Source organism: Adiantum capillus-veneris, chromosome 24, assembly GCF_014529385.1.
Source record: "Adiantum capillus-veneris isolate H3 chromosome 24, ASM1452938v2, whole genome shotgun sequence".
NCBI classification, from domain to species: domain Eukaryota; kingdom Viridiplantae; phylum Streptophyta; class Polypodiopsida; order Polypodiales; family Pteridaceae; genus Adiantum; species Adiantum capillus-veneris.
Window position 1 is genome coordinate 107905140 of NC_140954.1, and position 72089 is coordinate 107977228.

The following is a 72089-nucleotide window of genomic DNA, read 5'->3' on the forward strand; positions in this document are numbered from 1 at the left end:
TGCGTAGAGCTCTTACCTGCGGTTGCAATGCAGCAAATGCAATCGCAATGTGACAACCGGAGAGAGAATAGGAAGCGCGAGAAGGAGAGAAGTGAGTGTCGTTAGCTCACGTTGTGTATTTCTTATCCAAAACTTATAAAAAACTTACAAAAATTGGCTTTTTTACCTTAGCCAAGGTTTTTTGGGGGTCAAAACTAATAATCTGGAGTTCTACCAAAGCTGGGTGATGACTGGCTGATACAATCTGAAAGCTTGTAGCCCCGGCTCATTAATTACAGAGTTTATCCGAGAAAATAAGAGTTACAATATTTTCAATTTATCAAAATAATAAATATTTTAGAAAGAGAACTCCGAAAAATGATGTCCGTGTTAGCTTGTTGCTAACACCATGAAAGAAATCGTGACAACCTCAGAGATCATCCTCTTCCAGAGGCGAGCAAAGAGTTTCATGATCATAGGGAAATGTTGGGTTTTGGCCAAGTACCATTGTAAAGCGGGATTGCAGTGGTACAGAAAGAAAAAGGGTCTCACCTGATCCAAAAATAGGTGAAACTTTCTCAAGGGGCTCCTTGGTAACAAGGAACGGGTTAGTATGTTTTAGAAAACTTGAAGATTTGAAGAGATGTGAGAGTCAATATATACATAATATACAAATAGGCATGAACGAGAGTCGGTTGCTAGAGCCTACTGAAAATGTTTTGGGTTTGTGTGAGCAAGTTTCTTTTGTAGATACTATGGGTGAGCTTGATGCTATAATGAATTCTAGTTTGCATCTTGAAAATGAAGTTGTGGAAGTATGCTCTATGGAAATGTATCAAGTCACATAAGCCTTTAAAGAAAACCAATGTTTCAAGCAAACAGTTGGCCGAGAAGTCCATGTTGAAACTAAATACAAGAGTGTAGCAAAGAAGGTGAAATCAGTAGCTTCACCCTTACCACCCAACAACAGGGAAAAGATTGAGCAAGCTGCTTTGCAACTAAGTTTGAGGAATCCTAAAAAGATTGGGCACACCTTCACAAAGGAGTCTTTTCAAGAGTTGCAGGTTGGTGGCGAGGAGTTTCTAACACAGGAGGAGACAAAGTGCTTTAAAGAAATACTTTCAAAGAATGGTAAGGCTTTTGCATTTGAGCCACATGAGATAGGATGTGTTGATCCTTCTATTGTAGCTCCTAGGTAATTTTTACAATACCTCATGTGCCTTGGAATCTACGGTCTATTCCGGTTCCAAAGGTTCATTTGCCCAAGTTAGTAGAGCTATTGAATGAAAAGATCAAAATGGCGATTTTGGAGCCTTCTTGTGCTCCATACTCAAACATGTGGTTCACAGTTCCAAAGAAGAATGGTGCTCTACACTTCATCCAAGATATGCAACCAGTGAACAAGGTGACAATTAGAAATGTAGGTACATAACCGATTGTGGATGCCTTTGCAGAGGCGTTTGCAGGGAGGGCAATCTACTCAATGGGGGATCTCTACTCAGGGTATGATCAATTTCTACTTGCAATTGAAAGCAGAGACTTGACAACCATGAGGACACCTTTGGGTTTGGTAAGGATGTGTACCTTGCCATAGGGAGCAACCAACTCGGTTGCACATATGATGAATGGGATGAATAAGGTTTTACGTGACTTTATTACTCAAATCACAATGCCTTTCATTGATGATTTGCCTATCAAAGGATGTGAAGAAAGTGAGAAAGATGAATCTTTGGATCTCAAGGGATGTCACGGGTTTGTGGTAAATCACATAAATGATTGTGATAAAATTTTATCTAGGTTGGAAGAAGTGAATCTTATGTTGTCAGGGAAAAAGTCTATGTTTGGTGTCAATGAAGTGCTCATTGTGGGGCACATGTGTGGGCCATATGGTAGGAAACCTTGTCCAACAAAGGTAGATGACATCCAAAGAATGAAAGAAACATGCACTAGCATCATTGAGGTTAGGAGGTTTCTGGGAGCATGTGTCTTTTATGTTATTTGGATTCCACATTATGCATATGCAACTGATCCTCTTTATCAATTGCTTAGAAAGAATCAAAAGTTTAAATGGACAGAAGCACTTGTAAAAGCCATGAAAAAGCTAAAGGAGTTGCTCCAGTCAGCACCAACTTTAAGAAAGGTAGACTATGAATGTCAAAGGTTAGTAATTGTGACAATAGACACCAGTCCTACAGGAATTGGATGGGCAATAGGACAAGATGATGGACACAGGTATGTGGTGAGATTTGGATCAAAGGTACTAAATGCTTGCCAAAGACACTATCCACAGATAAAGAGAGAGTTTATGAGGTATGGTTACAGCCTTGAAAAATGGGAAATAGTACCTAATTGGTGCATGTGTGATTGTAGAAACAGATTGTCTACCACTTCTTGGGATGATTACAAGTTGCTCAACACCATACATTGCTATGCTGCAGTGGATTGCCTACATTAAGTCCTTAAATCCCTAGTTTAAGCACATTGCAAGTAAAGACAATACAGTGGCAGATATGCTATCAAGGGCAAGGTATGAAGATGAGTCACAAATGATTGATGAGGGAGATGATGTAGGCACAAAGTTCTATTCTATCTCTCATGTCAAATGTAACAATGTCTGCATGACTAATCCACTTGAATTTTTCTTAAAAGAGCTTTATGAAGGTGATTGGCTTCTTATTGGAAGCTACTTGAGTACTCTATCTAACAAAACAAGATGATTGTCTGAACAAGAATTCAGGAGGATACGCAGGAAAGCATACGGGTACTTTTTGAGGGATGGTTACTTGTGGAATCATCCTAAACAAAAGGGTGCTACACCACAAAGGGTTATATGTAAAAAAGAGACTCGAGTAAAGCTCATGCAAGAGTTTCATGAGAGTCTATGGGCTGGACACAGGGGTGTGTGGGCAACCTTCTCCAAGTTGAAAGAGAAATAATGGTGGAAGGGTATGTATAAAGATGTATCTCAATTTGTAGAGTCGTGTGTAACTTGTCAAATGTATTCAAATGTCCGACATTGTGATGGATTGCATCCAACGTATCCATTGGCCATGCACTATAAATGGGTTGTGGATCTAGTCACAATGCCTTTAGGACTCTAGCAGATGAGATACTTAGTTCTTGCACGAGAGGACCTAACTAACCAGGTTTGAAGGGCGAGCATTAAGAGCAAAAACCACAGAAGTTGTATGCAAATTTCATCTTGATGAGGTGATTTTCCATTATGGTTGTGTGGGAAAGATCACTGCAGATAGAGGTGAATTGGATGCCGAGGAAGCAAGAGAGTTCTTTTCCAGATTAAAGATCAATCTTTCTCTTACTACAACTTACAACCCTGAAGGCAATGGAAAGAGTGAAAGAGGGCATCCTCCTATCATCAAAGCTTTGGCCAAGGCTTCCGAAGGAAGAGTTGGTGAGTGGCAAAAACTATTGCCATATGCTTTATGGCCTGATCGTACAACACATAGCTCTGTAATTGGTTATATGCTTGAGGAGTTGATGTATGGTCAAAAACCCGTGATGCCGATTGAAGATACACTCCCCACATGGAATATACTATCTTGGCAAGAGGGACTTAGCAGGGAAGAGCTCCTTGCATTACGTATAGAGAAACTAGAGAGGAGACCTAGAGACATTGAAGCTGCAAAAGGATGACTCAAAAATGCAAGGTTGAAAAACAAGGACTACTTTGATAAGCGACATCGGCTCAGGAGCAAAGCAATCGACAAAGGTGATTGGGTTTTAATGTATGATAGTAGCCTTGATAAGCAGCACACAGTCATGCGTAAGTTCTCAAAAAGATGGTTTAGACTGTATGTTGTAAAGCATGTGCATGAAAATGCTACTTACAGCTCGTTTGAACTAGATGGTACAGAAGTAAAGATTCCCATTGCAGAAAAAAGGAAAATGTTTAAGAGAAGAGGAGACAGTGATCAAGAAGATGTTGAAGAGGAGGAAGAACAAAACATAGGTGAAGATCAAAGTGAAGATGAAGCGTTAGAAGCTATCAATGAAGATGAACTCATGGAAGATCTACTAGAGGACTGATCTTGTAAAGATCAAATGTGGCACATACCAGAGGATTGCATGTTTAGAGGGGGTGGATGTCGTTCTATGGTACGTACATAGTAAGAACGAATGCTACAAGATCTATCTTGTGACTTTTTAGATACATAAGTATATTTTCTATAATGTACATATGCATATCTAAGTATAATAACAAGCTTTCTATCTCATCCTATTATTGATCTCAAGGGTAATATATTCTTACTTTACCGTCAAAAAGTACTATGGGAAAAAGTGTCAATAGCTCCGCCTCTTTAACTAGGGACAAAAAGCATTGGTTCTTTCTTTCTACTATCTCATTATTATTGTTACCATATACATGTGGTAGTGATGTGTGTGAACACACTAGGTAGGACCGCCGGGGAATTTTTTCCCGCTTTAGGAGGTTTTTCCCCCCGAGCATTGTATATACGCCCATCACTCTAGGGCTATCTATCTTTCCATTGCACACTAAGTAACACACTCTCTATTGTGTGCCTTGAGCTTCCTTCATCTTCTCCAAGCTGTGTGTGTTTCTCTGCAGCCCTAATTCCAACAATTGGTATCAGAGCAGGTTGCGTCCTCCCGAGATTAGTCGCAAGCTCCTCCAGCACACGCTTGCTCACTTTCTCCAATTTCAGTGAGCTTTGGCAAGCGTTCGTAGGTCGATAAAAATTTCAGGGCAGCTCGTAGAGCTTAGTCAGCTCAGATTTTTGATTCGGGCTCATTTCGGCCTCCGTTCCCACTACAGGTAGTACTGCACATGCTATTTCGTAATTTTGTGCAGAATTTTTGTCAGTGTCGTTTTTTGCATAACAGGTGCCTCATAGTCTTCTACGGTTTGTGCTATATAGCATGTGTTGTTCCCGCTCCGTTTCTCCTATTTTCAAGGAGTTTCCACATCAGGTGCAACATTTACCATGGCTGACAACAACACACATGTGTTCAAGATGTTTGTTGTTGAGGACAGGTTGGATGGGGACAACTACCCTATGTGGGCTTATACGATGCAACATGTTCTTGTGTCAAAGGGCATCAAGAACATTGTGCAGGGCATTGATGTACATCCTGGTTCTGAGGATGTTGTAGGTCTTGCTGCAAGGATTGCTGGTATTAGAGTTGTTTTGCCTACGGCAGAACAAGCTCGTTGGGATGTAAAGGATGCACAGGCTCATGCATTGATTGTGTTGTCTGTAAAGCGCACCATTGTTCCTCACATTCGTTCAGCAAAATCTGCAAAACAGGCTTGGGATATTTTGGCTGGTCTTCATGCAAGTTGCAATGAGGCTAAAATTGCTTTGCTGCGTAAAGAGCTAGAGTCGAAGATTATGCATGAGGAAGATGATATGGACACTTTTCTTGTTGGTGTCAAGGATATCAATGAGCAACTTATTTTTGCAGGTAAAGTCATTTCAAATAGTTCCCTTGTGCAGACTATTCTTGATGCCTTACCAAATTCCTACCAGACTTTTGCTAGTACTTGGAGACTGATGACCCAAGGAAATCTTGAAGTTGTCAAGTTTGATGCATTATGCACATTGCTGTTGCAAGGGTCACTTTCCAGAAAAAATAGAACTAGGCGGCGTGCAGTTGAACAGGCTTTTATTGCTTCTCAAAGAAAGGGTGGTAACAACAATGCGGCCACTTCTTATGGTTCTGCTGCGAATGGCAAAACTTATGTTCCTAATGCTTCTGCTGGCAGCAATTTGTCTGGAAATTCTAGTGATAAGGGCAAAAAGAAAATGCGTTGCCATTATTGTAAAGCTAATGATCACTTAATCAAGTCGTGTCCTAAGTTGAAGGCCAAAGAGGCTAAGAAGAAAGAGGGTGGTTCCACTACAAATGCAACCATTGTTGAGTCTTCTGTGAAAGGAAATTGTGTTGCTGATGTTGATGTAGAATGGGCTTTTAGTGCAGAGTGCATTTACAATCCTGCTGTCCATGATGCATGCTTGTTAGTTGATGTAGATTCACATGTGTGGTATTTCGACAGTGGTGCTACAAAGCATATTACCTCACATCGTGAATTGTTTACCTCTCTCGAGTCTGTCCCTCATGGGAATTCAGTCACTTGTGCCAACAATGCCTCTTATCTGGTTCAGGGAGTTGGAAAGATTGTGGTTACTGTTGCAAATGGCAGTTCTTTCACACTTGTTGATGCACTTTATGTACCTGGGATCAAGAAGAATCTCTTGTATGTATCCGCACTTGCTAGACTTGGACTTGAAGTCAAATTTGTGGATGACAGATGTACAGTTCATGATCTCAGTTTTGGTGATGAAATTGTTGCATCTGGCCTTTTGTGTCGTGGGCTGTATAAGCTCACTTTGTATGACAAGTGTGGACAAAATTTTGCAAATGCTGTTGCAGATTCAAGGGCTATTTCAGATGCAAAACTTTGGCATGCACGTTTTGGTCATCTGAATTTTGCCAGTTTGCTGCGTTTGCAAAAATCTGATATGGTTGTTTCTTTGCCGCCTCTTGAAGCACCTGTCAAACATGTTTGTGAAGGCTGTATTTTGAGTAAGATGTAGCGTTCTAAGTTTCCAAAGGATGGTTCAGTTCGGGTCACATGCAGGTTGCAGCTTGTGCACAATGATGTTTGTGGGCCCATGCAAACTCCGTCCTTGGGCAATTACCTTTACTTCGTGACTTTCATTGATGATTACTCCAGGCATGCATGGGTATTTCCGCTTAAGCGAAGTCAAGTTTTTATGTGCTTCAAACAATTTTTGGCTATGGCTAAAAATGTCTCAAAATGTATTATGGGCACCCTCCGTTCCGATCGAGGGGGGGAGTATATGTCTCATGAATTTAATGCATTTCTGGCTAGTCGTGGGATAAAACACCAATGTATAGTGCCTTATACACCTCAGCAAAATGGTGTTGCTGAGAGGAAAAACAAGTCACTGACGAAAATGGCATGATGTATGGTCAAAAGTCAAGCTTTGCCGCATTCTTTTTGGCTTGAGGCCATCATGTGTGCCACTTATGTACTTAACAGGTGTCCTACGAAAGCTTTGCAGTCTATTACTCCATATGAAGCATGGCATGATAGAAAGCCTTCTATTGAGCACATGCGTGTTTTTTTGGTTGTTTGGCACATGCTTTGGTGCCACAAACACAACGCAGAAAATTGGATGATAAGGCTGTCAAATGTATTTTTGTTGGCTATAGTGCTGAAAGCAAAGGTTATAGGTTATATCATCCGCAAACAAAGTGCATTCTGGTTTCACGGGATGTAGTGTTTGTGGAAGATTCTGTTCAGTCCTTGTTGTCATGTACTAGAGACAATAATGTAAGCTCACATGACATTTATGACACTTTGTTGCCTCTTTTCAGTGGTGGAAATACGAATGTAATTTCCAATGAGGCAAATGTACAGTCTATGGGGGTTTCTGAAAATGTTACAGATCAGCCTATTACTGATGCAGATGTACATGATGTACTTGATGAGGAAAGGGTTGAAAATGAGCAGGCTAAAGGTATGCCAAAATGGCTGGTGCACACTTTGCGTGACAGTAAATTGGATGCACCTTTGTCTAGTCATACTCGTTCAGGCTCTCACCATGCATCTTATGCATCAGATTGCTATGCTTTGGCTGTGTCTAGCTTACATGATGTTGAGGAGCCTCTGTCTTTTGATGAAGCACAAAATTCAAAAAATTGGATGGCTGCCATGCAATCAGAATATGATGCACTTATAGAAAATGACACATGGACTTTATGTGATTTGCCTCTTGGAAAAAAGACCATTGGTATAAAGTGGGTTTACAAGTTGAAACGCAAGCCGGATGGTGAGATTGATCGCCATAAGGCTCGACTTGTTGCAAAGGGTTATGCACAACAAAAAGGCATAGATTATGAAGAGACTTTTTCTCCCACTTGTCGTATGACTACTGTACATTTTCTATGTGCATTGGCAGCTCATTTTGGTTGGGATGTACATCAATTAGACATTGTTACTGCTTTCTTGAATGGTGACATATTTGAGGAAGTTTATGTAACGCAGCCTCACGGTTTTTTCAAGAAAGGACAAGAGGACAAAGTGTGCAAATGTAACAAGGCTTTGTATGGGTTGAAGCAATCTCCTCGTGCTTGGTATGAGAAAGCTGACACTCATTTGGTCAAACAAGGCTTTCGTAACAGTCCAACAGAAAGCACATTGTATATAAAGCATGAGGGTGATGTACTTCTCATTGTGGTTCTTTATGTCGATGATTTGCTGATCACTGGAGCAAATGGACATATTGCTGAATTTAAGGCTGATTTGAATGCTACTTTCAAGATGAAAGATTTGGGGCTGTTGCATCATTACTTGGGTATACTGTTTAAGTACTGTGATGGTGGTATTGCCTTGTGTCAGAAAAGTTACATAGAAACATTGCTATGTAAGTTTGGACTTGAGGATTGCAAACCTATTGCCACTCCCATGGAAACAGGTTTGAAGTTGAGTCTACATGATGCTGGCGATCCTGCTGATGTCACTCTTTACCAAACTGCTATTGGTTGCCTCATTTATGTATGCAACATGAGGCCAAATATTCAGTTTGCAGTCTCACAGGTCAGCAGATTTATGCATAGCCCAGGGTCTAAGCATTGGCAGGCTGTCAAGAGGATTTTCCGCTACCTTAGTGACACTTTACATCTTGGCTTGTTTTATCCCAAGGGGGCATCATTGCCTCCAGACTTACATGCTTTTCGGACTCAGATTGGGCCGGTTGTTTTGACACGCGAGTGTCCACAAGTGGTTTTTGTTTCATGCTTGGCAATTCATGTATATCATGGTTGAGCAAGAAGCAACCTACTGTGGCCACTTCGAGTTGTGAGGCAAAGTACATGGCAGTCTTCACAGCTACGTTTGAGTGTGTATGGCTCAGACGTCTTATGGCTGATTTGGGTGTTGGACAGGACATTGCCAACACTATCTACTGAAGGGGATCGGGGAGCACCACAGACGGAGAGTGAGAGAGAGAGAAGGAGATACACGACACACAGATATGGGTGGGGAGACTCAATGAGTGAGCAGCCCCCTATACACTTATGCTATGTATAAGGTATACAAGTCAGTGGGCGCCCAGACTCTGTGCGGCCGGGCAAGGCACAGACGCCTATACCCCAACAACCTCCCACTTAAAAGGCGACTGTGCCTTTAAGCAAGGGAACCTAGTCTAAAGACTACAAAAGGTGAGAGAAAACCGCTCTCAACCGATGCCCACTGGCTGGCTATGATCGTGTGCATCCGGCTGTCCTGCTCCCGTATAAGTCCATACACCACCATACGTACCGCACACGTACTGCAAGTATGTACGCAATACCTGCATATCTTCCTCATGCACTATGCCATCATCAGTCAACAAACGACTGACAACCCCAACTGCAAATGCTCCCACTACAGCTGCGATATTCGGTCTCAAGATCAGCATCTCATACATGAGACCACCGAATGCCGATGCAATGCTAGCGGGCCCTGCTAGCTCTACAAAGCATGCATCAACATATATATCCCTGGCAATAGGCATCTCTGACTGACAAGGCATGTCAGCCACATGCATCTCCTGACTGTCCACAAAAGACGCATCAACCTGTCGTGCAACCTCAGAGCAAACCAGTTGCTCTAGGTGTCTGATGGAAGACATATCCTGCACAACTATATCCCCATGCTCACTGTCGAGCATAGAAAGGAATGATTGCATAATCGCTGACGTCTCAGCCTCCTCTGCAATCATCCACTGCAAACATGACCACTCAATTTGCTGTGACTCACGAGAGCTCTCATGCTCTAACTCCGTATGCATAGACTCTTGCACAACGTCCTCCTGTCGTGACTCACTAGAGCAAGACCGCTCTACCTGTCTATCCTGCATAGAATTATCTCGCACAACTGACTCTCTGCTTTGCTCAGTCACTAGCAAAGCATGCATGTCTGACTCTGTCACCTCTCTGTGTGACTGCTCAAGTCGTGCCCCAACTGTGTGCACAACGAGCTCACTACTCTGCACTCCATGCAAAGCATCCTGCAACCCACAAGCAAAAGAGACTCGCCTGCTCTCTCGCTCTCTACCTGGTTGCGTGATCACAGAGACAACACCGTCTCTCTCGTGATCCACATGCAATGGGTAACCTGTACCACTCCTAGCACCTCTCGCAATCACTAGCGAACCCAAATGCATCACAAAATCTCGCTCTCGTAGCGAAATCTGACATCCACAATCTCTAAGCTGACCAATCAAGATCAAACTCACTGTCAAATCTGGTACATAGCGCACATGTCGTAACAAGTAAGATGCACCACTCGGTAATGACAGTCTCACATCTCCTGCACCTGCTATCGCATGCACCGATCCATCGGTCAAACGTACACTGCCAAGCATCCCGCTAGAATAGCTACAAAACCATGCACGATGCGGCGTGACATGAAACATAGCATCTGTGTCTAGCAACCACTGCGAAGGGAGTGCACTATCCACATGTATAGCATCTCGTGCATAGCTCGAGGTAAAAGTGACATCCCTGTCACTAGTATACTCAGTAACCACCGTGCTGATCTCACTAGCATCTGTCGAAACCTGCCAGTAAACAGACTCAACCAGATGCAAACAAATCGTAGACATGGCTAACTCATCAAGATCCTGCCAATCATCATCACGCATAGAATTGGGCTTCGCCGATAAACCACGCAAGGGTTTATCCTGCCCCAAATCCGCCAATGCAACAAGCCTATGCTCCTTCCAAGCAACAAAATCTGCACCATCAAACTGTGTCAGACCATAACGTTGGAAGTCAAATGAAAAATCAGCCATAATGCTCGCAAAAGAGCAACCAACAATGAGTAGCAAATGTCAACCAAATCAGCCCTAAACTGGCTCGAATCGCATCAACAAAAGTCTGCAAATATGGCTGTAAAATCTGATGCAAAGTTGCACCAATAACCGTGCAAAGCTTTGCACAAAATCACAAGTCAATATGACTCAATCGCGCATAAATATTTGACAAAATTTTGGCAGAGTCTCCTTTGTAACTGGAGCAAAATCTCAACAGTAAACCTCAAAGAGACAATAATATATGCCACAATGGCCAATCCGGGAATAAACTCGACCGGAATCACCTCACAAGTCATACATATGAGCATACCCGCTCTTGTCGGAGTACCACTCAAATAATCTCAGCCATAAACAAATACACAAATCCATGTATGGCATACATAAACCGCCAAGACCATGGCAACATAGCTCACTCTCGCATGAGTGGCTCTCTGGACAAATGCATATCCAAAAACCTGTGTACAACTATGAATTTGCTGGTTGTTGCAGAAAATACTCCGTGTGTGTGAGATATACCAAAAACAGTGTTTTTGGGACCCGAAAGTGCACAAATAAACATGCTGCTGTACCTGCTGTAATTCAAAGCATAATTTCAAAAAATAGACATCACCATCGCGTCCGGAGCGTGCCAAAACCCTGACCTAGACTCCTGGATCATGTAGATCTGACTCTGTATGACGGAGCTACGCAAAAAACTGTGTTTTAGAGCCCGAAAATGGCAAAAACGAGTTGCACACAGTTTTGAACCTGCTCCTGCTCCACTCTGCATGATGCAATGTCCTCTCAATGCAAGCTCCAACGCAAGAGCTCTGCCACAACAACATCCAAGCACTCGAATGTCAAGCTCTCCTCCGCCGAGCACTTCTCTAACGAGCTCCACTGAGCTCAAAAGCTCCTCTCACCAAGGAAGCCGCAACCGCCTCCTCGACCAAGCTTGACCACACCAAGATCCTAAGCTCCAAAGACAATGCTCCTCAAGCTAAAATCGCTCTCCGTGAAACTCCGCGATCGAACTCCACCGTCGAGAGCGAGTGAGCTATCGCCTCGAAGCTCTCAAAGCAGTCGTGCTCTCCGCGGTCACCATAGCTCTGATACCAATTAAAGGGGATCGGGGAGCACCACAGACGGAGAGTGAGAGAGAGAGAGAAGGAGATACACGACACACAGATATGGGTGGGGAGACTCAATGAGTGAGCAGCCCCCTATACACTTATGCTATGTATAAGGTATACAAGTCAGTGGGCGCCCAGACTCTGTGCGGCCGGGCAAGGCACAGACGCCTATACCCCAACAACCTCCCACTTAAAAGGCGACTGTGCCTTTAAGCAAGGGAACCTAGTCTAAAGACTACAAAAGGTGAGAGAAAACCGCTCTCAACCGATGCCCACTGGCTGGCTATGATCGTGTGCATCCGGCTGTCCTGCTCCCGTATAAGTCCATACACCACCATACGTACCGCACACGTACTGCAAGTATGTACGCAATACCTGCATATCTTCCTCATGCACTATGCCATCATCAGTCAACAAACGACTGACAACCCCAACTGCAAATGCTCCCACTACAGCTGCGATATTCGGTCTCAAGATCAGCATCTCATACATGAGACCACCGAATGCCGATGCAATGCTAGCGGGCCCTGCTAGCTCTACAAAGCATGCATCAACATATATATCCCTGGCAATAGGCATCTCTGACTGACAAGGCATGTCAGCCACATGCATCTCCTGACTGTCCACAAAAGACGCATCAACCTGTCGTGCAACCTCAGAGCAAACCAGTTGCTCTAGGTGTCTGATGGAAGACATATCCTGCACAACTATATCCCCATGCTCACTGTCGAGCATAGAAAGGAATGATTGCATAATCGCTGACGTCTCAGCCTCCTCTGCAATCATCCACTGCAAACATGACCACTCAATTTGCTGTGACTCACGAGAGCTCTCATGCTCTAACTCCGTATGCATAGACTCTTGCACAACGTCCTCCTGTCGTGACTCACTAGAGCAAGACCGCTCTACCTGTCTATCCTGCATAGAATTATCTCGCACAACTGACTCTCTGCTTTGCTCAGTCACTAGCAAAGCATGCATGTCTGACTCTGTCACCTCTCTGTGTGACTGCTCAAGTCGTGCCCCAACTGTGTGCACAACGAGCTCACTACTCTGCACTCCATGCAAAGCATCCTGCAACCCACAAGCAAAAGAGACTCGCCTGCTCTCTCGCTCTCTACCTGGTTGCGTGATCACAGAGACAACACCGTCTCTCTCGTGATCCACATGCAATGGGTAACCTGTACCACTCCTAGCACCTCTCGCAATCACTAGCGAACCCAAATGCATCACAAAATCTCGCTCTCGTAGCGAAATCTGACATCCACAATCTCTAAGCTGACCAATCAAGATCAAACTCACTGTCAAATCTGGTACATAGCGCACATGTCGTAACAAGTAAGATGCACCACTCGGTAATGACAGTCTCACATCTCCTGCACCTGCTATCGCATGCACCGATCCATCGGTCAAACGTACACTGCCAAGCATCCCGCTAGAATAGCTACAAAACCATGCACGATGCGGCGTGACATGAAACATAGCATCTGTGTCTAGCAACCACTGCGAAGGGAGTGCACTATCCACATGTATAGCATCTCGTGCATAGCTCGAGGTAAAAGTGACATCCCTGTCACTAGTATACTCAGTAACCACCGTGCTGATCTCACTAGCATCTGTCGAAACCTGCCAGTAAACAGACTCAACCAGATGCAAACAAATCGTAGACATGGCTAACTCATCAAGATCCTGCCAATCATCATCACGCATAGAATTGGGCTTCGCCGATAAACCACGCAAGGGTTTATCCTGCCCCAAATCCGCCAATGCAACAAGCCTATGCTCCTTCCAAGCAACAAAATCTGCACCATCAAACTGTGTCAGACCATAACGTTGGAAGTCAAATGAAAAATCAGCCATAATGCTCGCAAAAGAGCAACCAACAATGAGTAGCAAATGTCAACCAAATCAGCCCTAAACTGGCTCGAATCGCATCAACAAAAGTCTGCAAATATGGCTGTAAAATCTGATGCAAAGTTGCACCAATAACCGTGCAAAGCTTTGCACAAAATCACAAGTCAATATGACTCAATCGCGCATAAATATTTGACAAAATTTTGGCAGAGTCTCCTTTGTAACTGGAGCAAAATCTCAACAGTAAACCTCAAAGAGACAATAATATATGCCACAATGGCCAATCCGGGAATAAACTCGACCGGAATCACCTCACAAGTCATACATATGAGCATACCCGCTCTTGTCGGAGTACCACTCAAATAATCTCAGCCATAAACAAATACACAAATCCATGTATGGCATACATAAACCGCCAAGACCATGGCAACATAGCTCACTCTCGCATGAGTGGCTCTCTGGACAAATGCATATCCAAAAACCTGTGTACAACTATGAATTTGCTGGTTGTTGCAGAAAATACTCCGTGTGTGTGAGATATACCAAAAACAGTGTTTTTGGGACCCGAAAGTGCACAAATAAACATGCTGCTGTACCTGCTGTAATTCAAAGCATAATTTCAAAAAATAGACATCACCATCGCGTCCGGAGCGTGCCAAAACCCTGACCTAGACTCCTGGATCATGTAGATCTGACTCTGTATGACGGAGCTACGCAAAAAACTGTGTTTTAGAGCCCGAAAATGGCAAAAACGAGTTGCACACAGTTTTGAACCTGCTCCTGCTCCACTCTGCATGATGCAATGTCCTCTCAATGCAAGCTCCAACGCAAGAGCTCTGCCACAACAACATCCAAGCACTCGAATGTCAAGCTCTCCTCCGCCGAGCACTTCTCTAACGAGCTCCACTGAGCTCAAAAGCTCCTCTCACCAAGGAAGCCGCAACCGCCTCCTCGACCAAGCTTGACCACACCAAGATCCTAAGCTCCAAAGACAATGCTCCTCAAGCTAAAATCGCTCTCCGTGAAACTCCGCGATCGAACTCCACCGTCGAGAGCGAGTGAGCTATCGCCTCGAAGCTCTCAAAGCAGTCGTGCTCTCCGCGGTCACCATAGCTCTGATACCAATTAAAGGGGATCGGGGAGCACCACAGACGGAGAGTGAGAGAGAGAGAGAAGGAGATACACGACACACAGATATGGGTGGGGAGACTCAATGAGTGAGCAGCCCCCTATACACTTATGCTATGTATAAGGTATACAAGTCAGTGGGCGCCCAGACTCTGGGCAGTCGGGCAAGGCACAGACGCTTATATCCCAACATCTACATTGATAGTCAGAGCGCATTGGCAGTTGTGAGGAACCCAGTTTTTCATGCTCGCACAAAGCACATTGAGGTGCATTACCACTATGTCAGGGAGAGGCTCTCAGCAGGAGTTATCAGCTTGGCTTATGTGCCAACACATAACAACCTTGCATATCTTTTCACAAAGGCATTGTCTCGTGAGAAGCTTGAAGCTTTCCGCAAAGCTTTAGGCTTACTCCCCTTTGTGGACTAATCATGTCCTCAAGGCATGACACTTCCCTTTACTCATGTGCCAGCGCTCGTTCACCACATCACTCCAGGGGGGATTTGTTGCCAAATACATATGGTAGTGATGTATGTGAACACACTAGGACCGCCGGAGCATTTTTTTTCTCTTTAGGAGGTTTTTCCCCTCGAGCATTGTATTTACGTCCATCACTCTAGGGCTATCTATCTTTCCATTGCATATTAAGTAAAACACTCTCTATTGTGTGCCTTGAGCTTCCTTCGTCTTCTCCAAGCTGTGTGTGTTTCTTTGTAACCCTAATTCCAACAATTATCTCACACCCTAGCTAGATCCTATATCTAAAGTAACTTAATATATATATATTCTATGTATTTCTCATATTTTTCTTATAAAAATACTGGACCCCAGTCTGCCCACATCATGTAGGGACAGCCCATTTCAAACTTTTCGAGTTTCTGTTCACATTGGCTCTTCCCTTCTTGTATAAATCCTTGGGGGTTTCCTTCACCTATAAAAGGGGACCTCTTCTTCCTTGAAAAACATTCAAGCCATTCATGAGGGAGTGAGAGTAGTAATGCCTAATTGTACTTAGCCATAAACATAAGCATAAGCTTACACTTACTCCTAGAGGAAGACTAGCCAATCTTGTAAGCTATCTTTGGAATATAAGCTCTAATCAAAGAAGGACTTGAACTTGGTGCATCAATCAAGGCTTGAAGTCTTCCCTCTTCTTCTCTCTCCATAAAAAATGGTGAATAACTCCCGAAGGGTTTGTCAAGTAAAATGTGTTCTACTCTCATATTTTGTTGATTTCTTGTTGTTTTCTTTTTTATCTTCAATCAAAAATATATCTCTTATTTCATCTCCCTCTCTAACTAAACCTATCTCTCTCACTCTAGAAATTCATTCTCTCTATAAATTCTAAGTTCTCCTTACTATAGGTACATCGCTCCCCACAGTATCCTTATTGCTTACATGCAAAAATAGGGTTTGAGAGGAAAACTTCTCATCTCTTCACTTCTTTTATTTCTACATTTCTCACATACTATCGTAGACGAATAATCCAAATGATGTGAATTTCTATCGCTTTCACTCTGTGTGATTTATTAAAATCAACGTAAGTGTAGTTATCTTGCTAAGAACCAAAAAGATTTGTACACACAATTAATCTCAATCACTATACAAAACATATAAATTATGGTAAGCACAAAATTACAATTCCAAAAAACAATTCGTAGCCTGTTTGATTGGCAAAGATTGAATGCCATTAACTCATCTATTAACCCTTTCATATTACCCATGATACGATATGACCATAGCTTTGATGTTTTCATCTTTGTATTGTTTTGATATTCTCTTTTGTGTTCTTTCTTTGTGTGTATGAGTGCAAGAGAGAAAGAGTAAGGTTTCTTTGATTGTACTTCCTTTCAAATCCTAAAATGCATGGCACAAACTCCTTCATATAGTTTTTGGAGTTCTCTCACAAACTCTCACAGCCAAAAGCCCGATGTTTTCCTGGCAAGATCGTAAACTTTTTGACATATTTTTGGTGAACTCGACGCAAAACTTTTAGAGTGAGAGTTTATGGATAGCCATGGGTGATCATGTGGAGCAACATGATATGTATTTTGACTCAGCAACAATGCAAATGTTTCATGCATTTGTAATGTTTATGCAACAACAACATGCCACTGAAACAAAGAAAATTTCAGCAACCAAAGCCATACAAACGATCGTCAATAGAACGGATCAATTCAATGACAAAGATGTAACCAAGTACTTACTTGAGTATGTGAAAGAAATGGAACTGCATTGTGTGTCAGAAAGATGATTCAAAACGAGTGCAGATGCATTAAAATTTAATATATTGTCGTCCATATGATAAGTATAGTGACTGCGTGGCCTTTTCATAAAGAAGGTTCGAATATGCATGTAGGTGTGTGCTGCAGGAGTCATGGCAACGGTAGCGAACAAAGAGGCAAGATGGTACGTTCTGGGTGACGCACAGCAAAATTATGGTCCCTATACTGCGGAGGAGTTGCAAGGTAAGTTGATTGAGGGAGTGTTGTGTTTTCGTTGCAGTGCAAGACATGAACCAAAGATGGAAAGTATTGGGCCTGCGCAGATCATTTTGCATCTGGGTATCTTACGGGCAGCTCATTGCTGTGGGCGGAAGGGAGGCCTGAATGGTGTCCTTTGTCTGCCATCGATGAACTCAAGACACTGGTTGTAATCCAAAACCCAGCAGTGCACCAGTCGCCCCTTCCTTCTCGTCAAATAAAGGAAGAGCTACCCTTGCCCACAGGGAACGAAGAGGAAGACTTCTTGAAATGGCAGGAAGAGATTAGGAAAGCGGAACAGGAGCAGGCTCGCTTGAAGTCAGGTAAAGGTAGAGGTGGCGGTAAAACTGCACCGGTCGTTTATGCAGAGAAACCTCCCACTGAGCTAATAGAAAAAGAGGAAGACAGACCTGCCACTCCTCCACAAGGAGAGCGTGAATTCACTGACGATGATGGGACTACATATCGATGGGATTTTGGAAGGAAAGTTTGGGTGCCTCAGGTTTGAAGATTCTGCTGTTTTTATGTGTCCTCTTTTTTAGAAGTCTTCAATTCCCGATGCCATTCCTGTACTATGATCAGGGTGAAGCAGTTGTTGAAGCTCCAGTTTATCGTGCAGAGGAGATGGTTTTTGATGTGGAGGAGGAGGTATTTCCCACCATTGCAACAGGCATCCCAAACGAGGTTGAGGAGCATGTTGCACCTAGCAGTGAAAATCAAGAAACCTCAAACCCTGAAAAGAAGCGGAAGGAGCCTGAATCAGAGGTCAAGCATGCCCCCTTCAATATTCTCTGAGTGGTTGTAGGTCGTGTCAAGAAGCTGTTTGCATGATTTTTTCATTCAGTATGCTTGAAATGTTGTGTGCCATTTTCCTTGTAATTTGAAGAGATATTTGCTCTTACTGCTTTTGCTGTTCAAAATATTGTGCACAACTTTTTATTTTTGATTTTTTTTGCTGTCTTTACTAAACTTTTTCCAGGTTTTATGTATTTTTAGGTACCCTTGAAGCCAGCTCTGAACAATAATCCGGAAGGCTGGTTTGAATTAAAAGTCAACACTCATGTGTATGTAACTGGATTACCAGATGACGTGACCATTGAAGAGGTAGAGTGTTGTCCAAAATTGTATCCCAACCTTTAAATTAATCTTTATACTAGGATGATGATTGTTTGGCTTTCAGAAGAATCACCTGAGCTTTCGTTAAGTAACACATCAGTCTCTTGTTCAGCCTGCTTGTTAATCATTGTTATTGTGAAATTCAGAAGATCAGGGAAGGCTGGACTGATTGCCTTCGAGTTTGGATTCAAAATTAAGCAGCATTGGTGTCTACCATTCACACTACAAAAGTATATTGAGATAAAAAAGGGTGGTTCAAGCCCCATATTTAGGTAGAGCGAGAATGAAAAAGGGTGGTTTGATCAAAAGCTTAAAAAGGATAGCGTAAACTCTGAAACGATAAGACATTAGGATGTCGCAATACGAGAAAGTGTAGCTAAGGTTCAAAAAAGGTTGAAAATCAGGTTGTGCTTACAATAGGTGTCAGATGTAGCGGAATAGGTAGAATTGAGCTTTCACACTTCCATAATCCTTTCTTCTTTCCTCGCGTGAATGAATGCAACTATGCGTTATTGATGGTTCTTTTAGAGAGAGAGAGAGAGAGAGAGAGAGAGAGAGAGAGAGAGAGAGAGAGAGAGAGAGAGAGAGAGAGAGAGAGATGAAATGGAATGAAATGTTATATTAACGTCTTCAAAAGGCCAAAATGACCTATGAGACCAAAAAGTTACAACATGGTGAATCTGATACAATGTCTGAGTACCAAAAATAAAAAAGAAAAGGTATTGAAAGGGAACTATGTAGGATATGAGCGAGGGGGGAGGAGGGAGTAGTGAATGAGAGCTAATATAACACACTGTGGGTATGTGTGGATATAATAATGGGTAAGAGCTGATACAAAGGTTGGTACAAGATGAGCAGGGTTTACAATCTTTAAAAAAGCTAAATTACAGGAGATCCATCATTGGTCGCTGGCGGATCTCATCAATCTCCTCCATGGTCAGTAGTCTGATCGCGCGGCGTGCATGTCGGGCCAAAGTGACCCGAATCCTCTGATGCAACCTCCGTCGATGCTGTGTAGTCCTCCGCAGTTGTGGGCGTCTCGATCTCCCTAGCCTGGTCGCTCGATCGATCAACGTGCCTCTGGTGTAAGGAGAATGTGAGCTCTATTGTGGTAGCTGCTCCTCCAGCTGCCCAGTGTCCTCTCTAAAGGAGTGTGATCCGTCTGAGACTGGCTAGCCCCTCCTCTAATCAGGCTCTCTTTGTGTCTGTGCAGCTCGAGCAAAAACAGTCCTAAGCATCTCATGCCCTCATACCCCATGACTCTAGAGAGTGGTTCAAAGCCCTCTTTGAATAGGTAGTGAAAGCAGGCAATGGCAGGACATGTCTTGGCCTTTGCTGGTATCCGCTGTATCTACCAGTCTCGACCCAAAGATGGTATGAACGTATTTGGCCAAGAGATGAGATCACTTGCTGAATTGATTTGATTTTGAGCTGTATACATAGCCTCTTTTATATAGGAGATGAAAGGACACATATGAACATTGAAGAGGCATGCCTATTGACAAAGAGATGTGACTCTAGACTAAGAGTTACTTCCTTTGACCAATAGTTGTGACCAGTTGCTGTAGAGGCATGATCGTTCAGTGTCAGGGTGCAACCATTCGATGAAGAGGTATAGGTGCTGGGCCAAGAGACGCACCCTTTCGAGAATAGGCCTCCATCTTGGTTCATCTTTGCACGTGCAACAAGATCAAGTGCAAGAAGGTAACATATGGATGAAGTACACGTCACAATCGTGACATTCCCTCCTATTTAAAACGAGAGCCTCGATTAAAGAAATGACTTTTGATGTTGATAGAATACTAGAAAAGATCTTTGAAAATCTTCACTCTTTGAGTTATCTGGAACCTTTCTCTTGAACTGTAAGGTGCAGCGGAAGTGAAAGTTGATATTGCTCAAGATGAGTGCTCCGAATTGTGCTCAAGGGTTCCTTTTACTTACGGAAGGGAGAGCCTTCCGTTCCTTTAGAGAGAGAGAGAGTGCAATAATCACAAACAAAGTGAATGCTACTGTGAATGAAGGTTCTGAGACTGAGAGAAAGAGAGAAGAATACGGCACCAGACGGTTCTCAAACCCTCCTCCAAGGCCCCCCCTCTCTATGGCGAGAGAGGTCTATGCTATAGATTGCACAAATCTGGTACAATGGTCTAGATGCAATGGACTTGCCGACGATGTCGACGATAATGACGACGACAAGCTGAAAACTGAAAACGCTAGGGCTGAAATATTGAAATCTGGAAACTACTGACTTTCTGCTGAATACTGACACTGTGTCGGCAAGGATGGCGATGATGATGAAGATAACTCGACGATGATGCGTTGAAAACACAGATGTTGAAAGGTGAAAACAGGGGGCTGAAATTGTAAACGCTGGCTGACTCGACGGTACAACGATGATCTGCTCCGGGTAGGTGAGATCTGCGATGCTATGGGCTGAATTTGCAAGGCTAAATGCTGAAAACTGAAAACGCTACCTGACTTGCTGATGTGGTGCCGGGAAACTGCAAAATGCTAGACCTAATCTGTGATTGAAAAAGGCCAAGCTGATCTGCTGCTGGAGGAAACGCCAGGGAGATTTTGCTGCAGAAAACGCTAGTGGCAAAAATGTTGGCTGCTTCTGTTGGCTGAAAACGCTAAGGGGTCGTTTGCCGGTCTTGCTGAGAACTTGCACTGCAAGTGGCCTGAGCTTCTTTTGCTGGAAATGGGCGCCCCCTATCTGCTTATATAGCGGCTAGTCACTCCTACAGCCCACGACTTGGAAATTGGTAAAATTAAATAAATAAAATGCCAAATTCTCTATAAAATGTTATGTCTCAAAACTGGCCGGGACTTGGACCTTCTGCTTGGACAATGCATATGCTGGGTGTGCTATCAGAGGATATGCAACTACTCTTAAGTGCTTGGACATGCACAGCCTGCTCATAGGCTCACAAAGGTGCCAGAACACTTCCTAGGCTGACTTGAACCATAGACCTGAGATAGCTTGTCACAAGACGAGTACCACGTGCCAATAGAAAAGAACAGACTGAACAAACTTTTAGCACTTCAATAAAAACAGAATTGAGAGAGAGAGACAACACGCGACACGGAGTGGCGGAATTCCACCTTAGAGTATTGGCCCCAAACCTTGGCGCCCCTTTCGGTATTTCTTTATATTGCATTTACATAGTACAAGCCGGTACTCGAGACTCTGCACCTTCTCCAGGAAGCATGCCAGAGAATGAGCCCTAACCTCATATTTAAAGGCCCTTGGCCTAAAAAGCAATTACAGTGAAGAGCCTTCAAACTCAAAAGCATCTGGTCCAAAAGCAAAGCCAAAAAGCTGCCAGTGCAATTTACGAAAATCAGTACAGTCCTGCCACGTCAGCACCGCCAACGTGAAAAGCGAAAATCCATACAGTTCTGCCACGTCATCAGCCAGCGTGATTTTTGGAAATCTGCCACGTTGTGAGCGGGATGAAAACACACACAGCGCCTCTATAACGACCCGACACACACTCTTGGGAAGATACACACACACTATGGGGCACCACTCGGCTTACACAACACACTTGGCCGAGACAGGGAACACACCTCTGGAGTGAGAGGAGAGAAACTATCCAGTTGCCCACTCCACACAGACACACACACACACACACACACACCCCTCCCCCCCCCCCCCCCCCAAAACTCAGCTCAAAAGAGGAGAATTTCTGATGTTTAGATACAAATGAGCTTGGGCCAACACCAATGGGGCAAACAGCTCACACAATATGGGTAAAAGATACCAGATACAATCACAAACTAGAGCAGAAACTTCGCTCATAGGAGAAACTTACACAGAAAAACAGCAGGAAAAGAGTGAGGAATTTGGCAAAATGGACAGCGCCATCGCGTTCGGAACGGCCCAAAACCCCAGTCTACAATGTCAAAGTGCTCAAATCCGACCTCGGATGAGCAGTTTACGGCCAAAACAGGCTCCAAAATGAGCAAAAACACAGCTGCGGCTGTTCCTCCTCTCTTCTCCACGTTTTTTCTGGTCTTCTCTCTCTTTTTTTCAGTTCCCACACTTAGCTTTTTTAGTTGGGCACCCTTGGCCTTTTAGATGACCTCAAACGGACCCCGAACAGGCCAAAAACTGACCTCGCAGTGCATAGTTGTCACCCTGCTGCATCCATGCGCACACCTGGCACTCAAATTTTTCCAATAATGCATCCCGCCACCACATGAAGTGGCCCCAAAATATGGTCCTCATGATGACCTTTCTGCATAATGATCACAAGAAAACACCCACGTTGTGTCCATACTTCTCCGCGTGCAAGTATTGACCCCATTCGTCGTCCTGACGCCACTAGATGCCATATGACGCACCTGCTTACCTCATGTCGTCGGCCCGCGGATAGCTTCCTCGAGAAGTTTTACGCGCTACCAACTCCTCATTATTATAGAAAAAACACACTGGTACTAGTAATAGTGAAAATCGATGCACTATGTACATGCTGCCCTACCTGTACACATGTGGGGCCCACATAACCACCTGGCTTTGGAAAATGGGCAATACTTTATTTGATGCACCATGCATGGGTATGTACATATGCGCAATCCCTTGCTCCAAAAAACTCCTGACATAATTTGCCCATCCCCTAGCCTGCTAGAGCATTCATGCTCAGTAGCAACAACACTAGTAGATGCTCATTCCACCTGGATCCCACACAAAGACACTTTGCATTCCTTGCATCAAAAGCTTAATCAAGGTTCCACCTGGTTCCCAAGGAAAACCTGTAGACATGCCATATATCAACTTTGCATCAAGAAAACTATCAATTACTTTGGCATAAACCTGCATATGCAAATATATCTCCTTCTCCATAGCTGAGAGGTCTCCACTGATCATTTGTGTCATCAATTCGTGCTTCTTTGACAACTCAACCTTGGTTTGCATCAGCCCTTCAATCACTTCATAAGGCCCTTCACTTTCATCTTCAACCTCATTTGCAAATGCAACTAAACCAATCTCCTGGATTTCTTTGTCCATCAAAAGAAATGCAACATCAGCATCCTCATCACTGCTGGTAGTGCTATCACTGTCCTCATCTGTCACCGTGGAAGAGTCTTCATCACTAGACTCATCCTCATCTTCATAAAGCTCCTCTAATCGTTTCCTTGTGTCCATATTATAAAGCTTCTTGGTACCTGTCTTTCCATAGAGGCTAATCGTACCATGTCGCCAATCTTGAACAGCTCCCACTGCACGTAACCATGGTCTGCCCAGTATAATAGGATATGCTCCCAACCCTGCTGGCATCACATGAAAATCAACCACTGCCTTTGCATCATATGCCTCCACTTCTAAGCTCTTTACAACACCCAAGCATTTTACTTTTTGATGGTTTGCCAATCTGATCCGAAAACCTGACACCCCAGCCACTGTGAGACCCATCTTCTCAACGCATGAGTGTGTTATGACGCATATTTGGGCTCCGCCATCCACATAACCTTGTCCCAAATTTTTCCTTTTATGCCACACATTTACAATTAGACAAATGTCTGGTAGCTCGTCCATTGCCAACACCTTCACTGAACCTCTTTGGCTCTTTCTCCATTGGGTTAACCATCCTCTTCCACTGTCGCTTTAGCTTAGGCACCATCTCTATAAGCTGCCTAAAAGTAACATCTGCCTTCCTGCTCGTCAGATCCTCCTTTAAGTCATAGCTTAATTGCCCATCCCCCAGTGGAAAATCTGAGACATGAAACTTTCGACGAGCTCTCCTTTTCCTCTTGGCCTTGACATCCTCGCCTTCATGGCTCTTTCCTTTCTTCTTACTAGGACCTCGGGCACTTCTTCCTTCCTTATCCTATGTGGTCCTCTTCCCAATAGGCATCACTAATGTATCCTCTAGCTTTGATGCCTTCTCCAAGGTGACTACACTTAGTACTTTTGTCTTTCCCTTTTCCTCCTTGGTCAGTCCACTGGTTCCTTCGTCTCCCTTAATTTCGATGCCATAATCATTTGACCTAGTTAGCACCTGTCTTGGCAATGGATACATGTCTCCCCCCATCCTTGGTGGCTTATCACATTGCGGGCTGATGTGACCCAACTCTCCACAATTATAACATGTGGGCGTCTGCCTCCAAAACCTACCATTGCTTTGTCCAACACCATTCCTAAGCCTTTCTTCACCTCCTGGCTGATTTGCAAACCTTCCTCGACCTCGACTATTTCCCACTTGACCTAGCATGTTTAGGCTGAGATTCTTCATCAAATCTACCATTTGCCTCATGTCTTGCCTTAGCCCATCATCTTGCACTGCTGTAGTGACCACTGCTAGCATAACCTGAGTAGTAACAGGAACCACTGGTTCATGATGAACCCCTGACATGCGCCCTTGTAAAGACTCTATAGGCTGAAATTCATACCTCATTGGCAAAGACTCCACCCCTAACTGGCTCATTTTCCTCAGCTTCCACTCTTTGTTCCTTGCTACCTCTAGTGCATCCTCATATGTCCTAGGCTTCTTTAGCTCCACTCTCCAACGTATATTCTCCCAAAGACCAGCCAAGAACCTGTCCTTCTTCATCATGTCAGGCGGGGGTACCTGTGGTGCTAAAGCCTTGCACATTCGCTCCCATGCCAATGAAAACTTACGTATGTACGCATCTACTGGCTCACCTTCCTTTTGCACCAAAGCCTGTACTTCTTGCCACACTTTGTCAGGATCTTCTATCTTCACAAACTCCACTTCCAACCCATGTCGTAGATTGTTCCAACTCAACCTTACAGGTGGATCAGCCACACGCAACTCCTCTTCAAATGCTTTGGACCAAGCTCGTGCATCACTCTTCAAACAAATTTGGAGAAGACGTAACATTTGCGCCGGTTCATGAATCTGGTTGCTAATGCAGGCAACCTCCATCTTTTCCAGAAAGTCCTCCACATCTTCATCACTTCTTCCATGAAACTCCGGATAAGAGAAAGCCATGGCTACCCAAATTATGATGCTTTGAGAACCCCTTCGAACACACGTGCAAGAACCCAAAACTTTTCACTACCCAATCCCCAGAAACTTCAATGGAGCTCAGCTTTAGATAAGGACAAACACATGCACATCAAATGAGTTTTCATAGTTAATCATCGGAATGACAACAGGCAAAGGACATTCCAGGATCTCTCTCAATCTTCTTGGCCCAAACATAAAAACTATGCGCTGCTGGAAAAATATCTTCCTAGACACATGAACATTAATCTGAATTCTTTGAGTTAAATGAAAAGGAGTGAACTGAGGGCCATTTTGATCATCCATCAAAGCCAACCATGAAGCTCCCAAGAAGGCACACCTGATTCAACCTCTGATTTTGCCAAAATTTCAGCAGCATAACAGCATAAATGGCTCAAAATACCAAAAAACCAGCCATCATAACTTGGGAAAATTTCGACAGAGTTTCCCCAGAAGTAGAGCAGTAGGAACCCAAAATATAGACTGTCTATGTATGCATAAACTGTCAACAATAGAACCCGAGCATCAAGTAGGACTCACTAGTACATAGCCTATGGCGAGGTCACAAAAAGGGTGCTCCAGCTACCTGTATCACCGAAAGGATCTCTACATTTGAGAATCCCCCAGCTCAATAAAAACCTCACGCTATTGACCCTCACACGAAGGCTAATGCAAATCGCGTATAGTCAAGTCTCAGAAATGACTATCTTCCAGACCAAGTCTCAGAAATGGCTGGGACTGCCAAATACAACCAAGTATGGCTCCACAAATGCGTACAATGGCAGTTTCCACAAGTAACGTACAATCCAGCAGACAATGCGCTCAAATAGGCGCCAAGTGATGCATACCCACGGCAACTGCAACTGACTCCCACTGTCAGTGTAACACTGAACTCCAGCTACCTGTACCTATGTGAATCACCTGTACCTGTACCTGTCCTTGTAACCTGTAACCTGTAATCTGCAATCTGCAACCTGTAATCCCGAATCTCGAATCTCGAAGCTCGAAGCAGAAGGTACTCGAAGAAGATCCTCAATGGGGGCGCCAAAAGAATGTGAGCGGGATGAAAACACACACAGCGCCTCTATAACGACCCGACACACACTCTTGGGAAGATACACACACACTATGGGCACCACTCGGCTTACACAACACACCTGGCCGAGACAGGGAACACACCTCTGGAGTGAGAGGAGAGAAACTATCCAGTTGCCCACTCCACACAGACACACACACACACACACACCCAAAAAACTCAGCTCAAAAGAGGAGAATTTTTGATGTTTAGATACAAATGAGCTTGGGCCAACACCAATGGGGCAAACAGCTCACACAATATGGGTAAAAGATACCAGATACAATCACGAACTAGAGCAGAAACTTCGCTCATAGGAGAAACTCACACAGAAAAACAGCAGGAAAAGAGTGAGGAATTTGGCAAAATGTGAAACCGGCCTGTATGATCCAAAAAGGGCGGTAGACTTTACTTTAAACCTTGATTTAGCTTTCACCCATTATTAGTCGTCTATTTTACCTGCGCTATAGTGACACAAGAGAGGGGAATGGGATACAGATGCTAGAATGCACCTGTATGAGAAGACCGACACCAGATTGGCCCCTAACTTAGGCGCCCCTTTCGGTATTTCTTTATTGTTTAAAAGAGGGAATAAACGCTGTGGTTCTTTCCAAGCTGCCCCGCACAATCTTGGCTGAATTTTGACTGTTCCAGCCCGATTTCGGCAGCATAACTGTACTAGAACCCTTCACGGTCAGTATTCCCACGCATTGACTAACTTTCCCGACGCATACGGGCACTTTGCAAAACCTGGCGAGAATCTGCAGCACGCTGAATTCTCTGTTTTCAGCCCTGAAAATGCGCCAGATCGCCTGTACAGCGGTCCCCTTGCGTCCCCGAACCTCCTGGGGGTATTAGGGTCCGTTTAGGGCCAAAACCCTAAACCTGCAAAAATACACAGCAGGCTGTAATTCACTGTTTCGGGCTCCGTTCCGCGTGCCGGTCGCATCCCTAGCAAGTCCTCGAGCTCCCGCACCTGTAGGGCTACTTGCCCTTTGAATCGGACGAGATTTCTGGCGTGAAACCTCTCTGAATTCACCTGTACCTGCGGGGGGATTAGCCGCTAGCTAATCCAGTACCTGTGCAAGAGGCTCTTGCCTCGGCAATCGCGCATGAACCCACACAACTGTACATTGTTCAAATGAAGAGCCCACTAGAGGGGCATAACATACTGCCAAAGGGGAGAGAGAGGGCAGTGCGTAGCGTGCAGGGCATCACTCCTGGCACCGCACTGTGCATAAGAGGGAAAGCAAGCACTCCATAGCTCTTAACCTGTGACAAAATCAGCAAATGAGCCCTTCTTCCCTTCAAATTCAGCGCCAACTCTCTCTTGCATTAGAAACTGCACCAGAATGTGCCACTTGGCACATTTATAAGCATTTTCCCGTTTCGGGGTTGCCGTCTAAAAATATCCCAACCGGTTGCCCAGTTGACTTCACGGCAGAGTAAGAAAATGTTCCCTTTGTCATTCCGGAGGTAATGACGTCAACACATTTTCAGGTCCCAAAATAGCAGTTCCCTAAATTTTAGGAGATGCTGCCATTATATCTTTCTAGGTCATCCGACCCTCTTTGTACACTGCGGCCATATCCAAAACTGAAATGTAGCCTCTGTAGCAAAGGATTCCACTTTGGCTAGTCAATGACCCCACTTGGCTAACCATAGTCCTTGTCCAACCTTAGTGCTCTCTTGCCCTCAGGCCTGGACTCCCTCTGGACAGTTCCACACTAGCTATGCAATGCAGGGCAGTTAGATTTCCCGAGGGGTGTTTCCAAAAAGTGAAAGTAAATAGATAATAAGAAAGAAATCAACAAAAAGGATAGATAGTAGTCACACGCTGGTGACAAAATGGACAGCGCCATCGCGTCCGGAACGGCCCAAAACCCCAGTCTACAATGTCAAAGTGCTCAAATCCTACCTCGGATGAGCAGTTTACGGCCAAAACAGGCTCCAAAATGAGCAAAAACACAGCTGCGGCTGTTCCTCCTCTCTTCTCCACGTTTTTTATGGTCTTCTCTCTCTTTTTTTCAGTTCCCACACTTAGCTTTTTTAGTTGGGCACCCTTGGCCTTTTAGATGACCTCAAACGGACCCCGAACAGGCCAAAAACTGACCTCTCAGTGCATAGTTGTCACCCTGTTGCATCCATGCGCACACCTGGCACTCAAATTTTTCCAATAATGCATCCCGCCACCACGTGAAGTGGCCCCAAAATATGGTCCTCATGATGACCTTTCTGCATAATGATCACAAGAAAACACCCACGTTGTGTCCGTACTTCTCCGCGTGCAAGTATTGACCCCATTCGTCGTCCTGACGCCACTAGATGCCATATGACGCACCTACTTACCTCATGTCGTCGGCCCGCGGATAGCTTCCTCGAGAAGTTTTACGCGCTACCAACTCCTCATTATTATAGAAAAAACACACTGGTACTAGTAATAGTGAAAATCGATGCACTATGTACATGCTGCCCTACCTGTACACATGTGGGGCCCACATAACCACCTGGCTTTGGAAAATGGGCAATACTTTATTTGATGCACCATGCATGGGTATGTACATATGCGCAATCCCTTGCTCCAAAAAACTCCTGACAACGTCATCAGCCTGCTTTATTTTGTCACTGGGGCCCCATCGGACAGGGCCCCCATAAGTTAGTAGGACTTCTTCTGTTACTTGTTCTTCTTAGGGTTTAGGCCCCTCGACTGGCATCTGTAAGTTTGCTGCATTCTTTAGGCTTTGACACTTGAGCAGTTTGTGACATCTCCCCTTCTTGAAAGAGAGTAATCATCCGCGATTACAGCATATCTGCAAAACAACTAAAAGTTAGCTCAAAAATTTCTGAGGGTCATTCCGAGAGACATTCCGATGGACAATCAGTTTTCTCTTTTTGTTGAGTTAGCTTCTCCTTTCGGCTTTTCTGATAAGGAGTTAGCTTCTCCTTTCGTCTAGATCGGAACTCTTGATATTCCGTCGTCGTAAAATTAACCATCACACCCAGACCGTACTGATCTTCCACGGGTGTCTTGCCGCATTAAAATTACATACCTAGGCAATCTCATCCAATTAGGAATATTCAGTGGTTGGCACATCACAATGCAACACATATGCTCACATGTGCATGTTACAAGGCATAGAAACATAAAGCCGGCGATGAACACTCCTCCCGCATAACCTAACAAGGTCCGGGTCGGGAGATATTCAACGACTCCCTCATCACTCCTCCCGCATAACCTAAAAAGGTCCGGGTCGGGAGATATAGAGGCCTTTTACAACCAAACGCCCCCCCCGACCGCAGCGTGCGTCGTTTGGAGGTGCTGAGAGTAACCACTGCTCAGACTTCTTAATACTCCTCCAGCATAACCATCCAGGTCTGGGCCAGGAGTCACAACAACACTTTTCAATCATCATTTCTCACTACTCCACCCGGGAGTAAAATCACCAATCATTGAAACCAGTATTAAAACCAGAGTCAAACATTTCAAATCGGCATCAAAACAAGTTCAAAGTAGATATCATCCATTTCAAACAAATTTTCAAACAATACTGTCTAGCTATAAAGAAAAAAACAAGTAGAGAGAGTTCATTCGAGGTTTTGTTCGGACAACCAAACTTTGAGGACGATTGGCTTGTCCTTCTGCATCACGGTGATGGTTCTTCCGAACCTAGAGAGTCGCATCATTCTTGTCGTGCCAAGGCATGCCCAAGAGAACGTCGCAATTGCCCAACTTCATGATGTGGAAATCAGCTTTTTCATGATAATCTTGAATAGTCACTGGAAGAGCACCAATGAGCGGTACCACTTTCTGAGTTTGCCCCGTGGCTAGCTCAACTTCAATTTCTCCATCCTCTGCATCATAATCAAAGTGTCTCTGCTTTAAGAACTCTGGATGGATGAAGTTCTCTGTAGCTCCCGGGTCAAAGAAAATAAGGGCTTTGAAGCCATTGACTTTGCCATATGCTCGACACAATTCATTTGTACTCTCAAGGCGTATGTCATAAATATCAGGAACTAGTCCAATAGCGGGTCTAGATCTCTTAGCAGGAGGTGGCGCTGGGGTTATGTCGACCGTTGGTGCGGGCGTCGGCTCCTTTGGTCTATCAATGCGTTTGGCACAATTAGAATGATTATGCCCTGTTTGAAAGCATCCAAAGCATCGGCCTTCTTGTAGTAGAGTGTCTCGTTGTTGAGGCGTCAAACGAGGCCTTTGCGGTCGATTTTCACGAGACTCTCGAGAATTTGTTCGTTGTTGCCGAGAGTTGTGGTTAGTGGCCGGAGATTCTTCTGCGGTAAACTCTAGCTTTCCCTTCATCAGTTTGTAGCCGACCTCGGCATGGTCCATAAGTTCTTGCATGGTAGAGACTTGCTTGGATAGACAATATTCCTGCAATGGTGATGGTAGTCCAATGGTGTATCGCTCGCATTGGGCCTCCAAGGGAACAGATCTAAAGAAGGACACCGGAAGGTACACGTCGAGAAACCTTTGGTTATATTCGTCTATGGTTTCGGTGACAAGCATTTTCAAGTTGCCCCACTCTGCCAAAATCCAGACTTCAAACATAGAAGTCATGTAACTGCGTGCAAAAACTGTCTTGAAAGCTTGCCTGGTCCTTGGAGCATGCGGTTGTGTCTCTATTGAACTCCACAATTGCATAGCATTATCTTTAAGAAATCCCGCTGCTCGAGAAATCTTGGATTCTTCTGTATAATTCCCCAAAGCGTAGATGTTGTCGAATTGCTGTAGGAACTGCAATGCTTTCTTGCTATCTTTCACCCCGGAAAAAGTGAAAAATTTGACTGTCGTGCCACCATCTTTAAAATTTTTGGGTTGGTTAGGCGCATATCCCGGGTATGGATAATAAGGGTATCCATATGGGCTCCAACCATCGTAGCTTGGTGGCGGTGGTGGTGGAGGTGGGGGCAATGGCGGTGGCAAAGGCAATTGCATTGGATCAGGGTCAGATGGCTACACCATATTCCTGAAAACTCCCCCGATCGGAAGAGACGGTTGAGAAGGTTGTCGGTTGGAAGCTCTCGTACTTTCTAATGCCGGAGGAGGAGGTACCACTTGGGGCATCAGAGGGGATAACATGTAGTTCAAAAATTGTTGAAAACTTTGCAGCATCAGAAGATTCTACTGAGGATGCCGCGAAAGAATGTCGTGAAGCTCGTTGGGCAGAAACTGCAAATATTTTGCTGAATCCATGAATTCCAAGTCTTGGGTTCTTTATGGCTTATGCCCTGTGAGACACAGTGATGAAGATGGGAGTGCGCCCGATGCGCGATGAAGTAAGGGTGGGAGTGTCTAATAACTCCGGGGTCGGGCCCCGAAGATGCCTCAAGTAAAATTCCAATAGCTCTGTCTGCTCTTTTGTAGGACCGGTATGCTTTCAGAGAAGCACACGCCTGATGCTCCGAGGTCGGAGGCCGAAGATACCTCAAATAAAATTCCAATAGCTCTGTCTGCTCTTTTGTAGGACCGGTATGCTTTCAGAGAAGCACACGCCTGATGCTCTGATACCACTGTCACAAGACAGGCACCACGTGCCAATAGAAAAGAACAGACTGAACAGACTTTAGCACTTCAATAAAAACAGAACTGAGAGAGAGAGAGAGATAGAGAGAGAGAGAGAGAGAGAGAGAGAGAGAGAGAGAGAGAGAGAGAGAGAGAGAGAGAGAGAGAGAGAGAGAGAGAGAGACGACACGCGACACGGAGTGGCGGAATTCCACCCCAGCGGGTATTGCCCTCAAACCTTGGCGCCCCTTTCGGTATTTCTTTATATTGCATCAACACAATACAAGCCGATACTCGAGACTCTGCACCTTCTTCAGGAAGCATGCCAGAGAATGAGACCTAACCTCATATTTAAAGGCCCTTGGCCTAAAAAGCAATTATAGTGAAAAGCCTTCAAACTCAAAAGCATCTGGTCCAAAAGCAAAGCCAAAAAGCTGCCAGCACAATTTGCGGAAATCAGTTCAGTCCTACCACGTTAGCACCACCATCGTGAAAAGCGGAAATTTGCCACGTCATCAGCCTGCCTTATTTTAATTCCTTTATGTCACTGGGGCCCCATCGGACGGGGTCCCCATAAGTTGGTAGGACTTCTTCTTCTGTTACTTGTTCTTCCTAGGGTTTAGGCCCCTCGGCCGGCACCTATAAGTTGGCTCCATTCTTTAGGCTTTGACACGTCAGCAGTTTGTGACATAGCTTGTCCACATGCACATAGGGTTAGATGTGCACATGACATCCCCTCCTTTTTAAAGTGAGGTATTGGTACCGAGCTGCATGGATTTCTTGTAGTCGGCCAACAACTCTGGATAATCTCTGGAAAATTCTTCATCGGCCCGCTGCCTCGTGGGTTCCTCGATCCTTGAACTTCAAAGAGTACTGTCTGACTTACTTCTCTGAGCCATGGCGAAACCGATGCAACGACATTTGCTCCGGCTCCATGAATTCAGCTTCATTGATGATCTCGGGCTCTTCTTCTTCGGAAATGTCCTTTGGAGGTGTACCCTGAAACACATTTAACCAAGAAACATGGAAAACGTCGTGCATTGACCATGAGTTAGGCAATTCTAATCTCATAAAAACCTCATTGATCTTTTTAATGACTGGAAATGGACCATACATTCTCAAAGACAATTTAGGACACTTCTTTCTGACTTGCTTAAGACGTTGCTTCATAATTCTCAAATAAATCCAATCCCCTTCCTTGATAGAAACATCCTGACGAAGCTTGTTAGCTTGTCGTGAGTAAGACTCCTGAGCCTTGCTTAGCCGAAGCTTCACTCTCTCAGAAATCTCATCCAATGACTGACTTTCAACATTGGCATCAGTTATTTGACTGACCGAGCGAGTGAAAATTGACTGGAACAGACGGCCAAAAGCTGCCTCATACGGAGTTTGACCAATGGCAGAGGAATAAGAGCCATTGAAAATTGCTTGGACCAATGGCAGACAGAGCTCCCAATGAGACTGTTGATCATGCACATATGACTTAAAAACATCAAAAGCCAACTGATTGTAAATTTCTGTTTGACCATCTGAGTGTGGATGAAAAGCCGATGAAAAATTCAACTTAGTGCCAAAATTTCCAAAGAGAGCGCGCCAGAAATTGGACGTGAACTTAACATCCCTATTTAAAACAATTGACTTTGGCAAATCACAGAGGGGGTACCAATGCTTAATGAACCATCGTGCTACATCTTGTGCTGTGACTGTGGCCTTACAAGGAATCAACATGCAAAATTTGTTGAAACGGTCGACAATTGTCAAACATTGAGTGTTCCTTGAATGCAAACTTGGTGGAAGGTTAGTCATGAAATCCATAGAAATGTCCTGAAAAGGCCCTTTTGGAATAGGCAGCGGTAGCAAGAGGCCTTGTTGCTTACCCCGAGGAGCTTTTACCTTTTGGCAAATGGTGCACTGTGTAACATAATGAAACACATTTTTTCGCATTTAGGCTAATAAAAGAATCTTTCTATTTTTTTCAAAGTGGTGTTCATTCCCGTGTACCCACCCGTGAGAGAGTCATGAGCATCGTGCAATATGGCTCTCATGAGAGAGGGCAACACACACAGACGGTGACGAAAATACAACAAACCTTCACGAATGAGATAGTTGTTGGGCCCTTGGAAAGCAAGAGCCCGTAACTATTGCTTACCAAACTCGGAATTTGCATAATGGTTCTTCATGCTGTCGAGAGATACACCCTGAATAGAAACTGTGGATCTCGACTCAAGAGCCAGGATCTGTCCTTTGCGACTTAACGCATCTGCAACAGGGTTAGCTTTACCAGGCACATATTCAATCAAATCACCAAATTGATCAAAAAATTGTGATCTCCATGCTTGGCGATCACTCCAATGTGCACTAGGCATAGAGTGGAGCCACTTGAGGGCTTGATGATCTGTGCGAACTGTGAACTCTCTACCATACAGAAAATGCTTCCAATGCTTGAGAGACTAAATAACAGACAGAAGTTCTTTGTCATAAACGGAATATTCACTATTTAACTTCCGACTGAGAAATGCAACTTGACAGCCATGCTGCTGAAGCACAACACCTATGGCGGCATTGCTCGCATCCGTCCATACCTCAAAGGGGTCGTCCCAAGAGGCAAGGATGAGACACGGCGCTTCTGTTACCGCAACCTTGAGAGCTGCGAAAGCCTCAACGATTGCCTCTGTAAAGTGCAGCGGAAGTGAATGTTGAACTTTGCTCAAGATGAGGGCTCCGAATTGTGCTCAAGGTTCCTTTTACTTACGGAAGGGAGAGCGTTCCGTTCCTTTAGTGAGAGAGTGCAATGGACACAAACAAAGTGGATAAACACTGTGAATGAAGGTGCATGAGACTGAGAGATAGAGAGAGAAGAATACGACACTAGAATGTTGTCAAACCCTCCTCCAAGGGCCCCACTCTCGATGGCGAGAGTGGTCTACTATTGATTGCACAATCTGGTACAATATGCTGATGCAAATCTAAATGGGGCTATGTCGAGGCCGATGGTGGTGCGCCGATGACGAGACTATGGCTGAAAACTGAATGCTTGGCGAATCTGCAAGGGTCGAAGTTGACGGGGCTGATCTGCTATTGCAAAAACGCTAAAATGCTGTCCCTAAAAACGCTGATCTGCAGTGCTGAAAACGCTGGTATGCTGGCTGCGATACTGCTGAAAAACGCTGATATGTAGTGCTACCAAACGCTGGTATGCTGGTCCAGAAAACACCGCTCTGATGGCTGAAATCGCTGGTCTTAGGGCTGAAAAACGCTGAGTGCAGACTCTTGGAAAATGCAAGCCTGCTTTGTAAAAAACGCTAGGCTGATGGGGTCCTTGTCTTGCTTGAGAATCGGTTTGTTGAGCAATGCTCCTGTTGCCTCCTCTCCCAGAAAGTGCTAACTCTGGTTTGCTTTTATATTATCTTAGCAAAATTGCCCTACCTAGTTCCCAACAAAAGTCACTTAATAAATAAGTGAAAAATGTCAAGAATAGGGAAAATAGGTTTAATGCACTGGAAAATTCTCCTGATGGATTCTGACGTATTCTGATGAGAATGTTGGTGATCATGCTGTGTGCAACCGAAGGATATACATCTAATCTAAGTGTCTGGACATGCACGGTTGGCGAATAGACTCACAAAAGTGCCAGATCACTTCCTATCCTAGACTGACTTGCTTGAACTGAACCCTGGTCATGCTGTAGCTTGTCCACGGACACATAGGGTTGGATATGTCACGTGACATCCCCTCCTTTTCAAAATGAGGTACTGGTACCGAACTGTATGGCGTTGAGGGAGATCGCCAACAACATCCGGAATCGTGGAGAGGACTCTTCGCTGGCCCACTCTGATGCGTGGGTCGTGCGATACTTGAACTTCATAAAGGTCTGCAACGCTTGCTTCTCTGGGCCGCGCTGAAAGCGACACAAAGTCATTTGTGGCTCCTTCAATGCTTCAACTTCGTCTAGAGTCATGCTTCTTCCTTCAAGAATCTCTGAGGCTGAAAATTCCTGAAACCACTTCCAACACAAAAACATGAACATACCCATTCCATGTAATGTGACTAGAAAACTTCTAGTCTCCTCTAAAGACTGTGCATGCAATGTAGATGAACAAATAGATGGAGTGCCAAACCGTTCATCACACACACACACAAACAATGAGATCGAATCTTGTCTTTCTGATCGAAATCAATCAACAGTGGCAAATCACAATGGACATGCCCCTGCTTGATGCTCAATCTTTCTTGTGCTCTTTCTGATATTGTGTCATGCCAAGGAAGAAACATGGGATGTGAATTCCTTGGGTGCAAACATTTCATCTTTTCATGAATCATCCGCATACATCCGTGCTCATGCATGAGTGAATCGTGCTCAACATACAATATGTCATGCCTAGGAAAAGGGATCACATAGAGACGCTGACAAAATACAGGAAACGATCACGAATGAAACACTCGTACAATGCGTGCTGACTAATCATTTGAACACATAATACTTTTTGTGGGGGTTCTTTGGACCTAGGCTCAAGATCGGTTTTTCGTGATTGATCAAATTTGCAATGAGGTTTGCTTCACTAGGAAAAGTATCAACTAAACCATCATCCTTGTGAACAATCACATAATTATCCTGCAAATCATCATGCTTGTGAGTAATCACATCTTGATCATGCAAATCAAGATGCAAATCCTGTTTGTCATGCTTTGGAGAAGAAGAGATTGAGAGAGTCTCCTTTTCCCGAATCTCTTGCATTTGTGCCTGCACTTGAGAAAAGAGTCGCAACATCTCTTTCATGTGTTGGTCGTTCATTGCTTGACTGGCTTTGTTCTCGCTATCAAATGCTGCTTGTCTTTCTTTGTTCTCGCGATCAAACTCTGCTTCTCTTTCTTTGTTCTCGCGCTCGTGCTCACGCTCTATGGTTGCCATTCGTTCTTCGTATTCACAATCTATGGCTGCCCTCCTTTCTTCATAGGCCTTTCTTTCTGCTTCTCTTTCTGCTTTTCTTTCTTCGCGTCCTAACTTTCTTGCCATAAACAACTGCTTCAACTCCTCCATAGGAGTTAGTGCAATCCTTGGCGTAGATGGGGAAGGGGGAGGTCCGGAAAAACCTCATGGTGGGGAAAATTCTTCTTCGCCAACTTGATGCTCATCACCTCCATGCGAAGTGTCCATTCCGCTTCGAGTGATGACCATCCACTGTGATCTTGGTTCTTAAGTTCTCGAGGAACTTGGGTTCTTGTGGGTCTTGGGTTCTTGGGGTCTTGGGGGTCTTGAGTTCTTGAGGTTCTTGAGGGTCTTGAGGTTCTTTTTTTGCTTGCAATCTTTGTTAGAGAAGGATCTTCTCTTCACCCGAGTTTTGCTCTTTTCCGCGGGCGCACCCCTTGGCAGCCTTGCTCTCACACCAAGGTTGCTTTTTCCCACCTCACGTCGATTGGCCGGCCGCTAAGTGCACGGTCCGCTCTCAATGAGCAAAAAGAGGCACAAGGGGAGGCTGGACAAGCCCTTCTTTCTTGGGTTTCCTGTCACTCTTCAAAAACACGATTAGGAATCGACACGTCCAAGAAGGACTTGGGTTACGCGCGACCTCAATGAGCAAAAAAATTCTGTGGTTCTCACCTTGAGTGATACAGAACACTGCCAAAGCTCTGATACCAATGTAGGTTGCAGCGGAAGTGAATGTTGAACTTTGCTCAAGATTAGTGCTTCGAACTGTGCTCAAGGTTCCTTTTACTTACAGAAGGGAGAGCGTTCCGTTCCTTTAGTGAGAGAGTGCAATGGACACAAACAAAGTGGATAAACATTGTGAATGAAGGTGCATGAGATTGAGAGATAGAGAGAGAAGAATACGACACCAGAATGTTGTCAAACCCTCCTCCAAGGGCCCCACTCTCGATGGTGAGAGTGGTCCACTATTGATTGCACAATCTGGTACAATATGCTGATGTAAAATTAAATGGGGCTATGTCGAGGCCGACGGTGGTGCCGACGATGACGAAACTATGGCTGAAAACTGAATGCTTGGCGAATCTGCAAGGGTCGAAGTTGACGGGGCTGATCTGCTATTGCAAAAACGCTGGTTCATGCTGCGACAAAACGCTGAAATGCTGTCCCTAAAAACGCTGATCTGTAGTGCTAAAAACGCTGGTATGCTTGCTGCGATACTCCTGAAAAATGCTGATCTGTAGTGCTACCAAAACGCTGGTATGCTGGTTCAGAAAGCGCTGCTCTGATGGCTGAAATCGCCGAAGTCTTAGGGCTGAAAAACGCTGAGTGCAGGTCTTGGAAAACGCCAGGCTGCTTTGTGAAAAACGCCAGGTTGATGGGATCCTTGTCTTGCTTGAGAATCGGCTTGTTGAGCAATGCTCCTGTTGCCTCCTCTGCCAGAAAGTGCTAACTCTGGTTTGCTTTTATATTATCTTAGCAAAATTGCCCTACCTAGTTCCCAACAAAAGTCACTTAATAAATAAGTGAAAAATGTCAAAAATAGGGAAAATAGGTTTAATGCACTGGAAAATTCCCCTGATGGATTCTGATGGAATGCTGATGATCATGCTGTGTGCAACCGGAGGATATGCATCTAATCTAAGTGTCTGGACATGCACGGTCTGCGAACAGACTCACAAAAGTGCCAGATCAATGCAAAACCACACACTGTCAGCGAGTTTTTACCCCTTTCAAAACATTTGTCATGGGTGTGACAATGCGTGTAAAATTCTTTATATGCGAACTATATGCTTGACATAAACCAAGAAAAGAATGCACACACGCCAATCATATCACCAAAACGGCCTACCATGAGACGATTAAATGTACCCACGGCACTTATCAATCCAAAAGGCATAACCACATACTCCGATTGCCCTCGCTCTGTGCGAAAGGCGGTCTTGTAGATATCGCCTTTGAATACCCTTACCTGATGGTATCCACTTTTGAGATCGACCTTGCTAAAAACCTATGCCCCATTGAGCCTATCAAGGATATACTCAATGCAAGGCATCGGAAACTTGTTCTTGACGGTCATCTTGTTCAAAGCCCTGTAATCAACACACAAACGAGACCACAAACGAGACCAACCATCCTTCTTGCGGACAAATAAGATAGGAGCAGCAAAAGGACTTACACTAGGGCGTATGAATCCTCTGGCCACCAGCTCCGTGAGTTGCCGCTCTAACTCTTCTTCTCGAGTCTTGTTCAAATGGTAGGGAGCCTTACTGACTGGCTGTGCCCCGTCCGTGAGTTTGATGCGATGGTCCTCCGGCCGCTCGGGAGGGAGACGGGGTGGAAGATCATCTTGCAAAAAGAGGTGCTCATACTTGGTAACAGTGTGACATGAAACGTTTCGGGGTTTCGTGCGTTTCGGGGTTTCGAGGTTTCTGAAACGTTTCGTTTCGGAGCTCAGAGAAAGCGAAACACAGGTTTCGTTTTCCATGTATGTACTTATAATTATACATTGAATATACATACAAATTCACCTGTCAAGACATGTGAAATACCAAAATCTAGATGTGAGACTTGAGTCACGAGTGAACAAGGTAAGAGCTGAAATTGAAATACCTAGCCAAGCCAAAACCATGATAAATTACAATGGCAAAACAAATAACAATGTCTGAACTCATGTTCTCATAACAAGAATCATGACTCAAATCACACTAGCAGTTCCTAATACATGATCTGAATCTTGAGTCCTGCCCAAAAGACCAATAATACATGAGTTAAGTTTTGGCCATACTACATTAAGTTTTGGCCATACTACATAAAATGCCCAAATATCAATAAGAAACTAGTTAGAGTCCTCCTCATAAGGCTTTGTAATGGGTTTAAAAATCCTAAAACACCCGTTCTGGGTGAGCAGGTCAAAAGGGGAGAAAAAAAAAACATCGTCTCGTTTCGCCTGTTTCGTCGAAACGTTTCGGCTATTTCGCCGTTTCGGAGTTTCGGAGGGCCGAAACGCGTTTTTATGTCAGAGTGCTTGGTAAACAAAGTTGAATACCTGTCTCGAGCCTTAATGCTATGGGTAACTGGAGAGGCATAGATGAATGCCACTTGTGCTCCTCATCGTAATTCACGCTTCGCCTGCACATGAGAAATGAGAGGTAAAGAATGAAGACCTTCCTCACCACAAATGATCATGGGAGAGCCACTTTTGGCATTTAGAGTGAGCGTATTGTTTGCCCAATCAATAAGAGGGTTATGCTCACGAAACCATCTAATGCCCAAAATCATATCACATCCTGAGAGGAGACACGACAAATTTTCTACGGAAGGAAGCTTGCTAAACTGTGAATAACACATCAAAGCACTCTTGCGTAATGAGAGAGTCCATATCGGGAGCGAAGCCCGACACCTTGAGAGGAGTTGTCTGGCTAACCTCCAGGCGGGCTCTCTCTACAAGAGAGTCATCACATCATGCATACTGCCTGAATCAAACATTATGACAAAACGCTGACCCTTGACATGATCATAACATTTAAAGAGAGACTCATCAATGTGTGTCAGAAACATGTGGAGAATTAGATTGGTTCACTAAAGTGCTTGTGGTAGCTATCGGTGCTTTGGGTTCTCTAGGTGGTGCTATCTTAGGACAAGCCTTCTTTATATGACCCTTGACGTGACATTGATAACATCGACCTTCCGTAGCATAAATGACTGGCGTTATGTATCCTCCTATAATTCCTTGTGCGGCTTTTTCATATGGGGTTAGCTTAGGTTTAGGAGGTATTTTAGCTTTACCCTTAGATTCATTTTGAGAGTTCTTTTCCAAAGGATTAAAGGAAGATGGGTCTAGAAGAATTACCATTCTTACTGTTCTTACCGTTCTGTGGGTTCTGAGGAGTCTGAGAGGTATTGTGAGAAGACTTGTTCTCCTTGGGCTTTCCTTTGTTGTGCTTCATCTCCTGTGCGAGAGCAATCGCTACCGCCTTGTTGAGATCCACAGGGTCGAGTACTTCAACATCAAACTTGATATACTCGTCCAACCCGAAAACAAATGCCTCATTGCGCTCATCATCCGATTTGCATAATTGGGTGCCGAGCTGCAAAACACGGTTAGAGAAAAACATAACTGGCATACCATTTTGCTTGAGATTACGCCAATCGTCTTTCAAACGCGCTAGGTACTGAGGTGGCATAAACCGCGCCTTTAGCTTTTCTTGGAAGTCGGCCCAATTGAAAGAAAGGGGCACGCCTTCTCCGGATTCCTTTAGGTGCGCAACCAACTATGCCTCTTGCCACGCTTGATACCAATTAATGGCATCACCGGCAAGATACATGGTTGCCGTCAAAACCTTGCTATTCCCTGTCTTCTTCATTGTCGTATGATATCGCGTATGATGTCTTCCCAGCTACATGTAGGATGCCTGACCTAAGAGAGAGAGAGAGAGAGAGAGAGAGAGAGAGAGAGAGAGAGAGAATTCAATTTGTGAAGCTCCTCTTCACCGTCGTGAAGCTCCTCTTCACAATTCTTTGCTTTGTATGCTCGAAGAAACCGTTGATGAAGGTTTTCTTCCTTTCTCCTGAATGCTTGAAGTCGCCTTTGAATGTCAATGAGAATGGTTGCCGTTGTGAAGCTTTGAATGGCTTGCTCACGGGAATTAGCTCCTAACAGGGCTTGCAGCCGAACAATAAATTTACCACTCGAGTGCACACTTCTTATGAATGCCCTCTATCAAGGAGCCAAGTTGTGGGTTGAGTGTGTGAACGGCCTCTTCACATAGTTTTAAATTTAAAGCAAATCTTTTTATTGAGGTCAATCTACAGACCTTCGTAGATAGGGCTGACTTGGGTTCGAACGCAGATCTGCAAATGATGATGAGGCAGCCTCCGGTAGGAGAGGGCTGAGCTGTGGTGTTGTCAAGGCTGCGTGGCAGGTGGGGGCCATGAGTAGGTGGGCTGAATCTGGCTGCGCTAGTGAGAGACGGGGGCTGAAGCTGGCTGTGCAGGCGAGAGCAAGGAGTACCAATGGCGAGCGAGAGAGAGAGAGAGAGAGAGAGAGAGAGAGAGAGAGAGAGAGAGAGAGAGACGAACCTGGTGTGTGTGCCTTCTGTTGACTGCACGCTCTCTGCACCCTGTGCGCTCTGTTATTGTTGCGTGTGCTGCACAGGCTGATGTTCACAATCTCTCTCTTAGGGCACGTACAAAGAAGATTCTGGTCGACACCATATCTCCAAGCCTGTAGAGAGAGAGAGAGAGAGAGAGAGAGAGAGAGAGAGAGAGAGAGAAGAGAGATGACACTAGATGGGGTCCCAAACCTCCCTCCAAGGACCCCCCTCTCTATTGCTAGAGAGGTATTTGCTTTAGATTGAACAAAGTCTAGTACAATGGTTCTAGATGCTGTGATATTTGACGATGACTATATCCGATGACGGCGACGACGAGGTCGAGGCCAAGGGCTGAACTGCTGAAATCTGAAAATGCTAGGGATGCTGACGAGGTTGGAGTCGTGCGGCGAAGCTACTGGGCTGATTTGTTGCCGAGGGTGGCTGCAAACGGAAAAACGCTGGCTGATCTATGGGCTGAAAACTGAAAATGCTGATCTTGTTTGAAATCCGCCGTGACGGGGTGACTGCGGTGAGGATCTCCTGCAGGGATCGGGTGCGGGACTTGCGAGGCTAACACTGATAACTGAAAATGCTGATGGCTGGGTTCTAAAAGCGCTGGTTCATGCTGAGAAAAACGCCAAAGGGCTACTGGTCATGCAAGCACTGTGGGCGCTACTGGGTTCTGCTGCTGCGCTTGGGTCTGCTGTCTAGTGGCACCCAAGGTTCACTTATATAGGTGCGAGAAGGCTGGGTCGAGCAGTCCTTGCAAAATCCCACGATCCCCTTAATTGCTAAGGTCACTTATTAATAAGTTGCCCTATAAGAGGTGGTTTATATGCAATTTGCAAAAATCAAATCACATCCTTTGAGAGGAGAAACCACATACTTACGACGAAAACCGACATTTTGAATCAACACTGTCACATTAGTACATTCATGCGTGAAAGAAGAGTGCATGCGAGGAGCAAAACCAGAGATTACAATGGGATCTATTGAAAGAGCTAAACTTGCTCTCTTCACGAGAGAGTCACTAATCACATCATGCATACTACCCGAATCCAATAAGATTACAATGCGTTGACTATTCACATGACCATAACACTACATGAGAGACTCATCTATATGATCATCCTTCTTTTGCATATACGGCTCGTTCTTCAAGAGTTAACCTACCTTCTAAGATTTCTTGAGCAGATTTTTCATCAGGCGTCAACTTAGGGGTGTCTTGAGTTTTAGCCTTTTCTTTATCATCATTGTGAGAGTTCTGTGCTCTAGGTGTAGAAGAAGATTGAGGAGAAGAATTACTTACCATCGGTCTTACCGTTCTCCTTCGGCTTACCTTTGTTGTGCTTCATATCTTGTGTTAGAGCGATTCGAACGGCGTCATTGTAGTCGGTAGGGTTGAAAACTTGCACATCAAACTTGATGTAGTCGTCTAACCCAAAATGGAAAGCCTCTTTTCGTTCGGCATCCGATTTGCACAATTGGACGCCAATCTGCAAAATACGGTTAGAAAAAGACATAACAGGAGTGCCATTTTGCTTAAGACCATGTCAATCTTCTGTTTTAACTGATCAAGGTACCGTGGCGGCATGAAGTGCGCCTTGAGCTTGTCTTGGAAGTCGGCCCAACTAAGAGAGAGGGGTACGCCATCCAAGGCATGCTCAAGATGCTCAACCAACTGTGACTCCTGCCAAGCTTGGTACCAATTAATGACGTCACCCGTTAGATACATGGCGGTAGACAAAACTTCATTGTTGCTTGTTTTCTTGTTAGTCACAAAGTAGGCATTAAATTGATGCAACCAAGAATGAATCACAGTGGATTGTTGGAGTCGTCGCCTCTACCTGTGCGACGAGATGACTCACCAGCCTCCTTGAGTGGCTTGGTCTTCGGGGTAAGTACTTGTAGGATCAACTCCTGTTGGTGTTTGTCCCGCTTTTCTTCGGCCGCTATAGCCTCGCGTGATTGCTCACGCTCGAGCTCCATAGCTACCCTTTTTTCTTAGGCCGCTATGCGTGCCTGCTCATGCCCAAGCTCCATAGCTGCCCTTCTTTTTTCCATGGTGGCGCGTTGCGTCTCTTGTTGTAGCATCATCTCCATCATCGACTTGACCAAGGCCTCCATAGGGTTTGGTGCAATCCGTGGAGTAGATGGGGATGGGGGAGGATCGGGGAACAATCCTCCTGGTGTAGAAACTTCGTCTTCTCCAACTCCATTCTCATCACCTTCACGCAAAGTATCCATTCCGCTTTGGGTGATGACCATGTACTGAGTTCTTGTGTACTTGGGGGTTCTTGAGGTTCTTGAGTACTTGGGTTCTTGAGGGTCTTGAGTACTCGGGGTTCTTGGTTTGCAATCTGCGTTTAAGAAGGCCTTTCTCTTACCCAAGGTCTACTCCTTGTGGGTGCACCCCTTGGTGGCCTTGCGCTCACACCAAGGTTTCTTTTTCCCACCTCATGTCGATTGGCCTGCCGCTAAGTGCAAGGTTCGGTCTCAATGAGTGGAAAAGAGGAATGAGGGGAGGTTGGACAAGCCCTTCTTTTTTGGGGTACTTGCCACTCTTCAAAAACACAGATTAGGGATCGAAGTGCGATCACAACAAGCAAAAAAAGTTCCTGTTGTTCTTCGTGATTCTTTCCTTGAGTGATGATATCGAACAGTGCCAAAGAGCTTTGATACCAATGTAATGTGCAGCGGAAGTGAATGGTTGTGTATGGCTCAGGATGAGTGATCAGTAAGTGCTCAAGGTTCTTTTACTTAGAGGAAAGGAGAGCCTTCCTTACTTAGAGAGAGAATGTGCAATGACCAAAACAAAGAGTGGAAACTGTGAATGAATAGTGGTGAGAGTGCTAGAGAGAGAGAGAGAGAGAGAGAGAGAGAGAGAGAGAGAGAGAGAGAGAGAGAGAGAGAGAGAGAGAAGAGACGACACCATATGGGGTCCAAACCCCCCTCCCTATTGCTAGAGAGGTATTTGCTTTAGATTGCACAAAATCTGGTACAATGGTTCTAGATGCTGTGGTACTTGACACGATGTCGACGATGATGTCGACGACGACGAGGTCGAGGCTAAGGGCTGAACTGCTGAAATCTGAAAACGCTAGGGATGCTGATGAGGTCAGAGTCGTGCAACGAAGCTATTGATGAAGTCAAGGGTGGCTGAAAACTGAAAAACGCTGGCTGATCTAAGGGCTGAAAGCTGAAAACGCTGGTCTTGTCTGAAATCTGCCGCGAAGGGGTGACTGCGGCGAGGATCTGCTATAGGGATCGGATGCAGGACCTGCGAGGCTAACACCGATAACTGAAAACGCTGATGGCTGGGATTTGAAAGCGTTGGTTCATGCTGAGAAAAACACCAAGGGGCTGCTGGTCATGCTAGCACTGCGGGTGCTACTAGGTAACCTGCCGCTGGGTCATCTACTGTCTATTGGCACCCAAGGTTCACTTATATAGGTGCCAAAAGGCTGGGTCGAGTTGTCCTTGCAAAATCCTACAATCCCCTTAATTGCTAGAGTCACTTATTGATAAGTTGCCCCATAAGAGGTGGTTCATATGCAATTTGCTAAATGGGTTCATGCAGTGAAAAATTCTCATGCTGGGTACTGGGTAATGATGCTAGTCATTATGGGTTTTGCAATCAGAGGGTATGCAACTACTCTAAGTGCCTGGACATGCACGTCCTATGTACAAGCTCACAAAGGTGCCAGAACACTTCCTAGGCTTCCCAAATTCTTGAAGTAGGTACTACTTGTCCACATGCACATAGGGGTTGGATGTGCACGTGACATCTGTAGGAGCTTATTGGCAATAGTGCGGCCCAAAATTGTCTATTGTACTCTTCAAGGTTTGCCCTAATGGCCGCATTTAATTGATGCCATGCTGTCATCACATCCAAGTCAAAAGTGTTTGCTAGACACTGAAGCAAATTTCCTTTCAAGAAAGTGGAAGCCTCGTGTATCTTCGAAGATTCTGTGAAGTTTCCTCCAACATAAGCCGCATCAAACTACTGTATGAAGGTAATGTTTCCTTTCAAGAAAGTGGAAGCCTCATGTATCTTCGAAGATTCTGTGAAGTTTCCTCCAACATAAGCCGCATCAAACTACTGTATGAAGGTCAATGCCTTGAAAGTGGAAGCTTGCAATTAGTCCTCTGTTCCCTTGAAAGTTTCGAACTTCACTGCCTATCCACCTTCCTTGTAATCCTTAGGTTGACTCAAAGGAGTCAAATTGTCATAAACAGGTGTCTATAAAAGTGATGCTCTAGAATTGACCATTCTAGCACTCGCATCACGTGTTTCATGTGTCGTATTTCTTTTTTGGGCATATGGCTGTGAAAAATCAGCCATACCAAAGTGTGTTATAGGCATTTGAACATGGCCATAGGCACCTTGAAAACCTGGTTGGACACCTATGCTCCCATACATAGGGTTAACTATGGTCCAACCGTAGCTTGAAACATTGAACCACCTCCAAAATAACGAGCATATGAAGTAGGCAATGGAAGGGTGTGATGCATTGCTTGCTCATTACTCCCTTGACCATTCACAAATAGTTTTTATCCAAATAAAGTGAGTTGCTTTGGATCAATGGGCACTGTTGGTTGCTCAATCACATGGGCTTTCCCTCAAGCATCAAGAGACCCCTATGCATGAGACATCTCGTTTTCCTGCAACAGCTTAGACATGCCCCGTGTCAGAGCGTGTAAACCCTGTGTAGGAGTCTGTAAAACCTATGTAGAAGCTTGTTAGAACTCCTACATCCTTGGGTTCTTGAACCTTGTGTAGGAGCCTGTTAGAACTCGTGCATCCTTGGGTTCTTAACGAACCGCTGAAAAATTTCCATGCAGCTAGGTTGTTGAGCTTTAAACAGCATGTCCTCTTCTTGAAGAGTTGTAGGAACTTTCTTTGTGCCATGTGAGGAAGATCTCTCTTCAATTATCTCGTCTCTCTTCTCAGTTATAATGATATGCTCTATGTTGCTTTCACCCACAACAATCCATGCTGCACTCTTTGAAGAAAGTTGAAACAATGCTTATCCTGTTGATGGAACCATATAACCGGCCAATACACATTAGAGGTCGGTACTAATTCATTAGAAGAAACAATGCTTATCCTGTTGATGGAACCATTTAACCGGCCGGTACACAGTAGAGGTCGGTACTAATTCAATAGAAGAAACAATGCTTATCCTGTTGATGGAACCATATAACCGGCCGGTACACAATAGAGGTCGGTACTAATTCAATTACCTGTTAATTTCACATAGAGGATTGAGAAGAAGAAAGAAAATGCGTCCAACAATTAGAATGTCACTGCACACAAAGACAGACACTTGTAGGCCCCAAAGGGTGGCATCCCTTTTGGTTTTCCTTTATTCAATTGAAAACAAATGATTCGAACACTTAGACCAAACACCCACCAGGCTGTCGAAACTTGTCAAGGGAAGAAATTGCAGGTTTTTGACCCAATTTCGGTAGCCTAACGGCTTCAAAATCTTTGTAGGTCAAAAATACAAGTCTAGGACGGATTTCGGACAGTCTTTGAGAGGTTTTGGATCGTTTTAAACGGAGCAAACCTGTTAGACTCGTACTTTTCGCTAGATTCCCAATTTGAGAAACCTGTTTGGCTGTAGCCATTTCACACTAGCCATGCAATGTCCACTCGCAGCTTTTCAAGGGTTATGGGGAAAACAAGCAAAAATAAAATAAATAAAAATATGTAATACATATTTAGAGAAGGCAACAAGAAAAATAAACCTCTTGGTGACTGTTCATCTATCATTGATACTGTCGGTCACACACACACACACACACACACACACACACTCGAGAATGAAACATGAAACAGAAAAGGGGAACCAAAAACACACACACACACACACACACACACTCGGGAGCAAGTTTGGATGCGTGCATAAGTACCAATCTTCCTATGAAGGTTACTGAAAAAATTGTTTTTAGAGATGTTTGCAAGCTGGCAAGGGGTAACCCAAAGTTCTTTTCACTTTGCGAGTGAACTCTAAATGTGATGCATTGCTGCCTGAGCAGCAGAACATCTTACTCTCTGAGCATGAGCAAAACTGTTAATAAGTAGATTCCATGCGATTTCAAACGCATTTGGTCACATCTTTCCACCAGCCCTGCATGGGCTTCTATGGTAAAGACAATTTTTGTGATATGGATCATAGGCTGTTTTTTACTTCGTTAGCGTAGTGGGCAAAATCTCAAATATGGAAGCACGTTCATCCACGTGGCTGATTCCCAAGCTTTCTTAAAGGGAAAATTACCAAAATACCCCTCTAACTTGTCGAAATTCCCAAAATACCCCTCAAATTTCAAAACTTCCCAAAACAAATTCCCAAAATGCCCTTCAATTTTTCCAAAATTCCCAAAGTATCCCCGGTCATGAGATTAAATTTCTTGAAAGACGAAATTTTTTGTATCTTTTCATAAGAAGACCGATTGTCTATCAATACAAGATGCTGAAACTAGAATTTGGGTATGTTACGTAGGCTTTGGAGATAAATTTCTTCATTATTTTTAGACATAATTGCCCTTTTTCCGAGGTAATTTGTGACAAATTACATGCCAAGCACTCAAAAACGGATCTTAATTGTAAAAAAGGAATAAAGATTAGAAAATCTTGAATAGTCCAACCAAAAGAGATGCAAGGGTACTTTGGTAATTTTTGAAATTTGAAGGGTATTTTGGGAATTTCCACAAGTTAGAGGGGTTTTTTGGTAATTTTTCCTTTTTTTAACGCAGGAAAAAAAAAGCTCTCCCAGAATAACGTTGCCCTCGTGGAGCCTCCGATCAACCTCCTGTCCCCGCTCCTGCACACCTCAATCCTCCACCTTTTTTGCACGCAGTGTGCCCCGGGGGCTGACCGACACCAAGCACGCTGGGCACAAAAAAGCCATGCGCGCATTTGTTTTGTCTGCCCATCTGGTTGGTTCTCATGCCCTTTGCTGGTGCAGATTGGAGCCCTGCTGCAGAGTGCCACGCTTCCCGTCCAAGATGTCATCTCTCTCTCTCTCTCTCTCTCTCTCTCTCTCTCTCTCTCTCTCTCTCTCTCTCTCCAGACAAAGGCAATTTCACGAGATAGCCCAGGACAATTTGGAAAAAGACTTTGTGCTTTGAACTGCTTTAGTCGACATGCCTGTCGCATTTGGTGCAGTCGCGAAAGCACGACACATTCTTGGCGAGCTTCCTCCAGGATTGGGATGGGATACGGTCTCTTGGTATGCACTTATTGTTGCAGGACATGTGCCAAATGGGGTGTATATTCATGGGAGAGCCTATGAAATCACCTATGCATGCATCTTGAAGGCATGTGGCAAAAAATGCTGATATGGACACAAAAAGATGTTATGGTGATATGGACACAAAATCAATTATGTTGTTTGTCAGAGTCTATTGGAAAAAGTTGTCATGCTTGGCACTATCTTGGTTGATATGTATGTCAAATTTTGTGCGCTTGAGAAAGATGTCGTGCTTGGCATTGTCTTGGTCGATATGTATGCCAAATGTGGTGCACTTCAAAAAGCACAAAAAGTGCTTGAGGAGCTTCTTGTCTGGAATGTCGCCTCTCGGACTGCACTGATTGGAGATGTGCACAACAATAGTAGTGCCAGAGTCCGGAGTGTGGACTCTTGGAATGTAGTGATTTTAGAATGCTCTAGATTTTTCTCAGCAGATGCAATCACCTGCGCATGCATCTTGAAGGCATGTGGCTCTATGCACAACAAGAGCATGGCTAGAAAGATTTCGTGCTTGGCACTACCTTGGTCAATATGTATGCCCAATGTGGTGCGCTTGAGAAAGCACCAAAAACTGCTTCAGGAGCTTCCTGTCTGAAATGTCGCCTCTTGGAATGCATTGAATGTGGGATGTGCATAACAAGAGAAGAGCCATAAAGCTCTAGGTTGTTTTCGGCGGATGCAAATGCTTGGAATGCATTGGTCGTGGGATAAGCACTACAGAAGCAGGGCGAGAAAGCTCGCTGTTGAGAGTGTGGACTCTTGGAATGCATTGATCGCAAGATTTTCCCAATAGGGACAATGGCAAAAGGCTCTAGTCTGTTTTCAGCAGATGCGAAGCGAGGGCCTCTCTTCAGATGCAATCACCTATGTAGGCATCTTGAAGGCATGCGGCTCTGTCGCGCTTTATTAATTGTCGCAGGCAGAATCCATATGGGAAGTGAAGGCCTCTCTCTAGATGCAGTCACCTATGCAGGCATAGATGCAATCACCTATCCAAGCATCACATGTCACAAGCTTTTTTAATTGCACGTCGATCGCAAGCGTTGACGAATTTCAAAACTATCATGCTCCCTGTTAGGTGTTATGTTCGGAATGTCATGGTCGATAGTATGCTAATTGTGGTGCGGATGAGAAAGCACAAAAAGTGCTTGAGGAGCTTCTTGTCTCGAATGTCTCCTCTTAGAATCGTCTTGGAATGTCCCTCTCAGTTGCAATTGTCCAGTGTTCTATTCAGAATGTCAGTAGATGTGAAGCGAGGGCCTCTCTCCGGACACGCACAGGGAGCAAGGCCGGAGTGTGGACCAGGCCTAATTTTTGAAGGCTTCGACGCCCTTCGGAGGCACTTTTACCCTTCAGTGAAAGGCAAAAATATATTTACCCTTCGAAAGAAGGATAGAATATTGAAAAATCTTTGAGTAGCCCTTCTAAATTTTGCCTAAATATAGCTTAACGAAGGATAAGTAAAAATTTACCCTTCAAATGAATGATAAGGGCCACCCTTCAAAAATGAGCCTTGGTGTGGACTCTTGGAATGCACTGATTGCAGCAGGGCAGAAAGCATGCTGTTGAGAGTGTGGACTCTTGGACTGCACTGATCACAAGATTTTCCCAATAGGGACAAGGGCAAAAAGCTGTAGTCTGTTTTCAGCAGATGCGAAGCGAGGGCCTCTCTCCAGATGCAATCACCTACGTAGGCATCTTGAAGGCATGCGGATCTGTCGCGCTTTTTTAATTGTCGCAGGTAGAATCCAGATGGGAAGTGAAGGCCTCTCTCTAGATGCAATCACCTATTTAAGCATCACATGTCACAAGCTTTTTTAATTGCACGTCGATCACAAGCATTGACGAATTCCAAAACTATCATGCTCCATGTTAGGTGTTATGTTCGGAATGTCATGGTCGATATGTATGCTAACTGTGGTGCGCATGAGAAAGCACAGAAAGTGCTTGAGGAGCTTCGTGTCTCGAATGTCTCGTCTTGGAATCGTCTCGGAATGTTCCTCTCAGTTGCAATTGTCCGGTTCGGAATGTCAGTAGATGTGAAGCGAGGGCCTCTCTCCGGATGCAATCACCTACGCATGCATCTTGAAGGCGTGTGGCTCTACGCAAGAAAAGTGCTTGGCACTGTCTTGGTTGCCTCTAGGCAAGATGTTGATATAGGCACAAAAACTCAGAAGTATATTAAGAGTCAGATGCTCTTGAAGAAAGTTGTTGTGCTTGGCAGCATTGTCTTGTTCGATATGTATGTCAAATGTGGTACGCTTGAGAAAGCACAAAAAGTGCTTGAGGAGCTTCAGTCCAGAATGTCGCCTCTTGGAATGCACCGATTGCGGGATACGCACTGATGTCCGGAGCAGGGCTAGAAAGCCCTAGGCATGCAAAGCCAGCTCTCCCTATATCCTCATGCAAAGATCACTTGGAACGGCGTCTCTTGGAATGCACTGGCCATGGGATATGTACAACAGGAGCAAGGCCAAAAAGCTCTAGGATGTTTTCAGCTGATGCAAGGCAATTGTATTTCTCCAAATTCAGTCACCTATACTTTCGTCTTGAAGGCATGTGGCTCTACGCAAGTGCTTGAGGAGCGTCTTGTCTGGAGTGTGGACTCTTGGAATGCACTGATTGCAAGATTTGTCCCACGGGGGTAGGGCCAGAAAGCTCTAGTTTGTTTTCAGCAGATGCGAAGCGAGGGCCTCTCTCCAGATGCAATCACCTACGCATGCATCCTGAAGGCATGTGGCTCTGCACAAGATGCTGATATGGGCACAAAAATTCACAGTTGTGTTGTTAGTGAGAGGCTGTTGAAAAAAGATGTCGTGCTTCGCAATTCTTGTATGCCAAATGTGGTGCACTTGAGAAAGCACAAAAAGTGCTTGAGGAGCTTCCTGTCCAGAATGTCGTCTCTTGGAATACTGATTGTAGGATGTGAGCAAGAAGAGTAGCGCCAAAAAGCTCTAGGTTGTTTTCAGCGGATGCAAAGCATTAGAATGCATTGGTTGCGGGATACGCACAATAGGAGCAGGGCTAGAAAGCTCTACGCTGTTTTCAGCTTCCTATTAGGAGTGTGGACTCTTGGAATGCATTGATTGCAGGATTCGCGACAGGAGAAAGCTCTAGCCTGTTTCAAGTGGATGCAAAGCATTGGATTGCATTGACTGCAAGATTTGCCCCACAAGAGAAGGCTCTAGTCTGTTTTCAGCAGATGCAATCACCTATACATGCATCTTGAAGGCATGTGGCTCTATGCGAGATATTGGTATGGGCACAAAAAATCACAATTATATTGTTAGTCAGAGGCAGCTGAAAAGAAAAAATATGCCGTACTTGGCAGTGCCGTGTTCGATATATATGCCAAATGTGATGCGCTTGAGAAAGCACAAAAAGCGCTTGAGGAGCTTTTCGTCCGGAAACTCACCTCTTGGAATGCATTGATTGCGCGATGTGCCAAACATCAGAGGAACAAGCAAGCTCTAGAAAATTTTGAGGTGATGCAAAGCGAGCGCAACTCTCTACAAGAAACGAGCACATCTCTCTAGATGCAATCACCTAGGCTTGCATCTTGAAGGCGTGCCGCAATTTGGAAGATGCAAAGATGGACAAAAGTCATGGGCTGTTTTGAACAGATGCAAAGCGAGGCCACCTCTCCACTCAATGAGCACTGCCTCGGTCAATATATATGCCAGATGCAGTACGCTTGAGAAAGCACAAGAAGTGCTTATGGATCTTCCTATCCGGAATGTTGTCCCTTGGAATGCACCAAAACTTGGGATGTGCGCAATAAGAGTAGGGCCACAAAGATGTAGGCTATTTTTAGCAAATGCAAAGCAATCTCTCTCTATACCCTCGTGTAAGGATCACTTGAAACGGCGTCTCTTGGAATGCACTGCTCGCAGGAGGATGCGCACAACAAGAGCAGGGCCAGAAAGCTCTAGTGTCATGCCAAGGGTAGGACCAGGCACGGCCAAGGGCTAGGACGGACATGTAGTCAAGGGGGTCCCTATATTTAGAAGGCCAAGGGTCTATATAGGGCATGGCTGGGTGATGATGAGCATGTTCCAGTTCCCTTGTCCTTTCACTGGTATCAGAGCTCAAGGGGGAGGAAGGAGAAGAAGGGTGGAGGGCATGGAAGCAAGGTCCCTCTCATGCATGGCATTGTAGGGTCTCACATGTCTCTCTCTCTCTCTCTCTCTCTCTCTCTCTCTCTCTCTCTCTCTCTCTCTCTCTCTTAGCGGTCTTGGAGCTCGTGGAGGCTCGGATGGAAAAGGATGTGGGCATAGCCCCTTGAAGACAACGACAGCAGGGACGAAGTCCAAGCCGGTAAGAAGAAGATCCGTGGGAGTAGCTGCTTGCAAGGAGTGGGAGCCTCGACAGGAGAAGCAACGAGGGCACAGGCCCTTACACACACAAGCGGCCGAAGCCGAGGCCGAAGTCGACCTGCATGAAATTGGGCCGTGTTGGTCTTGCTGGGTTCGCCCTGTGCCAAGGATGACAACTCGTCTCATGGCCATGGCGTGAGAAGCCCTATGGCGCCCATCATCTCCGCGGGACTCTCTGTGCAGTCGGCCCGCCATGGTTGCATGAGGGGTTTTCACATTATTTTTGTATTTTTGAGTTGGGCACCCTATTTTGGGCCCCCCTACTCTATTTTAAGCCCTTTTTCCCGCAGTGGCGGCAATCGCAATAGTCGGAGCTGCATACAAGGCCTCTGCAAGGCACGCTAGCGGCGTTATGATCACAGCCATAGTGCCGTTTGTAAAGCCTGCAAAAAATTGCTCCATGATTATTTATGATAGCCATGCATGGCATTGGTTTGTTTGGCAATATTGACAAGTACAAGGCCAATATCAACAAAGCAACGATGAAGCTCGATCCAAAATCTAGTTCTACCGCATTGGGCAGGCAATTGTTGTTGGAGTTTGGAATATCGATCGGGTCGAGGATCAAGGGATATGCATATTGCCATGAATGTTGCCGCCCACGACTAGGGTCCGTCAAGCGGCATGCAAGGCTACCAAAAAACTCAAGGTAATAGGATTTGTGGAAAACAAAGCACAAGCTCTCTCTCTCTCTCTCTCTCTCTCTCTCTCTCTCTCTCTAATTTTCTCTTCTAGGTTCTTGTTTTCTCTTACCCTCGGACTCACTTCAATTCAATACAAATCCAGCTAACGAAGCACTCTAGTTTTTTTTTTTGTGTGGTAGATTGCTTGTTTAACATTTACATCATACTTCTTTTGCCAGGAAACCTTTGATACTTAATGCTCAAAGTAATTTACATTACACTGCCAGCTAAGATCGTTTTGAATAGCAACTGTCGAACAAACAATGGAATAGGAAGACAGCATGGCACATGACCATAGTAGCCGCGAAGTTGAATGAAATGAGTTTCAAAAGTTTTGAAACGGTTTCACGAGTTTATGAAACACCACAAAAGAGGTTTCATCAAAACCTCTGAGTATCAAGCCATAAATATGTAGCTTAGAGCTTACACTCATAGCACATGTACACACAAATCAATATTAATAGACTAGGAGATTCAAAAATTCACTTTGAAGTTGAAAACTTTTGTCAAAGGAATGTTATTGATAAGATCATGGGACTTACACACTAGTTGAAAGCAGTTGCCTTGAAACGTTAAACATTTCATAAGTTCGTTGATTTGGTAAAACGAGTTTCTTGGCAACTATGCACATGATGTATGCAGCCAATAAGGGAAATCTCTGTAGCCCTTCGATGATCTAATCAGTTAAAATGCATCATTGGTTTGTGATACATCATATTGTAGGTTTGTAAGGTACTAGACCTGTTTGTCTTTGTGCTGGGATGTAATGTTTTGCACATTATACTGTGAGGCCTATATAGTATAAATGAAACTTATAATTTTAGGTTGCAATTTGTGTTACTGGGCTGACATTTCTGAGACTGAACGGAAACAGGTTGGGGAGGTTTTTTCCAAGTGTGGCATTATCAAGGAGGTGAGTGCTTTTCTGTTGTGCTTGAGAGGTGCGAGTTTATTCATTTTCCGGAAACTTATTAGTTAAGTCATGGTCTTATTTTACAGCTTGTGCTTGCTTAACCTTCTATTCTTGCAGGATCCAGATACCCAAAAGCTCAGAATAAAGCTCTACACTGACAAAAGGACCGGCTTGCTGAAAGGCGATGCACTAGTTACCTATCTAAAGGTTAGTTTAATGTCTTTATTGTTTTGAATTTGATACAGAGATATGCTAATTAACATGGTCAAGTAGGGGTGTAGCACAAGATTCTTGATTGCAAATAATACCAACACTTTTGCATCGATTGTTACTACAAATAGTAGCAGACCTTGTGTCCAGCAACCTGCAATACATATTTGCACAATGGATCCAGAAGTATAAAGAAGATTAATTTAATTCTTTTTGGTATGGTTGGGAAGTTTAGCATATAAGATTTAGTTACAGGAGCTCCTGCCAAGTGTTGGTTAGGTGGTGAGAGCTCCCATATTCTTGGCTTTAAAGGATGTATTCGCAAGCAAAATGCCCTTTTTTGGTCCATTGACATTCCGAAGGTTGTGATCGCTGCCAAAGGTTCCTGAAGTGCTGGACTTGTTTATTGATGAATACAGGAGCCTTCTGTGGACCTTGCAATTAAGCTTTTGGATGGTGCACCATTCCGACCTGGTGGTACAGAGTTGATGACTGTCAATCGAGCGAAGTTTGAGCAAAAGGGTGATGCTTTCTTTCTTTTTGTTGTTTTTTGTTGATTTTATTAAAAAAAATTCAGAGTATGTGCACGAATATCCATGAATTGTAGTTATATTTTCACTTTATGCCACCTTTTAACAGAAACATCAGAGAAATTCTTGAGCCTTTTGCAGGTGATGTTTTTGTCAAAAAGGAGCAAAACAAGCAGAAGAAGAAGAAGATTAAGCATGCAGAGCAGAAGGCCCTTGGTTGGGGTATGGATGGATTGTCGGTATTTTGATCCGATTGTGTACTTACTACTGGAGCTAACGCTTGGCTTTCATGCACATTGTTAATAACAGGTGGTTTTGATGATGCAAAAAAAAAGCAGTCGATGGGGGTGGTGTTGAAGAACATGTTCACACAGGAGGAGATTTTGGTAAGAAAATATCTTGGTTAGAGTCATAGAGTGAGGTGTTTACTTGTTTTCTCCCCTCCACTCATAGCATGAACTGAAGAATTAGTTTATAACACTAACATGTAGTTTGGAAGAGCAAGAAGAACGTATTTTCGTGAGAGTTTCTGACAACAGGTGAACCGTAAGAGTGTTCAGTAGCTGAATTTGGATTTGGGTTAATGCTTTGCTTTTTTTTTTTGGGCCGCTTTGGACAGCTGGAGCCTACACTGCTTGCTGAATTAGAGGCTGACATCATTGAGGAGTGCAGCAAAATCGGGCCCGTTGAGAGACTTAGGGTAATTTTGAATTTCCTGCAAACCTGAATTTCAGGTGCAATACAACTTACGTTTGTCAATGTTTTCCTTGTTTAGGTATATAAAAACAGCTCACAGGGTGCTGTCTTGGTCAAATTTAAGGATAGAGAGAGTGGGATGAAATGTATATCAATCATGAATGGCAGATGGTAAATGCTCTGCTCAAATTCTCACAATCCTTGTGGTTGTAGACAGAAACGACAATCCGTGTTTGGTGCTTGTTGCAGGTTTGGAGGCAAGAAAGTGGAAGCCTTGGAAGATAATGGGAGTGTCAATTATGCTCAGATAGATGCTGCAGAGGAGGCAGCTAGGCTTGAGAAATTTGGGGCAGAGCTTGAAGCTGATTAAAGGATATAAGGATGCACTCGATATCATTTTGCTACCAAGGAACCTTGGTGAGTATTGGGTTTCGACGAGCTGTGTAAAGAATCAATTTACATTCGCATTTCATGTGCAAAACCACTTTTGATACAGGTTGAAGCACACAGGCAGAATACGTCATCAACGTTCGGTGGAAGCCATGGAGGTTCTGATGCACTATTGAAAGACACACAAAAGAAATATGATCAACAGACCAGAGAAAGGGAGTCTAAATTTTGTTGCCCATGCATGTATTCAGAGCATGGGTCTGAGGTTGTATGCGAGAGTCGGAACAGTAATTGTAGGGGGAGCTTCAACCCAAGCTGTTGTAGTGCATGCGACTATTTCAGGCACAAATATAGGTCCTCAGCTAGCAATCAATGATGGTTATTAGTGTAGAAAGCGGGTCAATTTAGTGCTGCAAGAAGCTGTTGAAGTGTTGAACCTGAGGACCTTCGATGCAGTTATGTTAGTATGAGATCAATGTCTGCTTGGTCCATCACAATGGTATAATTATGTGTTTGTCTTGTGTCAAATCTGTGTTGATCTTTTGTGTCCGTCACTGTTCTACATTGGAAGTAGTGAACTCCATATAAGGTGACCTGCTGTTCAAATAACCAATATCTTGTTGCCAATCCAATAATTTGAAGGAAACTCGCCTTGCTATCCTAGCCAATGTTGGTACTATTTGGGGCCCTACAATTAAGTGTCGCTTTCAAATATCTTGGGAATGTGTTCCTTTCCAAAGCATCAATTTTCCGTTTTAGCCCAAATAATCAGATGGTGTTTGTTTATGCTTACGATTTTGTATGAAATATGACATTGGAATCTCTTTACTTGTGAAGAGCCAGTGCAGTATAGATGTTATAAATGGACAACGGTGATGCTTTTAAGGGTGAAATGTGAAGACAATTCATACACAAATATGGAATGGTTTGGAATTTGCCAATCATTCATCAACGATTAGCATTCTTTGCTTAATATACTTGATGCCATAAATATATTGCGGTAATAACCTTTGCTTGCCTTTCTCAATGTTGTATGCACAATCAAACATGACTCTTATCAAATCTGTAAAGAAATCTCAATGGAAAGATTAAAAGTAAAACATTAGGGTGGATGACTCACTAAGGAAGCATGCATTAATGGCCAAGTGTGTTTTGAGGCGCATCATTATGTACTCCCAATACAAGTGCAAAATCTTTAAAGGCAACTGCTCCTATTTTCTCACCACTTTTTGAAAAAAAGTTTCTTTAGGGTTAGTTTTGAAAATTTTAAAATACCGGTAAGTCCACATCTTGTTAAAGTTATAGCATCTCAAGTGGATAGATCAATGTGATCCCAACACTTATTGCCCTTATTGTATTATCATCAATGCATTGTCTAGTTGGTTAATTCAACTCTCTCTCTCTCTCTCTCTCTCTCTCTCTCTCTCTCTCTCCCCGGATTCTCACCATTGCTCTAAGCTGCATCCTCGACTTTGACATGGTATCAAGAGGAGGCTTTTATTTTTGCTTTGGGCGTTTTTGGTGGTGTGGCTTTGCATTGGAAGGACGTGGAGGGCTTTGTTCACAAAGTGGTGCTTTGAAATGCTAATCCAAGCGGTGGGAGCCCATCGTGGCCTTGACCTCATCGCCGTCTTGCTAGAGGTCAACATTTTGAAATATTGGAGAACGATGGCCTTGGATTGCACAAGAGGAGTCGACGGGGGGCTTCGTTGGAAGGATGATTTCCTTTGCGTTTTGAGATGCAAAAGTTGCAATGCCCTAGTCCATCACTCGGTTGGCGCGTGTGGATGTTCTCTTGGAGATTGGTTTTGAAACGCAATTCATCTTCGCCTGAGATGGTAGCCTCAAATCAACAACATTTTGCAATGCTAGCAAGTTGGAGGTGTTCTTGGCAGCGTTCAAAACGCTAGGGATCTTGGCTAATTTTTTAGCGTGAAGTTAACGCCTTTCAACGCTGCCTTGCATTTTTCTCATCTCCTGACGTTGCCTTTCTAGTAGCATTTTGAAATGCGTGCTGAGGGTTGGGCAAGGGGGACGAGATCGAGTCTCGTTGGATAGTTTTTTTGAAGGATAGTTTTCATGTAGCTTCGGGCTCGAATGTCCAACACCAACTGACATCGAATAGTGCATTGAACGACAATTCATTAGAAGCCTCGACACTCCCAAAGCCCTCAGGAAGTTGTACGTCCATTGGCTTCATGATTTGAAAGCCATACGAAACTCGAAGTGCACAGAAAAGGACAAAGGCAAAGACCCATCGAAAAGATGAACCAAGATCAACTAATGTCTATGAAAAGTGAATCGGTTAGTACTCAATTAGTTGTCTCGGCGCAATCAAAGTCCTCAAGGGAGATGAAGATGATTTATTTGGCTTGAAACTGTGAAGCCAAAGGCAAAAGCAAGAGCTCACAAGGGGACAAAGGCAAAGGCAAGATTGACAGAGATAGTGATGACAAAGATTAGACTCTAGAGATCGGCATGGCACACATGGCAGTGGCCATGATACCCGATTTCTAACCAGGTAATCGTTGCCGCAAGTAGCTTCAGTCAGGAGATGCTTGTGAGCGGCCCGAGGCGGTCACTTATTAGTAGCTCCCTATATCACATGCATTCTACAGATTGTTAATAACACCCCGATATACATGTTACATTTACACTATGAGCCTACTTAAAAAACCCCCACCTCCCCCTAATGGATACATAGACTGTATACTATTTTGCCTATTAATAATCCTCTATTGTTAATTCACGTGATATCATACACATCGTGAAAAGTGATGCCCCGAGGTGAGTGGCAGAAAGGGGCAAGCAAAGCTACCCACAAATGATTTGATCCTATGTGTTGGAGTTCAACTTATCACGTTTGAATCTATGGGTCAGAGCTCAATGTACATCCATTTGCCAAGGAACAAAATTGACGTATAAAAACACTATGGATGTGCGTGCCAATCCATTGTTGTTGGCGGGATTATGGACAAGATGTGTTCAAAGTTCATTATCTAAGCAAGTTTGGATGTGACGTATTCACAATTCACAAGCGGGAATTCTTGGACATAGTGTGGTCTACAATTCAATTTTCTATGAGACAAACGATGCTCAAGATGGCATTCTTCTAAGGTAAAAAGTTGGAGGTTTATTTAATGGAAGGATACTCTGCTAGGGTGTCCATGGTAGCTTCTTCATCGACTTGGTCTTCCTACATCTGTCCACTATGAGCTTCAGAGAGGGTGTTAAAGTTATAGCATCTCAAGTGAATAGCCGAGTGTGATCCCAATATTTCTTTTGGCTTTAGGTATTTATTTTACTTATTTGTCAAATATTGGGTAGTGCAATATGGTAAGGTGAGTATATAAGCACCACCATGCCCCCATTTGTGTTATCATCAATTCATTGCCCAAGTGGTTAGTTCAGTAGTATCTCTCTCTCTCTCTCTCTCTCTCTCTCTCTCTCTCTCTCTCTCTCTCTCTCTCTCTCTCTCTCGTGTATTCTCACCATTGCTCTACAATTCCACATTGTCGACTGACACATATATCTTCAAAATTCAAAATTGCATTGAATAGCAAATTCCTCTTCAAAATTGCCTTTTTTTTTTTTGCTCGGTACACTTAGATTGGTACATCTAGCTGGATAGTTCAAAAGATTCCCCCCTTTCCATGTCTCTGCACATCCCCCCTCCTCCCTTGCTGCCTTCGTTTTGCCACTAGGGAGGAATGACAACTAATGATCTCCTTGCAAAATCTCTCAGCATAGAGGCCTTCACAATTATTGAAGAAAAGCATAAAATTGAGGAGTTAAAAGTTTGAAGATCCCTCCGCAAGTGAACTAGAGAGAGAGAGAGAGAGAGAGAGAGAGAGAGAGAGAGAGAGAGAGAGAGAGAGAGAGAGAGAGAGAGAGAGAGAGCATCCATAGCAAAAAATTAGTTTTTAACCATTGTGGGCCACAGACTTGTTGGTTGAAAGATGAGAACACGCTTTTTACGAAGGGTTGTATGCATGCAACATTCCTCCACCAATGAGTGCACGTGCGCGTGTGGACACACACACACACACACACACACACACACACACACACACATTATTGCTATATACTGAACCCTTTTAGAAGTCTTGCATGTCATCCACGCTCTCTTGTCCTATTCCTCTTGAGAAGTCTTGCTTTAGAAGCTGATATGTGGCTCACATTCTCTAGAAAACACCTTAGATTGTATCCTAATGCATCTCTACATGTGCCTAATATTTAGATGCTTATATTTCTTTATGACTAGAGAAGTAGTCATAACACCTCCTTGGGCCTTTTAAACCGCTCTTGAAATACCCTCTGAGGTATGCCATTAATTCTGGCCCTGTATGTAGTATAATTATACTTTAAACTCCATGTGGTAGCATCTTCGAGGTTTTTCCATAGAAACTAGCTCATAAAAATTCCTTTCTTTGGGTTGGTGATCTTTTTGTGAGACTCGTCCCTTGGTTTTCACCTACCCTCCAAATAACTGTTGGGTAGTCCATAAGGTAAGCCCTCACGGTTTGAATGAACAGTTTTTGAGTTTCCTACCTACAAAAAAGGTGATGACCTTGTGTTGTGTTATGTTTGTTAGTAAGACATTTTCTTTGTTTCTTCACATAAATTGATTGCCTGATACTTTTAGTTATTTTTTGTAGAAATCATGACTAATCATGTGTTTGGATCCTAGATTGAACAATTGATAGCTTGGCAGTATTGATCTCTTTGTGTAGAAATTGGGAATATAACACATATGGGAGACATAATATTTTTGGGCCATTGTGCTTGATAAGCTAGATAGTACATATCTAGCTGCTTCTATCGAATCTATAGTTAAAATGGCTATATTAAAGCCCTGGATACATACATCTTTTTTGAAACTATACTATCGCAGGATTTTGATTTGTGTCTTTTGTAAACAAAGCTTTGGTTATCGTTTCATGGATTGCTTATATATTCTTTAAAAACTTCAGCTGATTTGACCTCACTCTTGGTACCTCAATTCTCATTGATTTTTGGGTAGGATGGAGTACTTCTTATGATTGGGTTAGTTACTTGGATTCTGTGGTGTACTAAAGATACATAAATAATTTTGAACCTTTTTTAGATCATACTTTTTCAGACTACACAATAAGCTTCAACAGAAAGGATGATTTTTCTTTAAAGATGGGATCGATTAGGAAAATTGACTGCATATTTTCTTTTAAAACACCTTTTGCCATCCTAATAAAAAAGGGTGATGGCCTTTTGATGGTAATCACCAAGAATAATAACATTTTTTCAAATAAAGGAGCTTTTGAAAAATACAAAAAAGAACTTTTTTCATTTGTTAGGGTAGTAGGTATTCTAATAATCTTTAAGTAGGACAAGGATAGCAAATGGTAGGTTCTTTGACACATGTAAAAAATATCTAAGGCTAAAAAATGTGTTGTCCTATTTATATGAATGCAATGAGAATTCTATCCTTGCTTAAAGAGGTTTAGCTTTTGTCTATAAATTTGCAACCGTTGGAGATAAAGGCTTATTTCATACTCATAAATTGGTTTAGTTTTGACGTATAGGAGAACTAGAAGGCTACTTCATTCTGATCATACTGTATAAAGTGAGTCGAATACAAAATTGTTTTCATGAAAACCACCTTCCTAGTGTTTAAAGCCAGTTATTTTTTAAACAAAATGTTTCTTTGTGTATAAGTATCATCTTAATATAGCAACACACACATCCTAAACACAATGCCTTCCTAGGGAATTGGGTTGGGTAGGATACTAGCTTTAGATTATTACATTCTCATTTGTCTTTGACATGCCAATTGTCAATAAATCCTTTTTGGCTGATAGGTGTTATGTGGTATGGACATTGGCCTTTGACAGGGGTTCCTCTTCACAACCTTTTTGGTCCTTTTGACTTGGCTGGTTTTTGGAAAAGGAGCCTTATACTTTCTCTTGTTAGATTTTGTATCATATATTGAAGTCTTTTATAGCAGGGAAAGATTACAAATGTCATCCATGCTATTTTTTACTATCTAACATTAACATAAACATTGTGAGATACTGATTAGGTGCTATTTCTTCTATGGTTTTCACAAGCATAACTTATGCTATACTATCTTCTCTGACATTGAGTATATCAACTTGATTGGCTTCAGACTTGACTTTTTACTCTGATCACTTGATGAAACAGTAGGCTCATACTCAATGGGCCTATTTCCTTAACATTGAGTACAGTGCTTGGGAATGGGTGGACACACACAACACACACACACGCACACACTTTGATGCTATATACTAAACCCTTTTAGAAAGATTCCCTATCCTTCAAGCTCTCTCCTTCTATTCCTCTTAAGAACTCTCGCCTTCTTATGAGTTGGTATGTAGCTCACAATCTCCAAAAAAAAACCTACAATGGTATCCTAATGCATTTCTACATGTCCCTAATATTGGGATACGATGGTATCCTAATGCATCTCTACATGTCCCTAATGTAAAAACACTTTAAACTCCCTATGGGAGCACCTTCTAGGTTTTTCCATAAAGGATAACTCCTAAAAATTCCTTTGAGTTGCTGATATTTTTGTGAGACTCCTCCCTTCATTTTCACCTATCCTCATGATAGCTGTCAGGTTTTCACCTATCCTCACAATAACTGCCAGGTAGCCCCCAAGGCATGCCTTGAATTAACCCTTCCCTCTCTCTACCTCCCATGCCACACAGAGTGTTCTCATCTCCATGTATAATTATACACGGACTCCCCCTCGTGGCTTTCCGATTAGCCCTCTGCTCAATATTGTAAGTATGGTTGTACTCTATAAATCTTTGAGTGGATTCTGAGTTGGATTCTAGCGGGCCTTGTTGCTTCTATATTTTGATGATATTTATACATGCTAATTCACTCATGGGAATTTTCTTGCCATGCGGTACCTATGTATGGATGCTTGGTTAGTGTTGAGAGCCTTTTGTTTGTTCTTGCATACTAGGTGCTCATGATGCTTGACATGGTAAAGTTTTACTCTTTTCCTATACTGGCTAAAGGAGTTGAATTGGATTTTTAAATTACCCCTAATGGTTTCCTTAACTTACCATTGCTACCTATTGATGTGAATTTTTTACTGACTGCAAGGCGTCTCGGGTCTTGATACATAATATCTTGCCTCATTAACTAATGTTGGGCATGACTAATATTACACTATTGCAATTAAGTTAAACAGATTTGTTGGTCTCTTACCCTCTCTTGCTGACCTCCTCTATTTAAGGTGATAGATTCTTCATCCCTCACTTAGCCTTGGTCACATTGTTTATACTTTTCAAGATAGAAAGTCATTGAAGTAGTAAGGAACAAAGCACTTCTAAAATTTGATCGATGCTTTGAGTTGTGGGTGGTTCACCCTAGCACTACAAACATCGTGCAAAAAATTGATGCCTTTATCGATAAAAATTAATGGGTTTTAAAATTCAAAAGCGTCAATCGGTATGCACATCGATATTGACCTGTTGGAGTAGGTATCACTATGCAAAGCGTCGATCTACATGCTGAAAATAATGGCGCCTATTCTGACGCATATTAAATAGTGCATACAAACGTCTTGACCGATGCCAAAACCTATAAAAAAAATTTGAGTAGAGAGGAATGGCAATTGGTGCTGCATGTATTTCAACACCAAAAACTAGTCCGCTCTGCTCAAAAGAAAGAGTGCAAAAGTAACCACACTCCACCTACATTTTGACTAAAAATTGGGTAGTACTATGAGTACACATATATTGACAATGAAACCAGTACCATAACAAGATTCACGAACCATAACCATAACAAGATTCCCAAACCATAGCTAGATACCACTATCTAAGGTGACCCTTCATTCGTCTATCCATTGCGCTCTCAAGTGTTGCCCATGTGTGCACAATGCTCCGTATTTGTGACACTAGAAGCACAAAAAACAATATCAGACTTACTACAGAAATATGTTCATATGGTTAAAAATAAAAAGCATGTACAATATATACGTGCCAATCGCATCTCCTCTTCTTGTTCTTTAATAATCAATACTCCATTTCTCTTTGCCTCCTAAATTGTTGCATCTAGTCAACGTCCAATAGGAAAGTCTAGGAGTTTTTGAAGATGATCTGGAAAGCAAAGATTTCCAGTGGCACGATTGCACTTGAATTGCAACCAATCAGTCAAACATTTTTTCTTTTCCACTTCATATTTCTCAATCCACTTTTGCATGACTTCTACGTTGAGAAGAAAAAATCTCATAGCCTTTCATGCATTTTGATATCCATATTCTTCATGATGCCTTGTCCCTATGGATCCTTCCCAGTTTCCTTGGTGTTTGTTTCAAAAGTCTACATTCAAGGTATCTATGGGTCAATTGAACCCAAAAATTCACTGATAAAATCAAGATACTTTTGTACAAGCCATCCTTCGACTATGCTACCCTCAGGGTGAGCCCTTCGAGAAACAAATCCATTTAAAGTATTCATGAATCTCGAAGAAGAGATTCATTAAAGTATCTAAGAATAACATCCACATGTAATGGACTTTCCTAGCTACACATGCACAAGTAAATGCATTTGGATAGTAAGAATGTTTGCTAAAAAATACTTCTCCACCATACACACTGCCTTTGTAACATTTCAGCAACCTGTATATAATGCTATCTATTCTTATCTCTTTTGATGAGATCACACACACTAACTTACTAATCTTGTAAATTATGTTTCTACTATCATCTGTCAAAAACTCTTTTATGACCATTGGTAAGATTGTAAAAATTTGTACCAATCATGAGACTTAAGACCACTAAGTTTTTCATCTCTAATAAAAGCTATTTTCAAACATCGCATGCACTTAATGGGAGTCTTTGAATAAATGTAGATATGGTATTCTTCACTTGTTGCTCTTCTATACGACTCAAACTCCATGAAGATTTTGGAATGGCATATATTCTATTGGATTTAGGTCAAGGCCACATCTCTGCATTCGTCTCACATTCTACAAGTTGTCTCTTTGGGCCTTGCTATCTTTTTTCCCAGTAATGGTCTTCCATAGGATCTCCCCCACATTCTTAAAAATGTGCATTGGGTCGAGCAAATGATTGATAAGTAAGTCAGTCCAATAAGGGAGGTCATGAAAAATAGAGAGTCTTTTCATGCTGGGGTAGCATTAAATCTCCCGATTCTTGCCACATGTTCTTCCAATCACTTTCCTTCAGTGGGTGCATGTTGTGTTTGCAATATTTGGTCCATGAAGCTCATGTTCTTCTGGCAAAAATTGGGATTCTCCTCATAAACTTTCTTGCCCAAATAATCTAAATGACAGAAGCCAAGTCACGAACCACATACCAAACATGCATGATTTCCCGAGTAGCTCAAACCTTAAAATCAGAAAGAAGAAACGAAAAACCATCAAGCATTGACCAAGCACCATCTATAAAATGTATTTATGTATGGGTTTCAAGGTACTTACCTAAATACTCACGAAAGCCTGGCCAATCGTGCATGGTCCACATCTGTCTTACACATGGGCATGTCGTCAAACGATCGATTGGTACATGTCAACCACATCAATCCCTATCCACAAGATTTGAAGCTCTTCAATAAGTGGTGCCACATAAATGTCCATGTTATTTACCTTGTACTTCCCTAGAACAATCAGTGACGATAGGAGATGGCCCTTTTTGATAGCCAACCACAATGCAGATAGCCCTAAGAAAATTGAAATAGCTAAACTAATGTGACCCTAAGACGACTTAGAGCGGACAAACCAAAAGTCACTAACTGTGAGAGACTATCCCTAAGCAGACCAAAACAACCAAACGAAGAATAACTGAAACCATAATCTGCTATCCCTAAGCAACTAGCCATGCACAGATTGAAATGGCTAAACTAATGCGATCCTAAGCAGATTTAGAGTTGCTAACTTTAAGAGGCCAATCCTAAGCGGCCAAACACGGCCAACTCTAAGCGACTAAAAACGGCCAACTATTAGCGTGCAAACCAAAAGCTGCTAACCCTAATTCTCAAGCTTGGAGAAGGAGATGGAGTTCTTGCTCAACACATGAGAGAGTGTGTTGAGTGTGTGGGAGAATGTGCACAAAGGAGAGCCTTCCCTAGCCTTGGTCGACCCCTCTCTCTCCTAGCACTAGCTTGCATCCCATTGGCCGATGCCAAGGCTTAGCTAGTCACAAGCTTTGGTCATAACTAGCAACAGAGGTATCATTTCGACAAGTGTCCTTCTTTCCCCTTTGAGAGAGATAGAGCTTAATTAATTATTTAAATGCATCTAAGTTTTTATTGGACCTCCCTAAACGCTATCCAATAGGATTCACTCACACTATGAGGGCAACATGGCTAGGGGCTTGACATGTGTCTTTATGCCTCTTGAGTCTTGGGCTTGCCTTGTGTGTGTGTGTGTGTGTGTGTGCACGTGCGTGTTCTCTCTCATCCCCTACATTTAGAGATCTCCCCCTCCTATGTAGGAGTCATGTTTTACTTGAACACCACAAGAACCTTGGTCATCAAGCACCTCAAGCATCTTAGTCATTAAGCATGACAAGCACCTCAAGCACCTTAGTCAACTCAAGCACCTCAAGCACATGCCTAGATTGCTCAAGGTCTAGAGTACCTAAAGGTCCTAGGTCTAAGGACGTTTAGCACTAACATTTGGAGGTCTTTAATGAAGCTAACCCTAAGGTCTTTCCCTAAGGTCTTTTAAGCTCCATTATCTTCTCATGCTCTTTGGTAGATCATCTCCTTTTTGGACCCTCAATGAGATGTAGCCTTCTCTCCCTTTGGTCTTGTGTTGAGATAGGTCTAAAAGCACATATCTATATTCCAAATCTTGTTCCCATTCATTTTCCCACATTAAATGATTAGTTCAATATGAGAAAATCGTTTGGGATAGGTGGATATTAGATTTCATGACAACATCTTTTTGTTGTTGTTCAAGGACATGTGTTTCGCTCTGTGCTGCCAACTCTTCATTTGCTTTAGCCAGTTGCTCTTGATTTTGATTTTCTCTAAGGCGTGCAATCAAGATTTGATGGGTCATATTTTTCTTGAGCTAGAGCCTCCTTGAGATCTTTTTTGCAATGTTGAGGTAGGAGCTAATGAAATAGAGGCAGGGCTTGTGGTGTCTTGCATTGTCAAAAGCTGAGTGAGTGTGCTCTTGACTACCCCATATGACTCCCCTAGCTTGAAATTCCTTTGTCGTTCTTTTTATTAGGCTCCTCTTCAAGTCATTGTTGTTTGACATATAACTGGGTGTTTACCTCGTTGAAGTCTTGAACTTCTTTATAGTAGTAGGGAGCATTTGCTTTTTCTTTTTGGTTTTGGTTTTGTTTGTCATCTTTGATCTTTGATGGTGATCAATATGTTTGGCATTTTGACCATTAGAAGCTTTAGAGCTAAAGAAGAACCCCAATACTAGCTGTTTGTTGATTTTCACTACATTTCGAGTCTGTTTGACCTCTTAATTTTTCCTTGTAAGTTTAGAACATTGTCCAAGTAATTTTTGATTTCTTATGCCACTATAAGTTCACATGTTCTCTTTAACTTTTCCCTTAGATCAAAAAGCTTATTTTCATTCTCTAACTCTCTAATATTGTTTATCTTTGACAATTGAATCACTTTATAAGCCCAAAAACTGGAATGTTGGCATATCAAAAATTCCCTAGCTAGCTCACATAAATTTTCAATTTCCTTGTGGGGATCATGGATCGCAATCCATATTTGGCACCCATTTTTTACAAAACTTCATAAGAAGGTTCCTAGCATGTTTGCCAAGCTTTATAGGCATTTTTTTCCAAGTTTGGACCAATTTTGTTATCTATGGGTCAAAATGACCATTTGGTTGACTGAAATTTTGATTTTAACTATATTTTTTGTGCTTTTGAAGTCCATTTCTCACCAAATTTTCAAGGGACATTTCTCAAAGCAAGTTCAAACAGGCTGTAACAAAAAATCCAAGTTTTGGCCTCTTGGGGGTCATGGATCGTGATCCATATTCAGGCATAGAATATTTTTGTGATTGCATCAGTTTGTTTGGGACTTCTCTGGGAGTAACCAATCTACTTTTACACACTGAGGTGGGAGGACATGGATCGCGATCCATGTTCCACCCCTCCTGCAAGCTATAATTGCATGGCTTGAATCTGCTCAGTGATTGGAGCTTTCCTATAAAGTTATACTTGAAATTGGACTTAATTTGCCCTTTCAAAATCCCTCTAATAGTTTTCACAAATCCCGACTTCGTTTTGAATTATTTTTTTCCTTCTGCATTTGTTTGATGTTATTGTCCAGACGCCATTTTTCTAGAGTTGAAGAGGATCACATGTCCAATCTGGTGAAATGTTGGTGTCCGGTGTGGCTATAGAAGGCAAAATAGCTACAAGGTGCTCTAGGTCTCCAAAGCTCTCCAGCTCTCTCTCTAAACTGAATGAATGCAAATGAGGTGTATCCTGTCAAGTTTGACTATATATGCCCGACTTACCCTAAATGCAATGTGCATACTTACCTTATTTGCCCACCTTTCTCATGACATATCCCCTGCGTCTTAGACTGCTTGTCGTTTGGACTCTTGGTCTGTATTTGCCTCTGCTTTTGCACTTCTGCTCTGTTTTAAGTTAGCGCAAATTTTGACATGTACCAAATTCTTCCATATTTGACACGCTTGAAGCTCTTGCTTTATAGGTTCGACATTTGCTTTCAAATCTCCAATCTAAAATTCTTGGTTCTATCTATTAATTTTTTAATCATTATTAGGTTAAAAAGAAAATAAAATTACTCAAAACTATTATTATTTGGCCAAAAAGGTTGCCAAAATTATTTCTCACAGTCGTATATACATACTCTCACTCTAAGTATCTCTTTCGTTGAAATTTGTCAATATGGCGCAATACTTTGCCAAAAAAAAAGTAAAAATCTGCTAAAAGTGGTTAAAAAAACACAAAAAAAGAGCATCAAACACACTGTATAGTCTGTAGACATAATAGAAATCTTGTAGCCTAATATCTTACAATATGCTACTCTAGCTAATGTAGCCATTGTTACTCCCCCCTTCCCATTATGAGTCGCCCCAAACGAAGGTTTGTGCGAAGTGCATGGGCAAAAACAACATATATATGCAAGGCTGGTGTAAGGTGACCCTATCATTCTTAGTGAAGAGATGCATTTGATAACATCATGCTATGCAAGATGTGGGTACTAAACCCATTTTTTAGTGTTTTTTTACTGGTGAGGTATCATTGATGGTGCGTTTATTGAACAGAACTTGTTGAAGTTGTGATGCCCTATCCTTAATGTTCAGTTTGGTGATTAACCTTTTTATGGCCAATACATGATTGGCTTGGACTTTAGGGATCCCTAATCTCAATCGGATAATAACATCATACAATGCACAAGGAAAATCTTATCTTGAGGGGTAACCATATGCATAGCAGGTGATGACTGAGGAATGGTGCTCACTGCTATGAGGTTGATCTTTGAAAACATGCACTCTTGGTTTGGATGCGGCCTTGAAGACGTGGATGCTCGCTGCTTGCGACAATCCTTACTTTAGTGATCCTTAGTCTCAGGGAAATGACAATAAGTTGGAAACTCTTTGGGAAAAGGACATTAGCTTTGGTAATGCCCATATTCTCCACAAATGTAGCATAAAATGAGAAAATTGGACGGGCGAGTTGAGGGGTGAGGTGGTCACTGCTTGTGCATGAATGTATATGGAAAATTGTATACAATTTTTTTTTATAAAGGTGTAAATTGTGTATTTTGTGCATAGACCCCTGGGGAGGGTAGGTTTTTTATATGGACAGCCTCACTTTATATGGTTGGGAGAGAGCGTCAGGCTTAGTTGTTTTGTGTGATGATTTATATGATGAGGTTGTGGCTGGAGGCAATTAGAAACAACAAGTTGATGGTTGGGAAAAGCACTTTGGTAAGCTATTGTAGGTGAAGGGTGAGCTCCAAATTGCTCTATTCAACCCAGGAAGAGTTTGTGATTATTTGTACGATACAACAAGTGGCTAGCCATTTGATCCAGGAGGATAGATTATGCAGGGGGTGGGGCAACCCACTTGAGGTTTGGCAGTAGGAAGCAACTGCAAGGCTTTGTACATATGGTAGTGTTTTTTTGTTCTCTAGTTTTGCTTTTTGGCAAATAAAGAAGTTTTTGGTTGAACATGAATGTTCACAAGGGGATTGGGCAATGATGATGCATCCAAAGTGTGTTGACCCTAGCAGAGGGCACAAGCAGTGATGTATATGCTAAAATAGATGTGGAAGACTTGAGCAGGCAAGTGGCAACAACAAACATGTATGCCTCATCTGGTTTTTTAGACCAGATGGGCTTCAAAAAGAGCCTCATAGGATGGCAATGAAGGGTCTCTATATGGTTGGTTTTTAGCTTGAGGATGAAGAGCTTGAACTGATGGAAAAACTGGTCTAGATGGCTCATCATCTTTGAGCGGTAGGGAAAATCTACGAGGTTCCAGCCAATCATTGATAGGCTTATAATTTATGACAAGTCTCTTATTCCCCCGCTTCTTCTTGGAGTGATTATTAACATAGAATGCTTGGCAAGCAAATGTATTGCCAAATCTTGTGAAAATGTTCTCATACAAGAATTGTGTTGCTGTTCTAGCATCGTTCTTTTGTGTTGGCTTGGCCTCCACCCATTTGGTCAAATAATATGTGGCCATTATAATGTATTGAGATATGTTGGTGCCGAAATAGGCCCCACAATGTCTATTCCCCATTTGACAAACACCCATGCTCCCATCATTGGTCTCAGCAGCATTTCATCATGTCTCATAGGTACTTTAGTGTGTTGGCAAACATCACATTGTTTGGCATAATAATATGCATTTATTAGCAAAGTAGGCCACTAGATTCTTGCAAGGAGTATTGTTTTTG

At 43.3% G+C, this 72089-nt stretch overlaps 1 protein-coding gene across 1 annotated transcript; it reads left to right on the forward strand.

The window, feature by feature from the left end:
- Positions 1–17250: 17250 nt before the first annotated feature.
- ELF9 (RNA binding (RRM/RBD/RNP motifs) family protein) lies at positions 17251–57697 on the forward strand. The gene is made up of 13 exons (XM_086498045.1): positions 17251–17408; positions 17489–17925; positions 18006–18188; positions 18420–18527; positions 55319–55357; positions 55475–55564; positions 55987–56089; positions 56239–56319; positions 56407–56483; positions 56717–56797; positions 56873–56964; positions 57043–57210; positions 57290–57697. Exons 1-12 carry the CDS (start codon positions 17318–17320, stop codon positions 57161–57163), a joined length of 1503 nt encoding a protein of 500 aa, XP_086354171.1. The 5' UTR covers positions 17251–17317; the 3' UTR covers positions 57164–57210; positions 57290–57697.
- Positions 57698–72089: the final 14392 nt, after the last annotated feature.

Coding starts and splice junctions, on each gene's coding strand:
- ELF9 (XM_086498045.1), top strand. CDS start 17,318: ATGGCAACGGTAGCGAACAAAGAGGCAAGATGGTACGTTCTGGGTGAC. Junction 18,528..55,318: donor ATGACGTGACCATTGAAGAG/GTAGAGTGTTGT, acceptor GAACGGAAACAG/GTTGGGGAGGTTTTTTCCAA. Junction 56,484..56,716: donor TCACACAGGAGGAGATTTTG/GTAAGAAAATAT, acceptor CGCTTTGGACAG/CTGGAGCCTACACTGCTTGC.